This window comes from Crassostrea angulata, chromosome 8 (genome assembly GCF_025612915.1).
Source record: "Crassostrea angulata isolate pt1a10 chromosome 8, ASM2561291v2, whole genome shotgun sequence".
Taxonomy (NCBI): domain Eukaryota; kingdom Metazoa; phylum Mollusca; class Bivalvia; order Ostreida; family Ostreidae; genus Magallana; species Magallana angulata.
This window is the reverse complement of record NC_069118.1, coordinates 18001866-18063040: the sequence shown is the minus strand read 5'-3', so window position 1 is coordinate 18063040 and position 61175 is coordinate 18001866. Positions and strand designations below refer to the sequence as shown.

At 33.3% G+C, this 61175-nt stretch overlaps 7 protein-coding genes across 7 annotated transcripts in view; 2 read left to right on the top strand and 5 right to left on the bottom strand.

The window, feature by feature from the left end:
* Positions 1-6555: 6555 nt before the first annotated feature.
* Positions 6556-13693, bottom strand: LOC128159376 (elastase-1-like). The gene is made up of 8 exons (XM_052822436.1): positions 13235-13693; positions 9692-9835; positions 9265-9405; positions 8841-9021; positions 8604-8706; positions 8174-8471; positions 7488-7621; positions 6556-7215 (listed from the first exon to the last, which is right to left on the bottom strand). Exons 1-8 carry the CDS (start codon positions 13278-13280, stop codon positions 7051-7053), a joined length of 1212 nt encoding a protein of 403 aa, XP_052678396.1. The 5' UTR covers positions 13281-13693; the 3' UTR covers positions 6556-7050.
* Positions 13694-24003: 10310 nt separating this feature from the next.
* Positions 24004-29609, bottom strand: LOC128159654 (ribonuclease P protein subunit p30-like). Its single transcript, XM_052822822.1, has 11 exons — positions 29492-29609; positions 29228-29319; positions 28654-28719; positions 28354-28428; positions 28008-28073; positions 27703-27789; positions 26544-26660; positions 25247-25276; positions 25010-25047; positions 24471-24550; positions 24004-24233 (listed from the first exon to the last, which is right to left on the bottom strand). The coding sequence occupies exons 1-11, from the start codon at positions 29565-29567 to the stop codon at positions 24088-24090; spliced, it is 873 nt and encodes a 290-aa protein (XP_052678782.1). The 5' UTR covers positions 29568-29609; the 3' UTR covers positions 24004-24087.
* A 27-nt stretch (positions 29610-29636) lies between these two features.
* LOC128159652 (cilia- and flagella-associated protein 100-like) lies at positions 29637-42236 on the top strand. The gene is made up of 16 exons (XM_052822820.1): positions 29637-29695; positions 29885-29975; positions 30294-30368; positions 30527-30618; positions 30817-30997; positions 31153-31220; positions 32676-32839; positions 33362-33518; positions 33675-33865; positions 34232-34280; positions 34620-34771; positions 35097-35195; positions 36464-36580; positions 37733-37829; positions 38450-38569; positions 41920-42236. Exons 2-16 carry the CDS (start codon positions 29909-29911, stop codon positions 42034-42036), a joined length of 1746 nt encoding a protein of 581 aa, XP_052678780.1. The 5' UTR covers positions 29637-29695; positions 29885-29908; the 3' UTR covers positions 42037-42236.
* Positions 42237-42340: 104 nt separating this feature from the next.
* On the bottom strand, positions 42341-46154 carry LOC128159653 (probable imidazolonepropionase). Its single transcript, XM_052822821.1, has 7 exons — positions 45991-46154; positions 44982-45159; positions 44511-44788; positions 43984-44209; positions 43269-43487; positions 42790-42950; positions 42341-42597 (listed from the first exon to the last, which is right to left on the bottom strand). The coding sequence occupies exons 1-7, from the start codon at positions 46140-46142 to the stop codon at positions 42495-42497; spliced, it is 1317 nt and encodes a 438-aa protein (XP_052678781.1). The 5' UTR covers positions 46143-46154; the 3' UTR covers positions 42341-42494.
* Positions 46155-47043: 889 nt separating this feature from the next.
* On the top strand, positions 47044-54894 carry LOC128157723 (neurogenic locus notch homolog protein 2-like). The gene is made up of 10 exons (XM_052820327.1): positions 47044-47171; positions 48049-48218; positions 48570-48708; positions 48843-48976; positions 49856-50160; positions 50361-52148; positions 52570-52720; positions 53067-53229; positions 53904-53995; positions 54199-54894. The coding sequence occupies exons 1-10, from the start codon at positions 47109-47111 to the stop codon at positions 54344-54346; spliced, it is 3153 nt and encodes a 1050-aa protein (XP_052676287.1). The 5' UTR covers positions 47044-47108; the 3' UTR covers positions 54347-54894.
* A 1721-nt stretch (positions 54895-56615) lies between these two features.
* On the bottom strand, positions 56616-57384 carry LOC128160131 (uncharacterized). The gene has a single exon (XM_052823401.1). It carries the CDS (start codon positions 57287-57289, stop codon positions 56642-56644), a length of 648 nt encoding a protein of 215 aa, XP_052679361.1. The 5' UTR covers positions 57290-57384; the 3' UTR covers positions 56616-56641.
* Positions 57385-59459: 2075 nt separating this feature from the next.
* The window catches only part of LOC128161762 (NADH dehydrogenase [ubiquinone] 1 beta subcomplex subunit 11, mitochondrial-like), a 4632-nt gene continuing 2916 nt past the window's right edge, over positions 59460-61175 (bottom strand). Inside the window, exon 3 of the mRNA XM_052825154.1 lies at positions 59460-59758. Coding sequence (XP_052681114.1) covers positions 59602-59758 — 157 coding nt within the window. The 3' untranslated portion in view covers positions 59460-59601. The remainder of the gene's footprint in view (positions 59759-61175) is intronic.

Here is a 61175-nt window from a genome sequence, read left to right as displayed (position 1 = left end):
AAAAGACTGGATATGCGAATAGTGATACGAGGCATTTTTTGCTTCGATGGATAGAAATCACTAGAAAATGTACTGGAATTGACATATCAATCTAAAATCGAGAGGGAGTGAACGGGTACCCTTAACGTGGTTCCAATGTCTAATAAAAGTATATGTCATGTTAATAAAAAAAAAATCAAATAGACAGAACAGAAGATATTCGCTCTGAAGAAACGTTAAAACTAGACACTTACGTCATGAGCTATATCAAAAAGCTACGTTCATGACTTTTTGAAGCTAAGAGACCTCGACAAACTGATCGCACATTAAATAATCTCCAACATACTACCCTATCGATTACAAAAAGAGTAAACAGTTACTTTATGGGGAAAAAAATGTAAAATAGAGCATCGTGGCCAATTTTTATAGAGTACTAGCTAGATTACGAAATTCTACCAGAACGCCAAAGATCTAGAAATGACGTCGCTAGCGTGCGGCGACTATCCTTGCTTCTGCTTCACGCTCTTCAAAATAAATTTTTTTGAGAAATATTTATCATAATGCATTAAATTTTTCAGATCTGAACTGAAATAGGTACATGTAAATATCTCAAAGCACAAATTTTTGTCGCTTTACGCAGATTTTTCACGATGTTATCGCATCTGTGACATTACTTTTTGATCAATCCTAGAAAAATATTAAATTATGAAATTCCAGTTAATGAACATATATTTTGTCTCTTACGTATTTAATTTGCTAATATGTATGGGATTTGTATTATAATGTTTAAAAATACCGATGGTCTGTAGAGCCTGAAGAATATTATAATAAAGTTTATTATACACATTTACGTACTTACGTATGTACTATTATATAATAACATGCAACACGTACATATTACATAGAGCTATTTCTATGTGAGAAACGGGAGGTAAATCCAAAGAATTTCATGAGCAGCTTGAATTACTGCTCTTTTGCAGTCGTTACTTAACCCTTTTCCTCTTTGTTTCACCAGGGACGTCTTTAAACGTTCCTGGTTTCGATCGTATTATATGATTCTTCATATGCATAGCATGATGAATGCAGTATGTACATCTCTGAAAAGTTAACCATCCCTGCCATCTAAACAATAAGATCAAATGCCCAGACTAGGTAGTTAACAAATAAACCATCAGATTTACCTTAAATTCTTAAAAAACGATTCGTTTTTCTATATACTGTTATTTAGAGGAGAAAAAATATTTGTTTCGAAAATTTTTATATATTTTAACCTTATAATTCATTTTGGGTTTTTTTCATTTTTCTTAATACAGAGCTCTGCGTCTTTCTTAAGGTTATTTGTATAGTCTAAAATTGGCCACGGCCATCCCGCCCTCCTTTAGATGGCCGCATTGAAATTATGAAACCCAACCATTTTCTGTCATGTTAAAATTAAAATGTTTATTTTGAATTCGTTGGTTTTTCATTTGCTAATCACTGTACGCTTTTTCGATATCTGAGGTTGTGTTGAATTCAATTCTAGCAAGTCTATATGTTTTTTTGTTTTTTTTTTTAAAGCAACTGCTGCTCTAGACATGTGATTTATTTATATACTGGAAAACTATCGACACGGTGTATTTAAAGTGATCAAGTACTAATATAGGTATTTTGTTTGATAGATAAATATAAATGTCAAATGTTCTTCAACTTTAAGATAGACTGTCGTTTATAATTACAATATATTATTCCATCGTATCAAGGTTGTAATAAAATGCATGTATAATTCAGGACATTTCTCTTTTTGGCTCATTTTAATTTAAATTAGAAATAAAGATCAGTGAAAATGATCGACAGTATGTCTTTGATTTCATATCGTTTGTATATACATATACTATACGTATTTTTACTTTATTAACTCTATAGTTACACAGGTCAGGGACTACTAGGTATTGCTAGACTCATTAATACGATAGATATCATGCAAAAAGTCTGATTCCCAAAATAGTAAATTCTTCCTATTCCTGTGTGAACAACTTTGACTGGATGTAAAAAAAAAAGTCCGTTTCCAAAAACAGTAATTACAGAAACTTACCATTTCTATGTAAACAACTTATAATAGTATGCAAAAACCCCGATTCCCAAACTAACCTTTCCTGTGTAAACAATTTCAGATGACTCCAAAAATAGCCCCCCCCCTTCCAAAAATAAAAATAAAAATAAAACTCCGAAAAGCAACACAAAACACCCCCCCCCCAACCGCCACCACCAAAAAAAAAAAACCCAAACAAACTTCTTGTGTGAACAATTAACAAAAGAAAGTATATTTAAACAGAATGATTCCCAAAGTAGCTTTATTTTCAAAAAATAATGAACAGAAACCGTAAACAACAAAATATGACATGCAAATACCATGCAAAAATTCTGATATCCACCTTATTTAAAAAGCAAAATCTTGCCCTGCCTGTGTTAACTACTAAGATTGCATGCGATAGTCAGATTGGTAATATAGTATAAGAGAACAGAAACAAACCTTTCTATGGGCGTGAACGTCATAACGCAACATGCAAAAAGTCTGTCCTAAAAATCTTACCATTTCTTTGTGAACAACATAGGATAGCATAAATAAGTCTAATTCATAAATTAGTAAAGAATAGAAACTAACCTTTCTATGTAAGCATCAAAATACAGCATACAAAAATATGTTATTTAAAAAGTAAAGTACAGAAACTTATATACTCTCTTGTGTGGACAACATAGGGGTGTACCAAGACCGGAAATACTAAGGAAAGTACTTATTATTATTTGTATAGAACTTTTGAAGAATAGCCTTATTATTTACGTTGCAGTTTGGTGCAGTTTATTTTGACACCACGTCGGATGTGAAATAATATATGCAGTATATCTTGCTGAATTTTATTTATGTTATATGACCCTCCTCTAATTTTGGGTTGTTATAATAATAATAATCTTTTTGTGTCGCGAGCTGCTTTGTGTCACATTTTTTGCAAAATACGCATTATCTTTAGTGGAACCCATTTAGTTTTATTTGAACATATTTTTAATACAATGGGTTTGGGTATAATTGAGGTCTAAAAATTAACTTGGCCTCTCCTTGCATATACCGTAAATAAATTAATTCAAATTGAACTGCGTTAACTTACACAGTTTCTAGTGAGAGAAATATAACCTTTACATCATGGGTTATGTAAATTCTGCACAGGTATTTTAATGTGTAAAAGTTTTAATATTACATTAAATCAATGAATTAAGCAATTAAAAATTCAATTGCAAAACTATAGTAAAGGTAATTAATCAAACTTAATCCTACTTAACTTGAATCAGTAGCTAGAAAATTTAACTCTCTACTGAATCATACTGCAGTCGCGGTCGGCTAAATGAGACATACATGAGTGAATGAGATCAACGATAAATTATTTAAAATTTCAGTTGTTTTTTTTTTAGTTAAACAAATTTTGTTGCATGGTTTACATAAGCATACATTTGTATTTTAGTGTGAGATGACCATCTTGAATTAAATGAAAACGTAACTCTTCAATGCTTGTGAGTTTGAATCTTAGAAAAATGTTAAGAAGACCTAAGTTTTTTCTTCTGTTTAAAAAACAACTTTAGTCATTGAGGAATCCAATATCAGTAAACTTTTTTGTACACCACTGATCTAAGATTTTAAGATCATTTATTTCAATAATTTTTATTTTTTTACATTATCCATTATTTTTTCAAAATGAATATTTAAAACAGATTTCATATATAGCTACATCTTGAATAAAGTACGATTATTTGGTAGCAATTTTTGAAATTATTCATCTGCAGCTCTTTAGTTTTTGTACAGACATTTACACCTTTATGTATCACTGAGCACCAAATCCTAGGATGAAATGTCTTACGAATTCTATTTAAATATTTGCTGTAAAAGGAAAAAAAAAACCAATACATTTCGAGAGCTTGAATGTATTTTTGTATCTGACTAATTTGCCTATTATTTTTAAGTTTCTTGGTTGAGTTTAACCAATTTCAGAAAAGTGTCAACGAACTTTTGAAGAAATCTCCGTAATTAACTAGACATTAATTATTTCATACAATTGAATGCGTTTAATAACAAGAAAATCAATCGATGTCTTACAAGGCCGGGACCGATCCATCATAAAACTGTGGTTTTGTTGGATTTGAGGTTTTCATCTTCAGATCGAGTTTCCACGTGTTTACAGAAGTAAGATTAATTTCTACATGTAATCATAGTTGAAAAAAATGTCAGTTTGTCAATTAAAATAAACATTTCACAGGTAAAAACTTCTGTAACTATATTACTATATCTAATCCTTCAATTAGAATCTATATCGCAAACCAACGGTAAATAGGGGTTAAATGTGTATGTATATATATTATATATATTGTATCTAGAGCTGGTCGTTTCCCCCAAAATTTGAGTGCTATTTTATTGATACATTGAGAATCCCCAGTATGTTTTTTTTTCATGAAAATGAAGAAGACAGAATCATTTTTGAAATATATTTTTGAGGCACGAAAACTTTATTTCAGATTTCTACAATATATGCTGTTTTGCTAAAATCGATGTGCTGGTATAGTATTTACAGAGGGGAACACACGGCTTATCAAGACTTCCACAAACACGGGTATATATTTTAAAAGAGGTATTCATGGGAATTTGTCTCTGGAACAATTTACCTCAAAGTACCAGCGCAAAAATCGTGCCAATTGTCATTGCAGCCTTTTTTGTGTTCAGTGCATGTCTTATTGTAATGTTTATTGTATTATGTTTTCAAATATTTTTTCAACACTGTGACTGCAATCAAGAAATTAAAAAAACGAATTGTTAATTGCCATTAATGATTTGTAAATTTAACGCTGAAGAAAACAATTGTAGAAAACACATATCTCCTGCTTTTCCCCGTAACTGGAAAAATACTGTCATTTTTAGAACAGTCGCACTTTGTGTTATTATTCTGCTATAGACGCAATTCGTTTTTTATAACAGATGTAAGTGATTGAATTTCACACATTATTTTTATGCTGTTAAGCCATATTAGTTATCACACTTCTATACCAGTGTGGCGATTAAGTTAGAGTAAATGACATCTTGTTTTGAGTTAGTACATTTTGCAATTCATCATAAAAGTGTTTGACTAATGAAATCATGTTCGCAAAAAAAATGTAGACAACCAAGAACAAGCTAAAAACGCAAAAACCCTCTCAAAAGAAAAACAAATGCATTGAACTTTGACATGTTGACCTAGATAAAGAATGAATTTGCTTGTTAACGTATAAATCTGTTTAACTTCCATTTCTACATATTAAGTATTTTTAAGAGCACTGGATAGTTGCAATCGTTTTAGGCTTTACATTTGTCATAGACGAAGAGCTCTGTATTAAAATGTTAATATTATAAAGTGTTCTTTAAGGTATCTCACTCCTTACGTTTTGATTTCATTGCACAGATGTTCATTATGCTTTAAATAAATATGATTTTATTAATTAAATCCTCACAGAAAGACCATCATTTCATAATTACACAACATTCATAAAGAAAATCCATTTGAATTCAAGAAACAAACAAGTTTTGGGGGAAACTATTTTCTCCTGCGGAAGGTTTTTTAGACGAAAATCATAGAAACAAGCAAAATATACTTTTTTTTATTATACTTTATTCGTTATTCACTTTTTTACATTTGATAAGTTTGTGACATGTTCTATAGGCCCTGTATGACTTGTACAAAACTAAATTTTGAGAGAATGATAGACGTTAAGCATAAAATCATGCAAATATAAAATGTCTGAATTTTTTAAAGCCAAATTTTGCGAGAATTTTACTTTTGAACCCATGTATCTAAAATTTGACATCACTGACCCCCATGTTTTATTGTGTCAAAATGATACTGAATACATATCTAGGTAAACTGGATTAATCTTATAAAATTCTTGATATTCAAAATGTTTTTATTTCAAATCAAATTGTAACTATAATAGACATTGTCCTTTTTAAGTGGAAAATGGTCACAAAAAAATTATGCAGTTTCGAACAAATTTTTTTCGTAATCCCTCTATTCAGTGTGACCATTATGCATAATTAAAAACGATATTTTAAGAAGTTTGCTTAAACAAAAATACTGACAACAAATCCTAACCAGGCTGAATCGCATTTTAGGTGCAAAAAGGTCATATTAAATTGGCCATAACTCAGAAGAATGAACACTGACCCCCAATTATCTTTGTATTTTTCAAGTTTGTTTTGTGTACAGATTTCAATGATATACTTCTCAAGAAATTCTTGATACAAGAACATTGAGGAGTGGGATTCCTTTAACAACATGATAGTTTGGGTATGGCCAAAATATTGTGTTTAAAAGTTTAAGACAGAGCTGATGGTCAATTTGTTGACCATCTAGCGTCCACGTGTTCAAGGAATCTTTTGGAGCCAAACCGCTATCCCATGTAAAGGATTTGAAAAATTGGACTAGAATAAATTTTGAGTTCCATGTAACCATCTTTTTTTTAACCAAACACCTGGCCTATGTAAAAGATTTGAAAATTGAGCAAGAATAGATAAATAAAACAACTCAGTTTTACCCTCACCGACATAGGTTTATTTGTAAACAACACTTCTAACCATCACATTCTGTCAGTATATATAGAATCAAGAGTGGAATTTTAAGTTAATTTCAACACAGGTAACATATATATACAAAAATATAATATAAACCTTAAACATGCTTAAAGAGAGCTACTTCATCTTTTTGATATAATTCGAGAAGTTTTGTCAAAGAAAGACACACAAACAGGAAAAAAAAACATAACAAGACTCAGATAGAGCATACAGTGACATTCGAAAACACGCCATTTGCAATTTGAAATTGTTACTATTTTTAGTAACAATGTCTTGGATTTCTGTTCAAAACATTGACGCTAAGAGAATCAACGACTAGGAGTATCACAGTTCTTTTTTAACAATAAATAGATTGGGTTTGTTTGGTTGGACAAAAAATACAATGTTCCCTGAGTCGTCCTGGAATTCTTCAAACTTGGGTTCAATTTTGTTTACGTCAGCAAGTTGTAGCGTTAACCACGCGAGACGTGCTTGTTGATCCAATTGAGGTATGACGTCACACGAGTGAATACACTCGGGTATCCCTTCTGTTTGCAGTCTTCCGATCCCCATGAAACGACACCTGTGATGTAATATTTGCCGTCATAACTGCAAGACATGGGCCCACCTGAATCGCCCTGTAACAAAATAAGTTTTCTGTTATCATGACAATAATTAAGAAGTTAATTCAACTTCATCAAATTGCAGCATCAACCACTTAACAGTCTGCTTTATTATAATATAACACTCCGCCAATCACCTTCTTAAAATATTTTTTACACAATGTTACAGTTTGTTGTACATTTATGGGACAAACTTATTTTTTGTCCTAAGAGTTGGCTTTCTTTTAAACCTAGACAAGTTGTTAAAGGGATACAGAAATATGACAAAATATTTTTCTCAAGTTTACCTTGCAAGGGCCATGAGTTCCATCCCCAAAGCACAACGTGTCCTCTTCCAGCTCAGACTGCCAGAACTCTTTGCACTGGGTGCTACTGATGACGTCACCGCGAACTTGGCGCAAGCGTGAGCGATCAGTTTCCTCTGCAATAAAGATTAGAGTTGTTATTTTTCAGATAAGGTGTTAAATTGAGCACGAAATTCTTGCTTTGAATACACAATCTGGATGTTGCAAAAAGTGTATTGAACAGATAATGGTTTAAAATTAGAATCAGCTATCGGCTTTTATCTCTTTTCTCAGTTTCTGACATTTCCTGATAAATATCATAAGAAAAAATACAATGTATCTGTAAATAAAGATTCCCCAAACTATTTTTGAAAAGATAACGGAAAGGTAAGAGTACACATATTTTAAGGGTGAAAATATTTATCAAGAACTCTTCGGTTATTGAATTCACACTTGAAGAACCTTTCAAAATATTTTTCTAGATAAGTATCAATGAATATAAAATTATTTTAAACTTTGATTATCGATTCAAATCATTGACACATTGACATGTTATTTTCGAGAAATATTCAAATCTAGCAACAAGTTAAAAGAAGCATCCAAAGAACGTTAAATAAGGTATTTTCAAACAAATCCCCCAAATGTGGCACCAGCATCTCAAAAAACCATAAACCAACAAAGATGGATACCTTGATCTGCAGTGTAGCCCCATCCGGTCACCCAGCACTGCCCCTTTCTCTCCACGTCAAACAGATCCACGGTGTTGTCATGCATGAGTGGAGATCCTGGCTCTCTCTTGTCGAAGTCGTTTCCAAAGATGGCGTCGCCCACTGGTGGCAGACATATTGCGCGTGTGTACGGGGACTGGATGTCCACGCTCCTGTCTAGCTCCACCAGGGCGATATCGTGGGCGTAGCGTTTGTGGAGGGGTGTGCTCTGGTTGCTCCTCTGTTCTTCCTCCTCGTTATAAGCTATGTATAGGGGATGCTGGGAAAAATTAAGATTACCAATTATAACAATACGAAAACTGTGACAAGAGTTACATGTAAATAAAGTATATCATTTCTTTTCTATAACACCTTCTGTTACATTTTGTTAAATGGTCAAATCGATTCTTACTTTGATTATGGCTCTGATAGGGATGTCCAGTTTGGAAGGTTCATTTGCTTTGGTGTCGTGCATTCCAACAGTCACGCGCCATTTATGGATACTGTTGTATTCTCTATAAAAACAACAAAAAAATCATTAGAAATTTTATGTTCGACTTAGCAATGCAATTTATCATGGTAATGACACTAATTTCAGTTTTCTTTGTATAATACTGCAGAGAATCATATTGCCAGATTGTCAACTGACCCTTTGAAGCAATGGGCAGCGGTTAGAACCCAGCGGTCACTGATGAGCGCGCCTCCACAACCATAGAGCCCACTCATATAGCGGAAGGACACTTGCCAGGGCCATGCCCCCCTGGGAGCCGTTGTCCCTCCCACAATTCTCTTGGCTCGATGGGAGAAGTAAGGTTTGCCGCAATCATTTCCTGGAAAAATTGAAATTTTGTTTAGAATGGAAAGTACATTGAATCATGGAGAGTAAGTTTCTGCTAAATTTGGGTCTTGGTAAGAATTTGATCAATTATCTTTAAGGATTAAACAATGGTTTAGTAAACGAAATATCTAATAATTTTTTTGTTTTTTTTAAAAAGAGTTTTCAAGAAAAAGTATGCTCAGTAATCGTTATGGATAGTGAAAATGATAAAACAAGAAAACAATGGAACCCTTACTGCTGGGTATCTTGTTGGACATGTACTGGGGCTGGTCCAGCACCAGCACGTCATACATTGGTGGTGCCGGTGCGGGGGTGGTGGTGGTGGTGGTAGTTGTGGTGGTTGTAGTGGTGGTTTTGCGGTTCTTCATCATTTGCACTGAAAGAAGACCATACAAGACTGTATATCATGGTACAATGTTTGCCTATACCGTGACAGTTGTCAGTGTATAAGTACTTTTCAATTTGCTAGAACAATTGCATTCTTTGGGTTGCTGTCACGAAAAAACATGTTTTTTTTTACTTTCAAATTAGTTTCAAAAAAGGGTTTAAAAATAGAGGCTTCAGAAAACAAATACTGATCATTATTGCAAATTATAAGTTCATCAAAATGAAATCTTTAAAGAAATGACATGGTCCCAGATATCAATTAACCCTATACTTACCAACATCATCCGGTGCGCAGCATTTCATTCCTACCCCGGAACATAGTGGTATGCCCCATTTGTGTATGTATTCAAACTCGCACGTTGTGTCGCACGATCCTCGTAAATAGTGACATATCTCTGTCCTTATTGTCGCAGAAAGCACTGAAAGTGAAAATAACAATTATTTCAACTTTTTGTATTTTGTTAAATATGACTTCTTATGGGATTTTCTGCAACACACATTTTTTTATTATGAAAGCCATCGTTATTCGGCTTCAGTCTACTGTGTAAAAATTAATTCTTAACATGAAATTTTAAAGTTACCAAAGTTAATTTGAAAGGCAATGCGAACTTAGATTGGTATGAAATTCTTGGAATAAGTGATTGCTATTTAGCCGTCGTATCATTTCGCGCTTAATAAACACTAGACGGTTTGTTTGAAGAAAAAAAAGACTCCTTGGCGTTATCTTATCATATCGATGAAAATTTGAGCCACAAATGTTGTGTTTTACGAGGGAATCAATTTGCTCTTCATTTGCTCGAGTTTCATTCTCTCCCAGGCCTCCTACACCCCGCGCTATCATGAGAACCAATCTTCTCTGGAATTTCATTCAGAAAATGTTCCAGAAACAGACAGTGCCCAAAATAACTTTTCTTGTAGTGAATTGGCTAATTGGTAAAGAGAATCCCGTGCTTCGATACGCTATTCAGGTGTGTTTTCGATTATTCTATTTAGAAAGGCCAAGGGATGTTGTAAGATACCCTAGCTTTGTCAGTTTGCAATTGGTTAATTTTAAACAATATACAGTGGCAATGTCTTTTAAATATTTTAGCAATGAAATTAATTGTTTAAATTTGTATTTTTTTAATTCAAATTCTGGTTAATTACAGATATCATTAGAGTGCATGTTTATAATATATATTTTTTAATCATTGCAGTATTTTTGTTTTAAGTAAATTTCCTTATTCTGAGCATGATATGATAAATAAAAGACGCGGTCACCCGTGGTACCCGACGATGTATTCCGAGATATATATTGGGTTTTTTTTTTCATTTGGTTTTTTAAATATTGCTTTTAGCAGCCTCTTGATTTAGTTGTTATATATTTATTAGTAAGTCCATGTAGAAGATGTTTAAACCCTATACTAGCATCTGTACGTTAGTACATGTACAGTAAGATTTCAATATGATGAGACACCTCACTCAAGAATCCCAATTATTCGCTATATGCACAACTCTTCCTCGGAATGCAACAAAAATAGCCTATCTATCGTTCTTAATCAGATAGAGTGATAAGACCTCCAAAATATCCGCCATAGGAGCCCACAGATGTGGACTGACCTTGGGATTTCCCGATAAAATCGAAGCTATATCGAAGCACACGTTTTTTGACACGTAAATTGCCGAAGCCTCTTCCTTTTTTTTTTATTTGGTAATTATTATGACATCGCGAGAATGCGCAGTATGTTTGACTGATAAGCGACGTCACTATTTATGTAATAAGTCGAGCCGTAAAATTATTTTACGATATAATTGTACTTTTCACGAATGATGGTATTTCCCCTAAAATTTATATTATTCACGATGAGCGTGAAAAATTTGTATTTCAATTACATTTTAAGATTGGTAATTAAATAAATATAGGGAAAATTACCATGTTTTGTCGTGAGGTTTGAAAGTATTATGACTAACGCTTCGCTTAATTTTTTTTTCGAATTGCATTAAAGATAATTATACTGGTCACAATCCGTAATGGTTTATTTATAAAAATGAAAACTGCGGTTTGCAAAAACAAGATTCGTAGATGAATTTGAAATTCATTATTGTATCTAATCCTAAGTCGCCTCGAATGTCTATTTATGTATTGGCCCATTGTCATTTCCCCTTGCATCGAAATCTTTAGATCGTATAATTATTCAAGCAATATTAAAAGGTTCTAAAAGTTCTTAAGATAATTATTATTAATGCTAATCTAACGTTGTTTTATTCGTTTTGCCGATTTCCCGAATTAGAAGTATTTTGACCAAATATACAACTATAAAAAGGATTTAATACAGTGATTATTTTTGGTTTGATAAAATTATGATTTTCTTACATATTTGCATAAAAAATTCATTGCATGTCACAATTCCAGTGTAATGTTATGAATCACGAATTATAGATATCATTTAATTATTGTACGACTCTTATTCTAAATGGCAGAATCAACTTGCGACGAAATTAATTAATTACAAGTATACTTTTTTCAACATTATATGACGCTATGTTCAAATGTTACTTTCATTAATTAGCAAAGTTTTAACAATAAATTTGTTAAATGAAAGTTTTAAAATTCAAAATTTGATGCAATATATTTTCAAATTGAAATTGACAAAATTTGTGTTTGACAAAATTTTACAAATACTAATATGCTGTTTACTAACTAAAGCAAGAAGACACTTCTATAGGAATAAACTACACAATGACGTCATTTCCTCCCACGGTTACTGGCTTATATATTCATTGATTTTACGAACTTGACAATCCAAGCTTACGTTGCATTGTTTCAAGGTAAACTTCGGTAATCAGAGACCGCTAGCTTAGCGGTGATAATGAAATACAAATGATACAAATTAAAAAAACATGTTTCCTCCAACGTGATGTCGAACATGTTGTTTTACATCTCCCAGGTGACAACTTTTATCAAATTTGATAAACCACTTTTAATTTTTTCTCTTCAAAGAATTAATTTCTTACAATCATGGTATTAGAAAAATAATGCCGTGCTTCAAAAAGGATAATATTTAGATTAATAAAAACGTCAAGATAAATGAAAGTTGTAAATCTAGTCTTTTTGAAAATAAAAATTTTCAAAAATAAATCAACTCGATGCAGCTTAAAAATTCACGTTGCTGATGTTACTGATATAGTAAAAATCAGACAACAGTTCTCTTGAGCATTCTAAAAAGTCTCAAGTTGGCCCCTAGGCTTCAACAAAATTGCTTTGACGAGAAAATAAAAGTCTGACAAGCGTTGTAGACCAAGAATTTTTTTTTTTTTAGCAGGATGCGATATTTAGGACATCAACAAGGTTTTTGCAAAAGGTCAACAATTGTTTGTAAGTTGACTGACATTGTTAACAAGGTAATATATATTGAGCAAATGGCTTTGTTTTATAAGGAAATGAGGGGGTCAACGAAAATAATAGCATTAACATTGGTTTTCCTTTGTTTGCACCTTTTGGCTTTTCGAGTGATTTTCTTTCTGTATAATAGCATTAATAATTGTTTATAATGGGAAACAAAACTCTGAAACAGTTGATATGAAAGTAGAATCTATTCATTTATCAACTTTAAATCTGTAATTTAAAAGTAACTCCCTCATCTACTATAAGAGCCCGTCTTTTTATCTTTTTTTTTTTAAAACAGAAATATCCGTAAGAATATTTTGAAATAAAATCCCAATAAAAAAAGTTTTAGAATCTAGCGAAAATGATTTGCTCCAAATAAAGCAAAATAATATCCATGCAAAAAGTTTATCACGAAAGGAAATAATTGCTTATGTAAATAATTTTTACTTACCAGAGGTGATTAAAGTGAAGAAAACGGTAACATCAGTCTGAATCATGTTTGCAGCAAAGAAATAAATGGTAAAAATTTTCAAGTCAATAAACTGCTTCTTCCTTCTTCTTCAAACAAATAAACACAGACTTAATTACAATTAAAACCCAATTTTTATACACGTTTGAAGAATTCCTGCAATGTTAAAAACGGTTCGTCACTCCTCTTCATCAATGAAACAGCGAGGCCACACCTCCAGCTCTTAATATGGCTCTGCAGATTTATAAAACATACGGCGGTTTTACAAATTTACAATTCATTCAAAAAATTTACATACATCCTTCAAGTTAAATATCTGCGCGAGTATTACTCTCTCTTTCTCTCGTGGTTTATGAAATAAGTCTGTGATAAATAAGAAACAAATCGCTGCCTTCCCCTCTGGGCTTGCTTGACCATCCAGAGATGAAACAGAAATGATTTCCCAAGTATCACGGGGAACGCCAATATATTGATATCGACACCGTCTAATATACCGGTAGTTTATTACTCCCAGCGCCCAGCAAGTCAAATATTTCCTTGAATTCCAATTAATTTCACACTTAATTGTATCATTGTAATCAGCTTTTAGTATTGTGCATGCATTGTTCTCAATACCTTGTCAGTATTATATTCCAAGCTTTGTCCATCTGACAATAAATAATCAAGGAAATGTATATTTTTATCTAAGTTTGCTCTGCAAATATATAATGGATTTTTTTCCCCATATCTATTAGAAATTTCTTGTTTTCCGCAATTGTCTTTGCATGTTACCAGCATGTTACAAATCAATAAATGTGTTCTTTCTTTATACTTTTTTGTTTACTCCATTATATATGGAACCTGAATGTTTCGTTTGACGAAATTGTAGTTCAGATTGTAACATGTTTCTATTACAGTTGTCATAAAGCTATAAAAAAATATCAAAGCTCTATAAATTTAGGTGAACGACCCCTAACATGACCCCTGACAGTTCAATTCATGTCGATGTCAGCAATAACATAGGACCCTTTGTCAGTTTTTTGTGTCGTTGTGACAGCCTTGGTTTCACTTGTAACCGACTCTAATTAATTAATATCAATGTTTTATTACCTATTGATATTAATTCTCTATTCGTTAAATTATTGCTAACTTTGGAGTTGTTTTACATTGACGGTCAAAAACTACTTCATCGAGTAACCAATATTTTCAACAGTATAATTTTCTCTCCAATAATTTCTCATGGAAACCTGGAAGTTTCCACACTCATCTATAGATCTATATATGTTTCGTTGAAGATTAAAAGTGCACTGGTGATACGAAAAATGAAAACTATTTCCAAAAATCGATAGCTGATCTGAGTTATAGTTTAATTATTTGAAGTATTTAGTAATGATTAAGTCTCAAGGCTGGTTAACCATCGCATCCAAATGCGTTATCTTGGACTTTTTTAAGCAGCTTCAGATTGTAATACTGTCTATTTCTTCCCCTGTTTCATTGACTAACCCAATACGGGTTTCCCGTATGTTCTTTTTAAAATCCCACCAGAGTATCGCTTAAAACAAGTGGCGAGTTTTCTGATCATAAATACTAGGTTTCAAAAGATACAATTTTTTTTTTACCGGTACATAAAGCATTCCGAAATTTTTTGAATTGAATACCAGCATATCACTCTGTCAAAGATATTTGTAGCATTGATATCATATTTTTTCTACATCGGGTTGCAAAACTTATGCGTTCATTTATTTTTCTAAATTCTACAAAGTTTTAAAGAATTTGAAATTGTAAAACATTACATTAACAATTTTAATACGTTTATACACATTCCTATTTTATTCTGATTAATTCTATTGCCGCGTTTCTGTTGATTTAAAAATATCTTTAATAGAAGAATTTGAACTTAAAATTATTGATGAAAAAATATATATCTTGATTAACGCTGGAAATGAACTAGAGGTGCACCTAGTTTTTGTTAATCTATGAAACTTTCTTTAATCATTTTCTTTACTTGAATCACATTCATATTTTGTTATTTAAAATTTAGCTGGATGTATAAACTGTTTAAAAGGTAAACTATTCTATTTAATGTGTAATTGGGGGAAATATCTGAATAAAACTAATCTCTGTAGCTAAAAAACCTGACTATTTTCTGCATCATTATCTTCCTCCTATTGCATAACTTAAGGGTCAAGACCTCGTGAAGAATTTACAAGATATAAAGCTTGTTTCTAATTAAACAACGAAAGAAACCGAAGTTCAGAATCTGTTGTATATTGGAGGCAGCGTGAGGAACAGAAATAGCCGCTATCAGGAGGAGGTCCTCTGGCAAGCTTAGGCATTTTTTGATAGGTCAGTTACGCATCAATTTTATTCACGGATTTTTATTTGATCCAACACTACTTACATTTTCCAGCGTCTTAGTCTGTGAAAACACTATAAATCGATTTTGTAATGTATAATCCAAATAATTTCATCAATGGTTATTGTAATATTTAATCGTAAATTTTCTGAAAATTATATAAATAAAGTAAAAAGGAATCGTACTTTGAAGATCATGAGGTGGTCAAATACAGTCGGGAGTAATCAAAACTATTATAAAGCCCATCGGGCTTCATTGGATTTATTCACCCCCGATCTTATATAATCACATCATGATACTAAAAAGGATTCCTTATTTCTCAAATAAATATATTCCATTGACTACAAGGAAATATGCTCAGAAAAGAAAGAATTTAAGACTATAAATAGATAACAATAAATAGATAACAATAACATATTTGTTTTATGTATATGAATATACTGAGTACATGTTAGTGTCGATTCTATCTTATTGTTTTTTTCCCCATATGTACCAGTTGAATCCATCGAAGGAAATCTTAAACAGGGTCGTTTGCAAAATTGCCCCTTTAAAAATGCATTGGTAGAATTCCTTCTGACGAACAGTTTCTGTTCATTTGTGTTTATTAGTATTCAAGGACGTCACATCCAGCAATTCCCTCCATCTTAATTGAAATATCAATAAGGGCATTTGAAATTATCTGTACACTTACCACATACTTACAGTGTAATTGATTGCATATATTTCCTTCTAAAGTGGGATGGAGAAGTATTGGGGTGTGTGTAAAAGCTCTCTGGGAATTTGTTTACTAAATGACAGTCGTAAATAATCTATTTCCCTTCCATGTAACTCCCGCCATGCTAGTTGTTCTATTGATCACGTGGTGATGCAATATTACGGCGAGTTCGATGACATTTCTTTATCTTGTAAATCACCCATTATCGCCTCTACCCGCATATCCATATACTACATGTAATCATTCATTATTTACGTTATACACAGATTCGCGATTTTAGAGATTTATTTTGAAAATGGAGAATTGGAACAAATGCAGAAAGGAATTAATTGGGAAACAACGTTCATCAAGTAATGTGCATGGAGTGGTGTTTGCGTCGTTATTCCGAATAATACCGAAACGTCTCTCCTACTCAATATATAATACAACGCTAATACACTTATATATCAAGTACCTCATTTATAATTTTTCAATACGGTGAAAAACATGGCATTGTCTATGAATTCGAATGCAAGTGTATAAAAAAATGTAATGCATAGTCAAAAAGATGTAAAAAAAAAAAAACAACAAAAAAACGACCAGGAAGTCAAATATTCCAGGTCACAAACTTTTCAGATGTAGTATTATAAGAACTTTTGTATGTTGTCACTGCATTGTATTTAGATGCTTTAGATTACTAGAAATGATATATACTGTCATTTTAAAATAGTAGTGTTTGTGGTATTATTAGATCTCCTATGTTGTCATTGTAGATATATAAGAAGCATTGATGACTCAAACTAAATGCTAAAATAGAAATTATTCTATTTTAAAAAGGCCATATCATAACGACGTCTAAACATAAGAATTATTAATGAATCTCCGCAGCACTCAATGTTCACGCAAGAAACTGCTAGTGTAGATTTTCTTTTTTCCCCTATATTTTATAAATAACGCTGCTTCCCGAGACATTTATTTGCTTCTGACATAAGCTAAGAAAGAATGCCAGGAATATTTCCACTGTACATTTATCTTTATGCATATTTGATACGGTGATAATGAGAAGGTTAACATTGCGTATTTAGTTCGCACCAGATGATAATGTGCACCATCATTCAACGTTCGTATACACTGAGTTATAAAAACGTATATATTTTAAGTTTTGAAATTGTTGAAATTTCTCTTCAGAAATGCCAGGTAGCTTCGCAGATTGTGACACTAGAAACAGGTAATAATATTCATCATTACGTCGCCTGACGTCACTTATTTATTACCACGATGATGATGATGATGATTAAAATGACGATGATTATGATTAACTACATTCTTTTTTCAGCAATAGAAAACTTTAAATGGGCATGGTCTAGAACTTGGTCAAATTCTATTGTTATTCTTTTATTATTTACAATGCTTTAGAAAAGCATTTCTAATGATCAAATAAAATTTGAGAGTCATTCGTATAGTTATAAGCAAGATACAGGGCTCACAATTCTTTGTCATGTAAACAAGGCTCATGCCCTGTTTTTGTTTACATAGGTTCAATATGCCTGTAAAAATCTTTTTCCAGCTTATTTGTCTTAATTATCTTTTTATTTATTATAAGCAAAAATAAACAGTTTCTAACGTTTAAGACATTTGTTTTAGATTTAAAACATAAATTTTTACTTCAACGTTCAAAATGTAAACAAACAGTTTGTCTACATAGCAAAGAATTTCAAGCTCTGCAATTCGCTTATAACTAAAAAAAATGACACTCAGATTTCGGTTGCATATTAAAAATGCCTTTCTGAAGCATTGTAAATAACAAAATCGGAAAAATAATTTTTGACCAAAATCGTGACCATGCCCCTTTAAAATGCACATAACATTAACTTTTAAAAACTATATAGAATGTGCTCAATGCATCACGATTTTTTCAAAGATCTTGTTTATGTGTCAAGCGTGTTTTAATTTAAAGTTCATAAGAGAACGCGAGAAAACAAATTATATTGGTCTATATTTAAAAAAAAGGAAGGAAAGAAAGAAAATGAAGAGTTTATATACACGATAAAATTAATACAGAATTAATCATAGAACGGGTTTTAGCTATTGTCATCACAGGACTCAATTGAATTTGAAACCAATGACGGCCAACATGTGTGAACTTGATGAAAACCAATGCCCTCTCTAAAACGTAGGATATTATTTCGAACACCCGTTATTGCTGAGTTTATATTTCCACTGAGATAAATATATCGTATTTGTCAGCCTACGACATTGTAAATTCATTCCGTGACCTTTAGACAACTGAGATTTACAATCTTTGATTAATTAAACTATTTTTAATTTTTAATTCAATTTAGGGTCTTTGTTTTATATTATGTGATTAATTGTTAAATTTTATTGCATACAATCATGATTGGTCTTTATTAAGTGAAAATGTCAATCTTTGTACCGGTACTCTTGAGTCAATCATATAATTGCCAATTATACATGCTACAATGGAGGAAAATGAACCAATGATTAAAACCCCAAAATAGATATGCCAGTGGTTTATAAAAGATCACAATTTACATTTTGTAATTTTTCATTGATGAGCAGAAGTGAGATTTGAGATCGTCTGAGATAAAAGCTTGGATTTATATTTCATTTAAGCGGGAAGGGGGGGGGGTGCTCATCAACTAAAAAAAGTACCAAATCAATTTCAAGGCGACAAAATCATCCAAAATAATCAGATCCAATGGGAGATAGATTTCTACCATACGGCCTTAAATAAATGGCGAGTATCATAGGTCATGCAAGTAGTAATAATCTCATGTTGTTGTCCAATCTCTAGTGTACAATTAATACCGTTTGACAATTTGTGCAGCAAATAAGAGCACTTTATACATCAAAGGAACTTTTCATTTACAATTAAATTATATCAGTTACTGCCTATTTGTGGGTTCTTCCTCTTTCTATATCAAAGTAATGATTAGGAACATGCATGGTCACGATTTTGGTCAAAATGATTTTTCTGATTTTAATGTTCACAATGCATAAGTACGGCATTTTTAATAGGCAACCAAGATTTGAGTGTCAGTCGCTGAGTTATAAGCGAGTCACAGAGCTTATACTTTTTTGCTATGTAAACAAGGCTTTTGTTTGAATTTTAAATGATGAATTGAAAATTCCAGTTTTTGACGTAAAATGAATGTATTGAACGCTAGGAACTTTTTATTTATGCTTAATTAAAATGAATAAAAAGATAGACAAATCAGCATGACATTTTTTTTTACAGGTATATTGAATCTATGTAAACAACAACGGTACACGAGCCTTGTGAGCCATGCATCTTGTTATAACTCTATGATTTCATTTGATTATCAGAAATGCATTCCTTAAGCATCGTAAATAATAAAAACAGAAAAATAGAATTTGACCAAAATCGTGACCATGCCACTTTAAAAAACTTTGAAATACATCGGCCTTTTGGGTAATACCTGCAGTCATTAGTCTTACTTCGATAAGAATTTTTGCGTTGATATATAACGGCAACGAAATATAAGGCCTTTGTGTTGATGCTTGTAGCTAGTAGACTGTATCTGTGAATTTGATGAAGAAGCTATGCAATAACCGATATGTACATGTATCATTGTGTTAATACTAGACTAGGTGTTTCATTACTTGAAATTGTAATCATATTGCAACTGTTAAAATATTCTAAGCTGTATCATTCCTGTTCAGACTCTTTCACTCGTGTTAATAAGTCTCCAGGCGCCGATTAAGGGATTTATTTACGACACTCAGAGGTATTTTGTGTTACAAGTTCTTCTTTTTTCCCCAGCTTCCACTGTGATATAGGGAAAGTTGATAATATTGTGTAAATGTTTTACGTGAAAACATGCTGAGCTGAAAAGTGCATGCTTAATGGATAAACAACGGTGAAGAGTTTATGTAACAAAGGCATTTATTAATGTGTTGAAAGTAGCATTATATATATAATATTTGTAATGAAATTAATACTCATGAACTTTACTGGTGACCGGGTGGAATAAAACCTTTTGAGGGAAAGGCATATTCGTTTTACCCGAGAACACGTTGTGGTGCAATGTGCTGATACAAATAAATACATAACAATATAAAACTTAGTCGTGTAACATGATACACAAACACTTTTCTATTAAATAATTTGATTTTTGTAACACCTTTAATGGTTAATGCTACATTAAATAAATAGTGTCTGTTTGAGAGGGTAACTGTTGAAATTGACACCCCGAGACAACCATTGTCAACCGACGCGGTTTTCGAGGGGTGTCAATCTCAACAGTTACCCTCCCAAACAGGCACTATTTATTTCATCATACTGAATGTCTTAATTTTAAAGAAAATTTTATTGCTTTTATATAAAAATGAAGTGTATTCTACGGCGAATTTCGTGTTCCACTATTTGTTAAATTAGAATTGAACTTATTATGAACACATTTAAATAGCATATTTTATGAGCATTAAGAAGGAAAGTTGACAATCTGTTGATATTATATATAAAAAAATGGATCACTTATCTAGAGTTTTAATTTCCAGCTCATGCGCGGATCCAGAAAATTTTTCGGGTGGGGGGGGGGGTCCCAAGGTTCTTTGAGTTGGCCAGGGGAAGGTCCGAGGCATATTTTTGGCAATTTTATAATGTAATTTTAAGAAAAATTTAAATTTTGCACACTGACATGAGTAGCAATACAGAAAGGGGGCCTGAGAGAGAGAGAGAGAGAGAGAGAGAGAGAGAGAGAGAGAGAGAGAGAGAGAGAGAGAGAGAGAGAGAGAGAGAGAGAGAGGGGTTATTAGAGCCTAGAATGTAATAGAAAGCTGATGAAGATTATCAATCAGGGCGATGACACGGAGTGGGCCCCTTGTCCAGATAAGCGGGGAACAAATTTCACTTTGTCGTTTATTGCCTTGACCTATAACTGCACGATAAGAAATTGTGCATGTGAAGTTGTTATCAGGATTTTTATTACGACAGAAATTCAAAAAGTCATTTTTCAATGTCAACTGCATGGTATCGCATGGTGCAAATCGTATATAAATATAACTATCGAGAAGTGGTTTATTTACAGTATTGCGAATTCCCCCAAAAATTAATTGTGTTAGTGCGACAAGAGACAAAAATGATAAAACAAAATGTGTCTTTCACAGCTCAAACGACACTTTGTCGTTTGTGTTCCATATTCACATTGTCACAAATGTTCATTATATATAAAAAAAAATTATTTGGAAACGCTGAAAAGTTAACGTCCCCCAACGTACCAGTATACAGCTATATATACACACAGAAGATTTAGCAAAGCGTAGAGCGTTCAATCATTATCATTTTTTCCTCGTACCTTCTAGTGTATTTGGAGGCAAATGTCATTGAGTGGAGAACATATAGTTCCTTTGAGATAAAATATATGAATGCTCTGAGTTAATTCAATATGAAATCATTAGTTGTAGTTTCATGGCTATCATACATGCGCGGTAGACGGAGAGGAGCAGTCTGGACCCCCTCCCCTCTGGAAAATTCAAATTCCTTAAAAGTTACATAGTAAAATTACCGAAAATGGGCCTCCCCCCCCCAGTAAACATAGATATCCCTCGACCCCCCCCCCCCCCCCCGGTGGAAATTTTTATTTAGATCCTCACATATTACACCTTCCTGTTCATACATTGTACGCATTTAAAATTAAGCCTCATGAAATTAGTTAATATCATAATTTCATAGAAAATAATGTAATTGTACGTAATATATGGTACTAATATCTCGCGTGTTAACACGAAATAAGAAATGAATTTCATTTCCAAATAGCCATAGGATTGTACAAGACACAGAAACGTCCGGATTTACTCGATCGGCGTACGTCCTCTGCGCTGGCTACTGTATTGAACAATAATTAGTCGTGATTATCGCTGGGATTCTGACTGAAACAACCGGGGCGAGAAATGGCATGTTATTTCCTGAGCGGGAATCGGGTTCCCTTCTGATTGCCAATAATGGCCTCCTCCCATCCATCACTGGTATTACTTGGAGACTGTGTGCATATGAAACTTCTAGTCGATAACCTCCAAACTGTTATTCAAATTGATATTGGACGCAGTGTTGTTTAGCCATTTCTGAGTAATGGTCATTCACTTTTTCATTTTTTTTTTCCAATTCGAACACTCATATTTAAGACTTGATGTTGATATCATCGAGAAGAAAGCTCTGTATGTAATGACAATGGGGAATATTGAAAAGTTTAAGCTAAAATAAATGGTTTTTTTCGTTACCATTTTATAATTTAAAGCAAAAAAATCATATTTTTTTAAAATTTTAAGGTAGATTTGATAGGTTATTTAGTGGAACACACAACCTCCTTAAAGCTGACTAATAAAATCAGCTCACAAAAGGACTTTGAAATATCTATAGTTTTGCTACATGCTCCTACATTTAATATTGTCAAAATACGTATACATAAGCTGATTTTAATTCACTAGTATCTGTTCACGCATTTGTCCCGCAGCTTATGAAATGGTAAATCAATTTCTTCGCAAAAAGTTTATTTCGCAAGTTGTCGCCGCTGGATTGGTTTAATTTAAGCTCGTTATCCTAATAAATTAAAAAATATATAATGGTGGTTAGCGGCGAAAAAAATTCGCGACCAAAATACAAATGAAGTAAATTGTTCCACCTTTTGTATCGTTGTTAGGAAATCCAAAAGGCATGCATGATAAACATCGAGTGGCGTTGCCGTTGAAGAACCGTAATTTTGAGTGACGAGACGGTCCTTTGGCGAGGTTATTAATTATTCCTTGGACATTATCGTTTTAAAAGGACTTGTGCGTTAATTTATTCCATCAGTCTGCATGTCGCTTGAAAATTCTATAAATTGTATAATTAGTTCATATATCTAGATCCAATATGTATTAAACTATTTCCAAGAAAAACTCCAAAAGTCTTAATGTTAGATAAAAGTAAAACAATCGTTAATTAATATGTATCGATATATTTAAGTTCAAACATATACTTTCTCTAGTTATCTGGATCCGTGTTAATGTATTTTTTTTCCACTTAAAATTAACAACGTTTGTATCTTATGTAACGAATTTCTAAAACTTGAATAAAATAAAATAAATCATTTTAAATGTAATTGTCTCATATTGTGTGTGTGTGTTACAGAATAAAAAGACCTCGAATTTCTAAGAACTCTTAATCCTTAATTCATAGGATATTGGGAAACCATTCTCGATAATACAATGCATTTATTCCTAAATCACCGACATTCAGAATGATAGATGGCGCAGTAATTGACCTTGAGCAGTGAATCGTCCCTTGAGGGGTAAGAACCACGACCTGGAGTTTGGTTGACCTATTGAAATTAGATGATACACGAGAACGTTCCCGGTGGACTTGTGGCGGCGAACACCGCCGGGGTCGTAGTTCATCAGAAAAAAATACGTATCATATCGGTAGCTTTGGTAATTAAAGGGCAAGGAGTTTAGAAATCACTGGTGTAAGATTAAAGCCATGAAGATGCATCATTCCTGGTGTACATATATGATGTCTTGCCCATTTTCATTTCACACTTATATGCATATACAGTGTATGAATTGTTTTAAGTAAAAATTCAGGTTACAACTCATAGTGCAAGGTTATATCTTTCAATATCTTTAGTGCATACAGCTCAATTAATCAACACTTTTCTTTTCAAATTTAAAACAACCAGATGATTAATCTTTTAAAGCACTAAGATGAGTAATCTAACTTTAATGACAAAAAAAATCATGAAATGACACAAGTAACAACTCAACATCTTAAAGTTTCAAATCCGACATTCACTCAAGCTTCCTTTTCTTTGGGGAGGATTCTCCAGTTGTATCCTGGGAGTGGACCTCACTCAGTTTGTCTTTGACCCACTTCTGATCGTCCGGAAGGTCACCTGATGATAGGGCTATTGTAGCTTTCAAGGCTCGTCTTTCTTCTGCATTGAAAATAAATATATTTCAAAATATGATTGTCAAGATAATTATGAATCAGTGATATAAATATATACATGTAACATTATGTCTATATAAGTTCATTCGTTAATATCTAAAGAGGAGACCACATCCATTTTAGACATGAAACTGCGTATTCAAATGTAGATTTACTTCAAACAATTTTACTCACTGACTACATGACTCCCCACAGGTAGTATATTTACATGTGTCTGACTTACCTGCATGTAGTAGCACACTTCTACAGCTCCTGCTGACACAGTTCTTGGCCTGAGCCTCATTCAGTCCAAACAGTAGGCCTCTACACAATGATAAGGGAAACATTCTCAAACTTAAATTCATTTGTTCAAGTTTGGAAGGGAAATTTCTGATCTTGGTTATAGTAACAATACAATTTAGGGAATTTTTTTGGGGTTGCGTAAGTATTTATTATACATCAAAATACATTTCATTACAAAATTATGCATTATGCAAGTAACAAAAAGGGGAATAAATCCCATGGAAAAATATAAATAATTGTTCAAGTTAATCAAAAGCAACAAAGCAGTATTATAGTGTATATCGGTTGAAACTCAACAATCCACCTAATGATCAACACATTCAAAATAAAGTGGAGTAGTAAATCTATTTTTTTTCTAATCAACAATTGGTACAACTTTAATAATGTATACATATCATGTAAATCATAAGAAAAACACTGTACATATGAATGATAGGAATTGTAGCTAGCAGTTATTTCTGTTAAAATTTTGAAGGATACAAATTTGCAACATCATGGGGTCCTCTCAGCTCTATTGCCTGTGAAAATCAAGTATTTAGAGCTTTTATAAAAAGAAATAAAAACAACAATAAATACTGATAACATTTTTTTGGCTCTAGCTTATTCACATCGATAACTACTTTTAAAAAACTTTCAGTTTATACATGAGTCACTTAATAAAATATGGGTTTTGTTTTATGGTACATGTATCTAAATAAATATGAAAGCATGTCTTACTCTCTCAGCTCCACTGGAAATAATGATGTTCTTCAATTAAAAAAGAAAGGGAACTCATTAGTGAATATGCATTTTTCTTTAAGTAAAGTATAGCCCACTACAGAGATAGCCAGGCTAACAAAAGTTGACTTGGATATCAGCTCAATTTTGAGTTTAGAATAAATTGTACACATATCTCAATTTGCATTTGCCATATTTATAAAAAATGGTGACATCTCTCATTAAGGTAGTCCTATACTCGGCACTAAATGGGCTCAAGCTTTAAATGATAAATATACATTCTAGTAATACATATACAAAAGAAAATTTGTATGTTTACATGCTAGTTTGTTTGTTATCACCTCTCAGACGGGTGTACCCCCTTGCGAAAATTATTGACAATTATGAAATTTGCCAGACGTCCGTCTTTCCTAAAAATAATTACCGATGTTGGGAAAATTAGAACTGAACATACAAAATAGAGTATAGATATTTATTTAAGCCATATCTCATCAATAATTTTGCGCAAATTTTTGTAAGTAAGTACGCTTTATAGACCTGATGTATCAAAATAGAATACAAAAAATGCAATGCTTTTATCGCGTTTGGTAATTTTTTTACTATTTTATGGACTCAAACTTAAATTCATGGTGTTTATTTCATAGATTGTCATCTTAGAAAAAAGATTTGGTAAAATAAATTATATGTTGACGGATTACTTTTCACGCTATAAGCTCTAAACCAAGTAGACCCTGACGAAAAAATCCATAAAAAAATCACATTTTGCTAGTTTTCTGCCTAGATCTGTCAACAATGTTAGATATCATATTGTAAACATTAATTAATTGACGACTGATTAAATTCGAAATAGCCTCTGTTTCTAAATTTAAACCGGTTTTAGTAAAAGAAAAAGAAAAATTCGGGGGGGGGGGGGGGGGGAGGTCAAAACAAAGAAGATATAAGCATACCTGATATCCTGGTTAATCAGAAACTTCGTTTTTCATTTTACTTTAACAGAATCGAGTTTCTCAACATTAATCATTTCTATCTCTCATAGAATACATATATCACCGTTCTAATTGCTTATTATTGCCATTGTTTACAACAGCGATGTAGAGCAAAATCAATACCGGGTATCTAAAACGCTTTGTAAAAGTCGAACCAATATTGTAAAATACGTATTATGACGTAGTGCGATTCTTGGACTACTTTAAATGATTTTTTTTACGTTGAAATAGGAAATCTCTAAATTTTTCCATTGTATTTTGAATAAAGACAGAAATTATCACATTATGGAAGGCCATCAAATCTCACCTACCTTTGATTTGCTAAAACTGGCAAGCAGCTGTGAGTTAGAAATGAGATATTTCTTGACAGAGCTGTCCCGGAGAGCGGGGCCATACTGAATCTCAAAATGAATCCCCTTTTGTATTCCCTAGTACAAAAAAAAAATGAAAATAAAAAATACCTACAACATTTTTTCACAAAGTGAACCCCAATCTCTCAGTGGGTAAATTCTAATTGGGATTGTTGAAAAAAGAAGTTTATTCATATATGAAAAGTAAATCTAATGTGACCCTCTAAAGCTAAACAGGTGCTTTGAAATATTCCCTTCATAACAACAAATAAGAAATGTTCCTTGTTGCCAGCTCTGCTGAATAGATAGGATAATTTCATGATGTTTTAAAAAAGAAATAGTAAAGAATTAATTTAGTCATTGCAATAACATTATATAAATAGGGTCTGATTGGATGATTAACAGTTGAAATTGACACCCCGAGGAAACCATTGTCAACCGTTGCGAAGCGGAGGTTGAAAATGGTTTTCAAGGGGTGCCAATTTCAACTGTTATCCTCCCAAACAGGCACTATTTATTTTATTATTCTGAATGTCTTAATTTTAGAGATTTTTCTACTGCTTTTATATAGAAATGATGTGAATTCCACGGCGAATCGTACGCCCATAATTAACGCGCGGCGCATGTATCAATTCATTTTATTATACTTTCATGTTAAATACTGAAATCTGATTGGTTTCGATGCAATTCATAATCCATTCTATTACCCTCAGCATTAGCAACACACTTAGCAATGGGTAACACTACAATTGTTACATGCGCGTTAATTATGCGTGTACGGTTCGCCTTGGAATTCACATCATTTCTATATAAAAGCAGTAAAAAAATCTCTAAAATTAAGACATTCAGTATAATAAAATAAATAAAGCCTGTTTGGGAGGATAACAGTTGAAATTGACACCCCTCGAAAACCATTTTCAACCTCCGCTTCGTGCCCGTTGACAATGGTTTCCTCGGGGTGTCAATTTCAACTGTTACCCTCCCAAACAGGCACTATTTATATAGTGTTACCCGTTGCTAAGTGTGTTGCTAACGCTGAGGGTAAAGGAAGGGATTATCAACTGCGTCTAAACCAATCAGATTTCAGTATTTAACATGAAAGTATAATGAAAATTCTTACTTCACTCAGGCCTCCAGGTGTGATGATTTTAACATTTTTATCCATTTCCAGTTGAATGATGTCTAAGTTGATGTATTTTGTAACTTTCTGGTGGGAAAAAAAAATTAAAACTAATTTCATAATTATTTTATTTTATATATTCAGTTCAATATGAAGATCAAAACTGCAAAAAATATATTTACAAAATTAACTTCTTTAATTTCTTTTCTTTTGAAAAATTTATTTTAAAAAATGAATATAATTGGTGCCATATGAATCATTGAAACAAGTTACTGGTAAATGAAGATATTGGGAAACTGACTTACAGTGAAAATATCGGATGATGTGGGTCGAACAGCTACAATGTCATACTCCTGTACCTCGGGTGACATCTACAAAACAGCGACATCATAATCAGTGTCTGTAATATCAACAGCACACAAAGAGTACCCTCACTTAGAAGAGCTTTATAATTTATATCATTCAGTTTTGCAAAGTGTTAAAATACTCATTTAATAATTATATGGTTTTAACTGCAGTATTGGAGCAATTTTCAGCAAGGAAATTGTCATAAAAAAAGAGTTAGCTATGCCCAGATTTTTTGGTATAAAATATAACATTCACTCCTTGATGGAGGAATACATGATTGACAAGACTACAACCCTCTCTCACCAGATACTGCAGCTGTTCACTATCTGTGACATTCAACGTCACCCGGCTCAGAATCTTTACTCGTTTGCTGTCAATCTGAACAAAGAGAAAGGACAACCCTAAATGTATTGATAATTTATCTGTATCTGAATGTTTCACTTTACAGAAAACAAATATAAACATATGGGTTCAATGTATTGCTAAATAAAATTCAATTAATAAGGTTTTGTGTATGGCTTAAACGTTAAAAATGGTTAGTTGATAATTTAAAAACATTTTAAGTAAAAAAGGATATGATAAGGTTGTTTTCGATCACTTTACTTGGAGATCTTTTAATTCATCCTCTGTCAGTTTCAATGTGCTTGCTTTTATCACTCCCTCGCTAGCCTGTCATAGAGAGACAAATGCTGGTCATGTACAATTAATAATTTCATCTATACATATATACCACTTTTTCAACATCTTTTTAAATAGCATACAAGTATTAGCTGCTAGCAGATATATACATGTAAGAGAACAAGGTTATGAATTCATATTATAGCTTGCTATTTAATTTCTTCAATCAAATTAAAATTAGATGTTAGATCCGCTCGCTTACTCGCTACAAAAACTTTATGTAGTGAGTAAGCGAGCGGATCTAACTTAAATGAGATTGTAATTTCTTGAAATACATGTATTTCTTCTTTCAATAATAGAAACAAGAAGTTAAGAAATTAGCTAGATTACACACTTTAAAAAAAAATCATTTGGCTATTCTTTTTAACACATTCCAAATTAAATTTTTCAAATATTGATAAAAATTCAGTAATCAGTTGTCCTTACTTAAATAAAAAGTATTACTATTAAGTTTGTCAATGTATTGAATTTTGATGAAAAGAAAAAAAAGGCTCTGAACCTGTGGATTGGAATCTTTTTGCTTTTTCTTCTTTTTTGTAGCATTCTTTGACGGTGTATGGACGATGTCTAACGCAATAACTTCATATCCAACTGAAAAAAAGTTATTACAAAAACATTAAGATCGGGATCGATAAACCATTGCAACCAAACCCCCACAGAGAAAACGTGGGAATATTTCGGAAGATGTGTTTTTATAATTATTGTTCAGTAGAACTCAAATATTTTCAACGTTTGAAGTACTATATACACTTAATATACGTACGTTTTACTGCCACGCCAACTTTTTCCAGTAATGTTTTCCTGTCGCAATTTAACACACTCAGATCGGCGTACGACATTTTCACAACGGGTTTGGGATGTAAACAACCGAGTTATTATCCTTAGCGGAAATAGGTGGCGTTAGCTGTGTTACCACGGAAATTGTAAACAGTGAGGCTACGAGGAGGGATACTTGTGGAGATTGTCGGCAAGTTTAAATGCGATAAATTATGTCTTGTTGTTTTTAAATTTATAAGATTGAAATTGCATATATATTTTTTGAGGAAGACGTGTTTGGAAATGTCATGACAATTAATTCATGGTGTAGACAACATTGTTAATTCGACTATCTGTTTACATTTCGAATTTCCTCTAAAAAGCTAATATTTCATTATAGGTGGTGCATACATTACAATCAGTCATGGCAGATTCACCAAATAGGTCTAACGTGGTTTCACCAAATTCAGAGGGTTCTGGAAAGAAATCTAGTGAGTTGGTTATGAATAAACATTTTGAATGCTGTCTATAAAAATGTCAGATGCCCTAATTGCTGCAAATTAACAAAGGGGCTGTATTCTTATTTGCATCATTATATGAAACAGCGCAACACTGATCTGCTATGAAGACAGTATAATTTTTCGTTGACTTTCAAATTTTGCACTTACATGATAAAGACAGTAGAGTTTTACTAAATATCATTTTGCTATTCAAATGTACAATATATACACATACACTATTATTGATTTAACAAGTCCTAAAAGAATCTTTCAGTATAAATTCATGTCAATTGTATTTTTCAATTAAAGGACAAGATGGATCAAGACAGTCAGGGAGAGTCACTTTTCCCAACTCAGCTAAATCAGTATCAACAGTTCTGTCAGGTACATATAAGCCTATATTTCATTTATTTTATTAGTTTTCTATTCTTTGTTCATCTTTCATGCACATTTCCCAAAACCAAATTAGTTGATAAATGAGAAAAGAAAAAAAACAAAAAGCTTGTATTCCCTCTAGATTTAAAACAAATTTTCTGTTGTAGATGAACTTGTTTCTCAGGGCAACCCTTTCAAAATGCCAGCAGATAGTGATATTTTTGTTTTACGAGACAAAGAGAGGCAACGCAAAAAGCTGGTAAGATTTTTTTTAAAACTTTCAATATTGAAATAATGAAGTAATTAGTAAAAACACATTTGCTTTTTCCTATATTTGCAATCAATTTATTGTTAACTTTTTTTATCAAAATCCAATGAGATAAACTTGTCCCATGATTAGTAAAGAAGGGGAAATTCCATAAACCACCCACAATGCTATTTCAATATATTTTGAAAGGAACGAGAAAAACAGAGAAAACTAAGAGTCCATGAGAAGACCACATACGCATCCAAAGTTAACTTTCGCACAGCCTCAATGATAAAACCAGCTGATTCAGATGAAGAAAAGGAGATGGAGGACTCAGACAAAGCTATTGCTGTCAAAGATGACCCAGAACACACAATTGCAGTCACCAGAGGTTAGAAATAATTGATATCATATAACTCCATATACATCTTTTTTTGTTTATTCATATGAGTCTGTTAGTTATATAAGGGATCTGATGTTGTGGACTTTTGATTTATGCCATTTAATAATTCATTACAAAAATTTGCCTTACTTTTTTTTCAACAGATCGGCATGTGGAAAAAGAATCTTTAGCAGAATACATTGCCAAGAAGAGAGAGATGTTCTTAGTTCAAGTATGTGATGTATTCCCCTTCTCGTTTCCAACTATGTTGGAAATAAAAACTAAGGAAATTTGAATTAGTTATAGTTAAACATGAACAATAATTGAATAAAATGTAATTGACTCAAAATACTTCCTATTTCAATTTAATATATCAGTAGTAATTATTTTGTTTTAAAAGGATTTGAATAGAAATAACAGAAAATATGTTTTACATACCTGTTAACCTTTCAAAGCTGCTATGTGGGAGAATCTCCCCCTTACCAACTTGGCTAAGGGGGAGATTTTGCGTAAACAACGTTTTTTCACGTGAAATGCAAATATATATATTAAAAATACTATTAAATACCTTAGTTTACCATTGTTATTAATGCATTTGCAATCGTTTTAAATTTTATTATTTCTATGACTTCCAGTGTGCAATTACAACTTGTGTTGCTGTACATGTTCAGAAAACTATTATTTTGTTTGCATGGTACAATACAAGAAGTCAATAGTGCAGTGCCACTTTTTATATTAAGTCTTCTTATTGTTCAGTATTGAACCATCACTGCATGCTGACATCTAGGGTAAACACAGAAAATTTATTTTGCGTATTTTGAATTTGCAGTGAAACCCAGTAAATAATAGTCATTAAAAAAATTGTTTTGCCTTATATATAGAATATATTTTTAATTTACAAAACAACATGTATTTCTCCAGTATCTTTAAAAATTATCTCAGAGTCTGTTGTAATGTCTATAGCATCCCTGTCATTCATAGTACCGATACTATAAACTTTAAAAACTCTTGTGAAATGCTTTTAGACTTTTTCTTCGAGCTTCACTTTTATCGGTAGCTTGTATAAACACTCAGTGTTCCAAACTCACTTTGATTTTTACCGACCGTGCTGGCCAGACAGAATTAGTCACGACTCACTGCACGTGGCTTGGGTGCTTTACCTGTGCACCTGTTAAGTGACATCACTGGCTGTGTATTGTTTTCTTTGGTGTTACAGAGTAAAATCAAGATGTTTTAAGCTTTTACTTACTTTTTTATAAGGCCTATGCATAACTAAATACGTAACTGATTTAAGTCAAAACCGGAAGTAATCGTAAAAAGTAAACTGGACTATAACATGTCATACTATGATCACAGTAGACAGTACTTGGATGTATTTTGATATATTCAAGCTACACAGCAGCTTTTTGAGCTTAAAATCAGAGAAAACCCCGCAGTGGTTGTTGAAATTTGCATGTAAAGATTCAGAATTGGGGGGGGGGGGGTTATGGGGGAGACAACGACGATTGCGGGAGAAATTTGTCCCCCGCGCGGGAGATAGGTTGGATGCGGGAGATCTTAGATTTTTAGGCCGTTTTGCGGGAGTCTCCCGCGCAATGCGGGAGGGTTAACAGGTATGTGTTTACAACCTCTATTTTCATCTGCTGTTGTGTGCATACTGATTTTTATGAATTTCTAATGTTATTAGTATTCTCTGGGAGTGAAAAGAAATGAAATGAGTAAGCTGGAGGAGATCTCCCAGGCAGAGGAAAAGAAACTGGACCTTGCAGAACTGTATCTCCAGGAAGATGCAGCCATGTTTGATGAATTCCTCAAAGAAAATGACCACGGCTCAAATGAGGCAGTCCGAGAGTAAGTAGGAGGACAGCTAACTAATAAAGGTCATTTCATTTGTGTGTGTTTACCTATCAAGTGGATAACACCCAACATTCATGTCATTAAAATATGTTAATTGGCATTGCATTGTTTAATACACATGCATTCTTTATATGCCAGAAATGAAATAAGACCATGCAGAAAATAAGGTGATAAAAGAATCTCCAGCATGATTTTTTATTGTATATAATTTTGAATCCAGCCTTTTTAAAATTGCTAAAATTCAGAGACATTAAATGTACCATCACAAATAAAGATTGTGGGGGTAGTGAAATTTGAGAAATCTGATACACAGTTTACATTTACTCCAACAATTATATATGTACGTAGAAATTTGAAGAAATGTCTGTAACTGTCTGGTATAATGTATTTGGTTGAATATTTGAATGCTTCTTATATGCATGGTTTTATGATGAGTTCATGATTACCGGTATATGTTTTTCAAATGTTAATATGACATGAATCGTGCTATTAACATCTCAAATTTTATAATCACAGGGCCGAAAATGAAACAAAAGCAAAATTAGAAAAAGTTGCAGAAATAAAGAAGGTCAATGCAGCAATGATGGCCATCAAATCAGAAATTTCCAAATATGAGGACACATTAAAGGAATACCATATGTACAGGAAATTTCTGGACAATCTTACACCCCAGGTTTTTACATTTTGACATGAAACATTATTATAATCAATAAGTCAAGATGAAAAGTTATTTTGATTTTTTTTCAAAGAAATGCTAACATCAGTTAAAGTATTGTGATGTTTTAGTCTAGATATTTTAATTTAACACATGAGTTAACTCTAATTACAGGATTGGCGAGATAAGAAAGAAAGGCAGAAAAGAAAAAGGAGGGAGGAGAAGAAGAAAGCAAAGGAACAAGAGATGATTGCATACAAGAAAAGTCTACTGGAGGCTGACCCAAAGGACTTCAAAGCCAAGAAGAAGATGGCACCAAAACCTGCCCCTGTCCCTCCCGGCAAAGCAGGTCCCCCCAGTAAAAAGTAAGGAGGGTCATTATATACTAGTAAATCTGTCATGCTTAGTTAATAATGTTATATTTGATACACTTGGTATGTTTAACTTTTAAATTTTAAATAATAAGAATAGAGTTTGCTTTTCAAATAAGATATTAAATTCTTGCTTTTTATATTGGGATGTAGAGAAAAAGAACAAATTATTTATAAGTTAATTGACCAATTAAAATCTCAATTAAATATTTTCAACATTTTCTATCATACAGATTTAAATTCAGTAAAACATGGTAACAGCAAAGTTGTTTGTCCCTGGTGCTCTAATATGCATGTTTTATTGTAATTTATATGCATGTATCAATGAAATTTCACTATTTAACATTTTATTTCTCTTAGGCCAGAAGAAGTGGATCTCGAGGAGGATGAAGATGATGAGAGTGATGAGGTAAAGCAAACAAAGAGCTTATATATATATAGTTTTATACATTCATTAATATTCTTTTGTATTTCATAGTATTCATCTTCAAGGATATATAATAGGCAAGTTTTTTGGCAATGGTACAATAAAAGAAATACCCATGGTAGTCTGTCAAAGGACATTTGATTCTGTGGATGAACTAAAATTAACGAAATCCACAAAAATTGGTGCTCAACAAATATTCCTTGTTCAAAATTCAATATATATTGTCATGTGTAATGTATGAACTTTTTATTAATTTGTGATTTTGCAAACAATTTAGATGAATAAAATTTTTATAATGAGTCAGTGCTTTTCTTCTTATAGGATTTGGAGTTATATTTTTCACATCCTCAAGAATTGTTGGACATTTTTGCCGATTTAGAAGAACAAAACTTATCTCTTATCCAAAACAGTCAAGAAACTGAAGAGGCATTAGAAGAAATGAAGCAAACAATTAAACAAACAAAAGTCAAAATGTAAGGAGGGTAAAGGCTAATCAAAGGATATTAGATATTTTAAGTTATACAATATGCGAGGGTTTAGCAATTGCTTTTATACTTGTCAATAACATAACTTTAAAAGCTTTTTTTGAAGGGAAAGATGGAAAATTAACTTGCATTTTGTCTTAATATACTGTATATGTTCATGAGGAAATTGAAGCATGCATATTATTTGCTTTCAGTCACATGAGCGTTTAATCATTTTATAGAACATGTACATTTTCATGAATTAAAATTCAATAGTAAAGATGAAGAAAAGTATAATGCATAGAAAAACATATGTACTTTAATATATTCTCAGGGAAAAAGAGACTTCAATACTGAAGGAACAAATTGACAAATTAAACTCACAGATTAATAAAGAGGAAACGAAAGCAGCAGAATTAAAAACCAAAGCCAGGTAACCATTTCATGTTGATTTCTGTTTACTCACTTTATTCAATGCACTGAGCAATCAACTTTTCTTTAAATCATCATTATTGTACCCTTTTTGCTAATTCAGTCATTAAAGTATCAATTAACATTCTGTAAACCAACTTTTATTCAACTTACTTTCGCGATCTAGTCGCATATACACATTATTTCACCCATACGACAAGGACCGGCTTATACACAATTAAAAGTTGGTTTACAGCAGTGAGAAAGATAATGTAGAATGTTTGTATGTTTTGTTCCTTTTTAACTACCTGTATTTATTTGATGATTTAATGGTTCTATGGAGTTCATATTGTAGCATGCAGTTTTAAAATCTATAGAAATATTAATTAAGAATTTTAGCTTTCATGCATGGAGTCTATAATTCATAAATTCTGAATATCTACACAACAAATACATAAAGTTTACTTAATTTTAATGTATGAGTTGTGTAATCTAAATTATAACATGAACCTTATAATGTTTGCAACCAAAAAAACCCAAAAAAACTTGCAGTAATATTTTGATGAATAGTTATTCTGCACATTATCATATGATATTATTATTTCATTGAAAATTTAATGTTAAAACAGAAAGTTTTTATTTTGTAGTTTTTATAATCTGTTAATGTCATTATTTTGCTCAGTGAAATGCTTAAAACAATTGAGGATTGGGGGTTTGTACTTCATTGGTGTTGCATGCAGTATAATACAAGTTAATTTAAGGAATTCCCCAACATATTTATAGTATTGCAAACAGCATGATATCTCTGTTATCAATGCCATATTCTCACATGTATTTTTCATGGGATCCAACATATAATATGGTCACCATGTAATTCAAGTATACAATCACATTACCAACCATTGTCACTTATTTCTTTCACTATGCCTCCACATTGCATATAAAATACATGTACTAGTATATAGATATCATTTTAACTATAATACTGAGAAATACCAAAAGATCAAATTTTGATTACCTTATATATAGAATTAAACATATTCATCTCTTGCTATATTCTTTCTTTATATTCTTTTACCCCCAAACTATCTCAGCCTATGGTTTTGTAAGAAATGTAACCAACTCAATTATAAAACATTTTCTTATGATCACAAATATTAAAAGCACAATAGATGTTGACTGTTATAGTTTCTAATAACATTTATAGAGATGTAATTGTAAAAAAAATACATCATCTCTTCTGGATAATATGTTAAAACTTTCTTTAATTTCTAATTTTTTTTTGTTTAGATTATTTTCCTATGGTGAATTCAAGGCAGAAGATCAGCAGAAGATGTTGGACTCACTGAACTCTCGAGTAGAGGAAGTTTATCGATCTTGTATCGGTGACAATGAGGCAAACATTAGGTTAGTGCACTTTCTGTAACCATGGCAACCTTCTGTACAGGTCTCTGTTTGGCGGGAGTATTGGTTGATTAGTCCAGAGTTGTAAAGTACTTGTATGACTAACTTAATAGAATGGCCATTCTATAAAACTTTTTTTTTTTTTTTTTAGAGATTTGTGTGCTTCATTTCTTAATTACTACATATGTTCAAATTCATCTAGTTGATCATAAATATCATTTCTTTACATGCACTCTTATTTTTTAGTAATTATAGTTTTGCACTTTTATCTGAAGATTTTTTTTTTAATTTTGCTATTTTTATATTTAAAAAATTCTATTTTGTAGCGTAAGATTTTAAGAAAAAAATTTAATATATTGTAAAGTACTATTTAATTCATTTCATTTTTTATTTGTCATACATTTACTTCATAATTGTGCCTGCGCTAAAAACCCTAGCTTTTGCTTGATATCGAGTTATCTCCCAACAAAATGAATTACCTACAACTGACAACATCAAAAATGTGTGTTGAAAATATAGATTAGCGTTTTGCGTTCGTAGCATTGATATTGAATTTAATAGAAGTGTGTGCAGTACTAATCAAAAACTAATAGCGCTAGATATGAATTTATTTCTTTGTTTTGAAAACGGGAGATAACTCTTACATATCTGGACGGCTTGCCTCTCTGCTAGGAGGCCTTGGGAAGGTTGCCTATACAGAATGTCAGTATCCTACTGTGTTATGCTTTCTTGACACTACTATACTCTTAACCCGGTGGTAAATGGTCCCTCTAATACAACGAGGTGCAGGTTTGACACAACATAAGTATTTAAGTGTATTATATAACAGGAAGGTGGAAGGGACATGCTGGTGAAGGAAAATGTGCATTTACATGTCAACCAGTTTCTTTTGTCAGAAATTTCAGTACTTTAAAGAATTTCAATACAAGTGTCAGTAATTGTACAAGTGAAAAAATCTGTAGAGAATTACGTGTATTTGTTTTAAGCCTTTACATGGATATGTACCCAAGTTATTTCTACTTTGTAACAAAATGCGATACACAGATTGGCCACAAGATACAAAATGTTTGCTCTTTAAGGGTATATATGATATATTTAATCTAATTTTGTTTTCTTTATTTCAGTAACTGCATATCTCTTTACTGTATATTGTAGCACATTACAGATGTTAACTAATATAGAAAATAGGTTAGAGGAATTATTTGAAATGATAGAAACAATGCCACAAGACAAAGTGGAGGCCGCCGAAAAGGTATGTAGAACCATTTACACAAGAGCTTGGACTATGGGTAGTTGTGTCAAACAGCAATGTGACGTAGGCCTGTCTATTTCATTGCGGGTGTACCAGGGAATACTGTCAGTCATGGCTGTTTGAAATTAACAAGATTTGTCTGGATTTTGAGCTAAGACTACACAATGTGTGCATATTTCACTCTAAACCAGCGTCATTTTTAACTTGTTTTGATGCAAGAAATAGATAGAGTTAAGTTCTCGCAAAAGTCCAAGGTCTTGTTAAAATGGTTCTAAATGTTGATTGCAATCGAAGTGTTTACTTGATGGTGGAATGGGGATGGGAGGATTTATTTCTCAATAATGGTTACAATATACATGCAGTAGGGTTCGTTACATATTTTACCAATTGATGGAAAAGTTTAATTTTGCAGTCAAATTGTTATACTTTACACTGAATGTACGTGCCAGTATTTTTTGTTTTTAATTGGATGCAAAATAAATACAGTCGACTTAATATGGCAATGAAATATCAAATAACAAAGGGGACCATCAACAGAAATTAAACTCATACAGTCCATCAAGAGTTACACAAGTATTGTTAGTGATAATTAATTGTGTACCATCCTATAAACAATGAAGGCCAAGGACAAGGAGAGGCGGTTAAAGCTGAGGGAGGAGAAGATCGAGCAGCAGAGGCTTCACCAGGAGGAGAGGGTGCGGAAGGCCCTAGAGCGAGCCAAGGCCGAGCCAAAGAAACAGGTCTGTATATATACGTATAATTATCATGTTGATCGATATCAAAGTAATGGTATCAGATTGATATCAAAGTAATAAAAACATAACATCAATGTAACAATATCAGATTGATATCAAGGTAATGATATCAGATTGATATCAAAGTAATACTACTGGGTTTATATCAATTTAGTAATGAAATCAGATTTATATCAGAGTAATAATAACAGAACATCAATGTAACAATATCAGGTTGATATCAAAATAGTAATGTTAGATCAGTATGTAAGATCAGATTAATATTATCTAAGCAATTATGCCAAAAATAAGCATATTAAAGTCTTCTTTCCTAAAAATGAGTTTGCTCGCAATAGTGACCTAGATGTATGATCTTCCAAAATGATAAATCTTTCTGAACACGTTAGCTTGTGAATAATTAAGGTCTTCCGTTTTCCAACGGAAGACCTTATTGTTTTCGTTCGGTTTCTTTTTCCCTATTATTATTAGGGTCTTCCGTTTCCAACGGAAGACCCTCTTGTTATTCTATTGTTTCTTTTTATTATTATTATTATTCTTTTTCTTTTCTTCTGACTCCTTTTTTGCTTCATAACTCAAAAAGTTTTTAACCGATTTTGATGAAATTTTCAGAGATGTTTGCAAGTTGGCGTCCCTCAAAAATGTTAAAGTTTTAGAAAGAACGTCACCTCCGTTTTGACGTGACGTCATTTTTAAAAATTTCAAAAAGTCATTTTGTCCCGGACTTTTCTCAAAAACGCTTTAAGAAAGAGGCTTGAAAATTTCAATGGTGATGATTTGGTCGATTTACCTCTGTAATAAGGCTGGAAATGAAAATCTGTCACTTCCGGTCGAAACCGGAAGTGAAACAAATTTTTCGAAAAAATAAATTTTCTGATCAAATGAAAAATGAATATGTGTTTTGTAGAACTTAATTAGCTGAATCAAACACTGAAAGCCGTTTTAAAATCGGACGATGCATTACAGAGATATCGGGGTTTAAAAATTGATTTTTCCGGAAATTTTGATTCCGCGTCCTTGGTTTAAAAAATAGCGTAATGTTCAAAGTAATATTAACTCGTACCAAAAATAATTGTTAAGTCGTACTTGACCAATTCGGATTTTTTTTCTTAAGTTGTTCTTGAAATCGGAAAGGTGTTTGTTAAGTCGTACTTAAAATCATTCGTATTTTGTTAAGTCGTACCAGGAATAATTCGATTTTTTTATCTTTTCATTTTGGTTACTCTTGTTATTGGTTTAAGAGCTCTGCTTCTTACAGGAACTTCCAGCTTTACTTCCGACATTAACGGAAGACCCACTCGTTGCTTTGCAACGAGCTTTGCTCTAGTTATTTTTCTTTTTTTTTCCAACCAATTTTGTGTACGCGATTTCTCGAAAACTACTCCACCGATTTACATGAAACTTTTAGGTCTGATAGATAATGATCTGAACCTTATTGGAAATTTTTTTTAATGATGACGTTACTTCCGGTTTTGAGTTATTTACAATTTAACGATTTTCAGAGGGTCGGCTTGTCCAGGGGTAAACTCCTAAACGATTTAAGATATTGAGTTCAAAATTTCAGGAATTGTAGACAAAAAGTTGTAGATCTGACATGTGGTATATATATTTTCCTGTGACCAAAAGCGCCGAAGCTCGCCCGAGCTCGAAAATTACAGTTAAAAAGGCGTCGTGATTTTTCGTGGTTTTCTTTCAATATCTTTTTCCTTGATTGTATTTTGTTATAACATGTAGAAGAAAAAATCTTTATAAAGTCAAGAGCTTTTATAAGACATCAATAAAAAGGGGCTGGCCCTTCAAATAAGGGGCTGAGGGGGCCCTAAAGTCTTTTAATGATAACTTTTCACTGCGAAATATTTTGTGATAAGTTATAGAAGCAATTATGTTTATTCTAACGTTATCCACCTACACATGGCAATCATTAACTCCTATGTTACGTAATTAGGGGTTTTAAGGGGCCAGAAGTCCAAAAATTTGATGCTCAATATCTCAAAAAGTAGGAAAATTTTGAAAAGCAATATTGAACAAAAGATGCTCAAAATATTAAGCTTAACTATCTGCAACCATAATTTCTTTGTTATGCAGTCCCTAAAAGGAGTTACAGGGTCGGCCCCTAAAACGACCCTCTCAACATATCTCGAGAACGGTACAAAATTTGTAAACACTTGTTGAACAAAATGTGTTTGAATTGATTAGAGCTTTCATTTGAAATCATGAAAAAGGGGCTGGCCCTTCAAATAAGGGGCTGAGGTGGCCCTAAAGTCTTTTAATGATAACATTTTACCGTGAAATATTTTGTGATACGTTTTAGAGGCAATTATGTTCATTCTAAGGTTATTTACATATACATGGCAATCATTTCCTCCTATGTTACGTAATTAGGGATTTTAAGGGGCCATAAGTCGAAAACTTTGATCTTCAATATTTCAAAATAGAGGAACATTTTGAAAAGCAATATTGAACAAAAGATGCTTAAAATATAGAGCAAAACAATCTGCAACCATAATTTCTTTGTTATGCGGTCCCTAAAAGGAGTTACAGGGTCGGCCCCGGAAACGACCCTCTCAAGATATCTCGAGAACGGTACAAAATTTGTAAACACTTGTTGAACAAAATGTGTTTGAATTGACAAGAACGTTCTTATGAAATCAAGAAAAAGGGACTGGCCCTTCAAATAAGGGGCTGAGGGGGGCCTAAAGTCTTTTAATGATAGCTTTTTACTGTGAAATATTTTGTGATACGTTATAGAAGCAATAATGTTCATTCTAAGGTTATTTACCTATACATGGTAATCATTTAGTCCTATGTTATGTAATTAGGGATTTTAAGGGGCCAGAAGTCCAACACTTTGATCTTCAATATCTCGAAATAGAGGAAAATTCTGGAAGGCAGTATTTAACAAAAGATGCTCAAAATAATGTGCTTCACAATGTACAACCATATATTGTTTGTTATCTGGACCCTAAAGGAGTTTTAGGACCGGATACCAAAACGATTTTTCCCAGATATCTCAAAAACGGTAACCAATTTCTAAACATTTATTAGCGTTACACAAAAATATCTTTTAACGAAAATGAATGAAAAGGAGCTGATCCCTTAAATAAGGGACACCAAAGGGATAGATCGTCTTTCACCCATAACACTCATAGATTCCGCCTCCTTTTCCGGATAAGTTTCGTTGACGAAGATCAAGAGTAAGGCCATTCCTTATTCTAAAAATCGGACGGAAGACCTCCTCGTTGCTCGCAACGAGATCGTGTCTAGTTACATGTATAATTGCAAGTAGTGTTTGGAAAGTTAGCAAGTAACCTCAATGCAACGCTCTTTTTGTCTTACAGACGGGTCGAAAACTGGTGTTCCGGTCCGAGCCTCCACGTCACAAGAAGCGGGAGGATGACGGAGCGGATCAAGCGTCTAGAGAGGAGGAAGAGCTGGCTTATTTCTTCCAGTACTGAGCAAAATTATCATGTCGCGATCGTCACTTAGATTCAGTGGGAAATTGGTGTCTTGCCATCAACTTGATGAAAATTTAGCAAATACTTTTTTTGGAGCTACGTGTATAAAGAACGATGAACTGTCAGTTTGTGCTTCTAACGCAATCTAAAGCACTTGTATACATATGTCTGTGATAGCAATAAATAATGAGGTAACAACAGTGCTGTGTTTGATCTGTTAGTTTGTAAAGAGGACGAGACTTTGAACAATTAATACATGTATATAAATAAAACACGAAAACGAAACAAATATAGTCATTGATATATGAATATGTTTTAAAAAAATTTACCAGCTTTATTTTCAAAACACCTGCTTCTTTGAAATTTAACGTTTATTATGATACTTAAATAAAACGTTGATTGAAGTTTCAAATACATGTAAAATAAAAATCATGTATTTCTTTTTCAAGATTTCGTATTTAACCACAACATTCATATTTTGTATGAGCAATGTGACCGTTCTTGATGACGTAATCGATAATTTTGTCATGACATCCAAACTGGTAAATCAGATGTTCCCATCTGCAAAATACAGAAAAATATAGACATAAATTTCTTACTCTCAATAATATTTTACATATTTTAAAAATTGCTAAAGCTATTGATAACATATGCACATATGCAAGCATTTGTCGTTGCAGGTACCGGTACCCTTAATTTTTTTTTTATGACTGGTTCTGTATATTTAAACTTGAAGAAAATAATTTTTCTGACCTTGGAGCATCAATGATAACCAAATCAGCGTATTTTCCACGTGACAAGGATCCATAATCTTTCGATAAGCCGAGGGCGGACGCAGCATTAAGGGTGGCGGCTATCAGCGACTCTGGCATCGTCATCCTCAGCAACACGCACGCTAAATGCATCACCGTGGGCTACAGAGTACAGATATAGTAATAAGCTTATAGAGTTTTCACTAACTATGTTAATCATATTCTATGTAACCATAATTATAGGGGAACTGTCAAATCGCCATTCCAGGACGCATACCACATTTTTTCTCGCAATGGAAAAAAATATATCCAAATCCAATCAATAAGGTACGGGATATCTTTTTTCATTATGAGATAAATATATATAATGTCTGGTGTCTATGGCACATTCATTTACGAATTAAATTGCACATAACATATATTGCATTGTTTTTTCTATAATGAACGCCCCTCCCCGGCACTAACACCGGTATTTCTTACCATTGCCATGCAGTAAGCATTAGGGTTAAAATCTGAGCCCAGCGCGACCGCCACCCCCGCCTCAAGCATCCTCCTGACCGGTGGGGGCCTCAGCCTCAGGATGTAGGCGGTGGTAGGAAGCACCACGCCCACTGACCCGGAACTAGCCATGGCAGCGATACCCTCCTCAGAAATCTCCTCTAGGTGACTAATTGCAAGGGCCCCTAATTCTGCACCCATCTAAAATTTATTAATAATGTCTTTATGGAAAACACCACAACAATAAAATAAGTCTCGTCAAACCCATTCCTGAGGCATTCAAAATCTTAAAGCTCTTTAACCCGCAGTTTCGGCTATTATAATATCAAGTAATATTTAATACAATCAAATTTATCCTAGGAAGTCATGAACTATTACTACATGTATGTCTTCGACATAAATTCGTACCTTTACGATGTACGTATTCATTATAGTAATTAATTATCGCATTACAACCAGATATGAATACGGTAATTAAGAAACAATACATATTAATGCACATTTTCATATGACCGTTTCCTTTGTTTAGCATTTTTCCCTTGCTGCTAAATCAGTATCTATCAAATGCCTCACTGTGGCTACGACACAGTCAATATTTGTCATCGTTTTTAAGAAGAAGATTGTGTCCAAAATTGTCACATATAATCATCTCGACTGATTAACATCTAAAATAACCAGCTTAAAAGAAACAAAGTACCTTTGCGCCATTAAGAGGATGTAATTCATCCCCGTGAAAATTAATTTGTAATCCGGCAGCTTTTCCCGCCTCTAGTATAGCACGGGATTGTTCTAAATCGAACACACCCTTTTCGCAAAAGACGTCAATATTATCGACATGGAGCTGGCCTTCTTTCATAAGACGTTTGATTGCGGGTAGTTGGTTATTTATTACGTCCTCTGTAGCTTTTTCAGCCGTAGATCCCCTAAATGTGATAAAAATTATTTACATATAGTTTACAATTTTTGTTTTTGTTTGTTATTAATACTAGATGTTTTAGAAGATATTTTCTTTATGATCGTCATTTGTTTGTTCAAGTAAGAATCAGTATTAGATTTTGCTCGATACAAAATTTTCCAATATAGTTTAAGACAATGTGGTTTTAAAAATTTCTTGATCATTGGACTGTAATCGCTCTATATTAAATTAATTCCTAAATCGAATGTTTGGACATCTTTAGACAAATTATCTCTCTACTTGGGAGATAAAGAGGCCCCATTTCATACTTCGGAATGGCATGAGCTCCACAGAATGTTGAGGATATCGTCAGTGGGTGCTCTCGTTTTGCTGTTTCAATCACCTTCAGCATCTTTATCTCCGTCTCTGTGTCAAGACCGTATCCACTTTTACACTCCACACAGGTAGTTCCTGCTGACATCATGTCATACAAACGTTTGCTGAAGCTGACGTACAGCTCGTCTTGAGAAGCTTTCCTTGTATGTTCCACTGTAAAATGAATACCCCCTCCTGCTTCATGTACCTCCATATAAGAAGCACCTGCTAACTTTAATTAGAAATGAAATTAATTAATTATACCATAAAACTGTTTGAAAAATAAAAGATATTTACATGTACATGTAATTGTATTGTATTCACCTGGATGAAACTACATGTAGTAAGGTAAGAAAAGTACAGAGTAACTGGAAAATTCGTACTAAATGGTATAAATTAACTTGGTCAAAATGGTAGAACTTAACCTTCATTGCAAATTCATGGACTCGATCCCCGACCCATACTGGATGGGTGTGAGCATCCACTAGACCAGGAACAATGCATTTCCCCTTGGCCTCTATAACTTGCTCCGCCTCGTCCTCACTCCTGGGATACTTAGACACTCGTTCCGAGTCCAGACCGACGAATTCTATCCTACCATTACTGCAAGACAAACCCCCAAAAATATTGATGTCTTATTGGGTTTTGTTTTTTAGAATCATCATCATCCTGTCAAGAACCTATGGCTTCGTAATTGGAGCTCTTCTGTTACATGTATAAACGATATGGAGCGATTTCTCTGCTTGCATAGCCCTTCTACTATACTACATGTACAATTATTTATAGTTTTTCTGCCAGAACAGCACTTGTATAGTTTATTATATTATTTTCATGCAATGGAATACGTGTTTACTTCAGAATTTTCTGTTATTTTAGATGCATTATATTTTTTCTGGTATTTTTATGACATAATTTGATAGGAGAATGGCATTTATTGAATAAATGCAACCGGTGATTTTAAGGTAAATAAGAAAAAGTTGTATAATTATTTGTTTTAAATAAACCCCCAAATTTACATATATTTATTGATATAATAGATAAAACAGAAATCTTTATAGCAACGGTTGATTAAATAAAAAAATCCATAGAAAGAGAAAGGTACATGTATGTTAATGACCAGTGAATTAACATGCGCGGATCCAGAAAATTTTTCCCGGGGGGGGGGGTCCAACGGTATTTTGAGTTCTCCAGGGGAATCTGTCAATTCAAAGAAATTTTAATTTGCCGGGGGGGGGGGGGGGGTGTCCGGACCCCCTGACCTCTTCTCCCCTTCTAGATCCGTGCATGAAATAATACGAACAAGGTGTATAAATCGTGTTATCAAGCTAGCTTGCTCCAAATCTAGGACCACGCGATAAGAGTGTTTATTTATATTACGTGGTGACAACCCAACCAACAACGATTTACCTGTACCAGTTACCTTAGAAATCTCACCTGTCCACGAGGATGCTAACGCCGTCCTCGCCCTTTGCATCGATGATGTCTACATGTTGCATCTCTTTCCCCCGGAGAACCCGTACGTTTTCATCATTGCGTACTGTAACGACTTGCTTTGCGCCTTTCACTAGTAGTTTGTAGGCCCCCATGTTTTGACTGAGTTTTGTTATCCGTTTATATCAATGCTCTATCTGTAGACGCGCGAATTTCAAACCCTCTCTTGGATGGGTCTTTTGCTAGTGCTGACCAGTAAACAAAAACCACAATCCTTCTTTCCAAAAAACAAAATAGTTTTCCAACTCAACTAAAAACTTACATAAACATTAAACTGTACAAAAAGGAGAACAATTATTCTCAAACCAGATTACGATGTATGTAATTTTCCCGCTTAGACCCCCCCCCCTCCCCTCCCCACCCACCCCAACCCCCTTTCTAGTAACATGTGATTATAATAATCATAAATTAATATGAACTGTGTATGCAAATCATAATTATGTATATCATATTCATATCCATTCAAATATGTAAATCATTTGTGGATCATACGTTGCTACAAATATGTAGGGAAACAATCAAATAAATATGTGTCATACAATAAAACAAAGAATGTACCTAACGATTTTTTGCCTCTCATTTTATTTAACAGATGAATTTAATATGCATCCCATTTACTGGACAAAGACTTCATGAAAGCAAGAAAGCACGCGGCGAGTAATGTTTATAAATGCACTACAAAATTAAAGAATATGAAATATAAAACTGCTTTTGCGACTTTTTCCTCATTTTCATCTTTTTCCACTCTGTCGAGCTGCAACGTTTTGAACAAACTTATTTAAGTTTTCTACCAAAATAACCGCGTAAGGATGACATAACATAAATGTATATGTATGTACACAAATATTCTCTCCCTTTTGTTATCAAATGCATTGTTATTAACTGTCAATAGGCCGACCCTGCAACAGATTATTAGACTATAGTTCACCCATTGTTTTGTTATCATGTGAACGCGGATAATAGTTACATCTGGAAAAAGTGAGATCTTTATAAATACTTTACATTTTGAAAAAAAGAGATCTTTATAAAATACTTTATCTAAAACGATCGAGAACTTTGTCATGGCTGTCCTAATAAGAATAACAATTTGTGTTTTGATGCTTTTTGCTGAGGAATTTACGATAGTAAGTACTTTGACCAGGTAACTTACATAATGTTATAGAAGAATTTATTCTAACTGTGCACTTTAATATTTTACGTTATTATTTTGAAAAATCATTGAAGAAAATATTACCAAAAGCATTATCATTTAAAAAAAATTAGTTTAATTCACAGAAGAAATTAAAAGATATATGTATTGTAAATATTTAAAAGTGAATGTGGAATAGATACTTTGTTAATAGATATTTGTTATAGATTAATAGTTTGTTGCATTAAAGGCCTATGCTCGTTTTGTCTGTTGTTGAAAATAAAAAAAAAATAGAAGATAAATTGTTATTGGTAAATTAAAGAAAATAATAATTCAGTCTGATCTCCTCAAATTATAAAACAAAACTACTACAACCCCACCCCAAAGAAAAAATCAAACCAACATATCATAACTTAAACGTTTTAAAATATTTTAGCTTCTTTCACGTACCAGCCTGTACATGATTATAGCAAATTTTCACCAATTCTTAAAAAACCCATAAATTGCTGGGATGCCTTACCTTATGTTATGTTTGTTTTTCATTTAAAATAATGAATAATTCTCACATTTGGTTACAGTATAAAATCTCTCAGATTTTCAAACACAGATTTGGCAACTTCAAGGTTGTAAATTAGGTAAATAGTCACAAATTCGTATGAAAAAGTATGGGTTTATGCATTTGGATGGTTTTTTTTTAAAATTAATAATTAAAAAAAATCTTGAAAAGGATTGAATATTTTGAAAATCACCCCCCCCCCCAAAAAAAAATCTAAAATAAACCCGGGTATGCCATACTATGTTTATTTATTCAAAATAAACTCGAGAATGATGCCATATTGGGCCACCATATAAAACGTCTCTCTCACATTCAGATAGAGGGGAACCATGTGGTGGTAAGCCTGAAACTACTGTCCTACTCCAACAAGCTACACCAGTACCTGGACGGTAACAATAAAACGACCCACTACTGCTGCGGGACAGACACGCGCAGCACCGGAAACTGCTCCATCGTCTGCGACCCGTCCATAGAGGTCAACCTCAGGTCTGTATGAGGTACCTTATGAGCTCGAGGTACCTTAGAATCGCAATAACTACTTGAAAGGGCCAGAGTAGAAAAAGGGGCTATAATTTTTGTGAATTTCTTGGGTATCTTTTGCTCCCCGTTCATATACAATATACGCTCCGAATTCAATGTTTGGTTCATGTTTTACTACAAGTTTTTTTACACATACTGAAAAAATACTGTAGACCGATTCTTTAGGCATATATTTGCATTTACATGCACTAATAACGCGTACATATTTTATAAAGAATAAAACACTATTTTTCAGTGGAAAATACATTCTATAAGCAGTGATGAACAATTTTGATAAGCATATTGAATGTTTAATAGGTTTGGTACAAACCGCCCTATTAAACAACGGTACGAGAGTGGGCCACTTGGGAACCACGAAACGTTCAATTTCCAGAACCTTTCGATGGTTGGCTCCTTACCAAATCCAATACACATAGATATTCCTAACTGGAATGGGGTAAATACACGCGTATAATTTGTTTTTGTGTTGATTGCAGTGCTAAATAGAATGTTTATGTTTTACTAGCATATACACTATTCGATTGTTGTAGAACAAACTGATATATGATTATACTCTACTTAAAATTACAGAGTAACACATTGGTTGAGTTTTTAATATACGATGGTAACCAGAGAAATCGTACGTTAGCGCAAGAACTCTTCAGCATAACCCAAACGACTACTGCAAAGCCATCGTCTACGACGCTCTACAATTATTTGACCAGGTATCCCTCTAGGCTTTTTTTTTTCATGTAAAATAAAAACCCAAATAAATTAAGATTTAAACAGGCAATAAAAGGAACACCGAACTTTGATAATATATACATTGACTACTGAAAATAAAAAATCAAAGTACTGAAAGTACTGAAAAGCGCTAACCTAGCTTGGTTCTAAGAAAATTTACTGTGTGCAAGCATAGGCGTAGGCGGAAATGAGCCTTATTGAAATTTTGGTTTATGTTTAATGAATATCAATTTAAGTATCGAAGGCCAGATTTCTTTAAATATATGTTACTTTCTGAAGATGATGTGAATTAAAGCTGAACACGACTTGTATATGGATACTTGCCTGAAAAAAGATATGTTAAAATCACAAATTATACCTTTTGAACAGTAATTTATCACAGTTTTTGACATTTTCTTGCAAAGAATCGATTTTATTTTTCTATATTTTAGCTTCTGAATACGCACTATACTTTTTCATCACTGCGTAGCATCCCGTGCGATTTACGTAAGCCCCGCAAACCAATCGTATCTACTCGGCCATTTTCGTCACCCAGATAACTGGTTCCCTATACCTCTTACCAGTTTAAATGATTATATTTCTGCTCATAGAGGGCAGTTATTCCTTGCACCGGAAATAGAAGTCTAACGACAATAAAGCGCTGAGCTATGCTTAGCGCTTTAAAAACGGCGCCAAATGGTTGAGGTTCTCATATTTAACAAAGTTAAAAGAAATTGGAATTCAAAACAATTGAAACTTAACTCATCGATTTTGAGAATTATACATAGATTTCTTTACATGTTTAATAAAATGAGTAAATCCAGAAAATCATAAAATCATTTTGCATGAATCAAACTCTTCTTTTCATTATTTCCCATTAGAGCTACAATAATAGCAACAGTTCTGTGTGATCCTCATTTCTTTGGAGACGACTGTTCAAAGAACTGCTTAAGATACGCCAATGGCAGCCATGGGAGGTGTAATGCCACGGGACAGCTGCAATGTGACCAACACTATTTTGGACCTAAATGCACCATATTTTGCGTTGATAAAAACAACGGATCATGCAATGATTATGGAAACCTAATCTGTGACGATCATTTCTATGGAGACGAGTGCTCTAGATATTGTGTCGATACTACACATGGGAATTGTTCAGGGGCTGGATATTTATATTGTCAAGACGGTTAGTGGGTTGGTAGTTTTGAATGCCGACTAATTAATCAACCATTTCTATTGCGAACATCTTTCTTCTACAGTTTGTATATATACTTATCATATGAAGGACGCATGAAATAAAATATATTTCGTATGAAAAAATTTCTTTTGTTTGATAAATGCCGTACTTACCTTCATCTTACCTCTAAAATTTAATACATTTCACAGGCTATACCGGGAATCAATGTGAAAGCAAGATTCGAGAATGCACAAAAACACCCTGTAAGAATGGAGGGACGTGTTTTGACCTGGCAGACGGAAACTTTACCTGTTCGTGTAGGACCGGATGGTCTGGAACAAACTGTGAGCAGGACATTGATGAATGTCTTTCGAACGTTTGTCAAAACAATGGCACGTGTAGTAACCTGAATGGAACCTACCAATGCACGTGTCCGGTTGGATTGTTCGGTAGAAACTGTGAAAGCGACGTCAACGAGTGTTCGATATACATGCCTTGTAAACATGGAGCGGCTTGTATCGATGTGATTGGTGGCTATGTATGTGTGTGTCCGTCAAACTGGTCAGGGAAAAATTGCACTGAAGACATTGATGAATGCCTCAATGATCCATGCAACGGTCATGGAAATTGTTCAAACACACCTGGTTTTTACACCTGCTCCTGTGACGTAGGCTGGAATGGAACTCATTGTAATAGAGATATAGATGAATGTGTATTGTACAGTCCATGTCAAAATGGAGGTTCCTGTCAGAATAGAGATGGATCTTATAGGTGTTCTTGTTTTTCCAACTGGACAGGTGATAACTGCCAAATGGATTTCAATGAATGCTCAAATCCCGGTTTTTGTTCTGGACATGGTAACTGCACTAACTTATTTGGAAGTTTTCATTGTGCGTGTAATTCCGGATATGAAGGCGACAAGTGTCAAAACGATATTGATGAATGCAATAGAAAAGATGTCTGTCTTAATGGTGGTACTTGCATAAACAAACTTGGTTCTTATGAATGTTCGTGTCCTCCGAATTATCAAGGACCAGACTGCTCCTCTGATGTTGACGAATGTTTATCAAACAACATATGCAACAGTGGAAACTGTACGAACACAGATGGTGGGTTTCTATGTAACTGTGACCGCGGATGGTCCGGTGCAACTTGTGACACCAATATAAATGAGTGCTTAAACAACGTTTGTAAAAATGGAGGTACTTGTCGGGATTCTGTTGGAAGTTACGAGTGCCTGTGTCCACCAAATTGGTCCGGACCTTCGTGTGAGGATGATGTAAATGAATGTTCGATAGGAACATGTAGACATGTGACCCTCTGCGAGAATTCTCCTGGATCATATAATTGTCATTGCCAAGAGGGTTGGGTGGGTAAATCTTGTGATCAGGATCTAAACGAGTGTGCTTTTGATAAACTGTGTTCCAAGCAAAACAGTTATAACTGTACGAACACGGACGGAAGTTATTCATGCCATTGCAAACCTGGCTGGAAAAACAAAGCATGCACTGATGATATAGACGAATGTCAAAACAACATCCTGTCGTGTGAAAATGGCGGGAGCTGTAGAAACAGCCTTGGTAGTGCCCACTGCGACTGTCCCCCAGAGTGGACAGGCAAACGATGCGAGCAGGATGTCAATGAGTGTTACAGTGAGGTCTGCCTTCATGGGTCAACATGTAACAACTTTGCAGGTGGGTACAACTGTTCCTGTTTGCAGGGTTGGAGAGGGCGACGTTGCGACAAAGACATCAACGAATGCCAAGCTAACACGTGCGTGCACGCTAAATCCTGCTCCAATTTAGAGGGATCGTTCCACTGCGAGTGTTTGGATGGATGGAGGGGTTTGAAGTGTGACCAAGATATAAATGAGTGTGCGCGTGAGAAATGTTCAGGTTTTGGGGGGTGTTATAATACCCCGGGATCGTACACTTGCAAATGCCAAGATGGACACCAGGGCACTTCCTGTGAGATAATGCAAGGAAAAACATCAACAGGTATGTTTTTTACCTTGTCTTTTTCAAAGAACCTTCGGTATTGGAGCCATTTTAACAAAACTGCGGGCTTTAATTTCCGTTTGATAAAAGTATCTACCTCTTGGAACAAAACAAGTTGAGAATGACGCTAGTCTCAAGGTAAATTTTCACATACATGTTTAACAAAGACACGGCTTTAATGCACGACAAATTTTGTTGCTTTTTGATTTCAAAAAGCCATGACTGCATAGCAGCAAGGGTTACCCACGAAAGTCGCGAACATTGGTCCCCAACGAACAATGATGATTCCACAAATCTTACATCTTAAAGATTTTTTAAAATTTTCATTACAACCAAATTCTTGTTCTGAATTATATGAAACCAAGTTTGACTGGTTGTGGTATAACTATAAAGATAAACAAATCAGTTCATTATTATTCAGCTGTCGTCATTAGAGAGAAGGTTCTTCTGGAGTTCAATGGACACGTGACAGAAACAGACGTCAGCAAAATAAAAGATGCTCTACAACAGATATGCTCCACGATTTGCCATGACATTACCGTTTTACTTAATGACCATGTTTTGTCGTATAGGTAATGTATATTTAATTTCCAGATAAAAATGTAAACATTTTTATATGTAAATCCCTCACAACAACAGCCATGAATCGAAATGTTTCAATTAATGAATTGTTGGTGAAATGTGACACAGGCATTTTATTTTTCAGTATATAAAAGCAAGAAACAAGATACCTTTACCAAAAAAACTATCAAAAGTGAAGTGAATAAAATATTAATTTCATATTTTTTCATTCTGACCTGTCTTGTAAAAATATTTATTTCATAATTTTCATAATAAGTCTTGTCTTGTAAAATTACCAAATTAACGTCATCTTGATTGTTTTAAGTGAAATGAAATAATTTTGTACATTCCTGACAGCAATGGAAGAACGGATTTCGAAGTTCCGGTAGTTTGTGATGGCAAGATGCTAAAGAATGGAGACCTGAAGACAAGATTAAACAAGATGTCAGCAAAGGAAGTGGGCGCAATTTTTCCATTTGAGCTTGTAGGGAAAGAGTTAAAGAAATCTGGTGAAAACGAGGTTTGTGTAATATAATTTCTGATGGAGGACATAAACAATGCCCGAAAGTAACTATAGGGTCTATGATTTTGTCCTAGACCAATTAGAGTTGTTTTGTAGTAAACTCGGAATCAAGAAAATGTGCCGATAGCTGGGGAAACTATTATTAAGGGAGAAATAGCAAGAATATTCAACAAAAGTATAATAAATATTGAAAACTAATATATACTAGCAGCGACTTCATGTTGCGATTGACATGTGATAAACATGATAACGATTCGATACACTTATGTTCGCAACAAAACCTTCCAAATAAAGGACTTTTTTGTGACTATAATATTTTCACGATACCCGTGAAGCGAAATTTTATTGCACGCGAATAGAAGTTTATTGACAGTTGTAGAAAATACAGGCTTGTAATATATGTGCAAGTTTAAAAAAATCCAAATTGATTTATTTTCTGTTAACATAAAATCTAACTTGCAAATAAGATTCATTTTGTGATACAAACACTGTATATATAATTTATTTTGTATTTTGAAAAGAAAAAAGTTCACCACCTGTAACACAGAAATTATATTTACTGCGAATATTATACCACATGTGTAATATAATGTAATATGTATTGTAATTTGTGGGTTTTTTTCTTTTGTTTTTATTAAAAATAGGTACATTTGATCCTTGTTTAATTTCAGGACTGGGTGACTAATAACATTCCTCTTCTAGCAGGTGCAGGCGGGGGTGTCATTTTGGTAGTCATCGTCATTATTGTATTCCTTAAATTAAAGTAAGGACTAGTATATATACATGTCTGCTTTCGTGAAGTTTCAAAATTATAAAAATTGCATGTCCCTGTTTGTCATATATATTATTGATAATCATTTGATCTAAATCTAACATCTAAATGGATCGTTGATCATGTTGATCGTTGGGGATTTCCGACAAGCCACGAAGTTGAAATCTATATATATATTTTACATGCAATTACAGAAAAAGGAACGGTCGCCACAACAAAAAATCCAATATGGCCGACGATCCGTACCTAGACTGCACAGTTGGACAAGATTCAGCGGTCATGAATGAAAATCCTTTGTACTTCATCACAAATATAGAGGAAGACGACGATACGCATGTGTGAACAGACAGGAAACTTGTTATCAACGGAAAAGTGATCTTGATAGCATTGCGCTAGCTGGTCCCGGTTTATTTGTATTTTACATGTATGTTGTGTTTCTATGTAGAGTCGAAGGTGGTCATTGACATTATTTCGATGATTTTGATAACGAAAGAGAATCCGATCAGTGACCTCGTAGATTATATGGATTACAGAAGGTTTGACAGTTAATACCACCGTTCCTGCATTACTTGCTGTGTTCTCTCATATGATTTCTCATCTTGTACCCAAAACGATCGACGTTGAATTGAAAACGTGAAATATTTTTAAGAACTTGTATATGTCTTCGTATTGTCATGTATATACACATGTTCTAGTATTTACTAGTATTTAACTCATTACGTTGAGACCATTATCGTAGATACAATTGGTATGCATAAAAAGCCTTAGGCGAATACCCTTACGATACATGTAATTGGGCAATGGAATGTAACGAAAAATTCAATAATAAAATTTATACAAGTATTTGTTTTAAAGTTAAAATTTATTAACTTTTGTATTAGAAGAAAATGGGAAAAATAATGAATAAAATATTTAAAATATAAGGTACAGTTTCAGTCATATTTTGTCCTGTTTTAGAGTGATTTTTAAAAATGTCATCAAAAATGGAAATGAAACGTTTATTTACACAAAAATACCCATAAACAAAGACTCTATAGTTAGTTATCTGCTTAGACTTTCACAAGGGTAATTGTGACGTCACAAACAGTGCATTTCCCCTTAATTTTCATAAAACTCGGCAGAAGACACCGATTCCTCGGTGGTTTTCTGCATAGAAAACTATGTTCGCAGCCATCGCCCACAATGAAACTTGCATCATAACTTTATCATGTTATATTACATGAAATATATTAATTTTGTTGTGGGCGACGGCTGCGGACACATTTTCCTCTTCAAAAATCTATGCGAAAATGTGCAATTTTTCACCATTTTTGACTAAATCTTAGAAATATGCCAAAATGTTGAAGTCGTTATTATTTTTTGAAACTTGGCATTTCATATACACACAATCATGTTCAAGATAGTATGTGTGTATTTTCATGAGATTTAAACAACTTTTGAATTTTAAGGCAAATATTAAAAGAAACTGTACCTCCTTCTTTAACGACGAGGCGGATACTTTTGACAGAGACTACATATTTAATAGATAACCAATGTTTTGTTAAAAGAGCTGAATGGTTGTATCCATTTTTAAACAATACAAATTTCCATAAGAAGATGGAGTTCTGTATAGAGATAAAGGAAATTTATCTGTGGGTCTGTAGCTCCCGGTCTGGAATAAACCCCCACATGAATGACTTGGGAGCTACAGTTTCATATGTGATAAAAAGGTGCAATTTCCGGCGCACAAAAAATGCGCAAGTTTTGTAGCGATTAATTTTACTTCCGAACACATTCTGTGCAAATATTTGAATCCCCAAAAAAAAAAATCCTCGTTAACACCATTACCAGCCCCATAAAGTGAAGTGATGCAGTTTGTTTACATGTTAAAATAGCGACTCGATCTCGATCTGCAAATGGGTTTATTTCATTTTCCGAGGTCGGTTAGCATGTTTTAATAAATTATAGAAAGTTCGAGGTAAGTAAAGAGGCGATATCAGTAGTAGATAGCAAGAATGATTTAATGGAACTAATATTTTCCTCAGCATTTGTGAGGAATTAAGGTTTATAAGTCCAAAACTAGCGCAATTTTTGCAACTTTTAAACACGTACGGAAAAGGAATCATTCTTTGAATATGATGAGGTGATCAAATACGGTCGGGGGTGATCAAATCAAATAAAGTCCGGATGATAGATTGGATCACGCCGGACCGTATTTGATCATCAAAGTATTGTTCCTTATTACTTATATTCAGTATTTATACTTGTATAATTTTCAGCAATTGTACGATTAAGTATTTAAATAGTGATGAAATGTATTGGACGTTACAAAACCGATTCGTAGTGTTATCACAGACAAAGACTCTGTAAAATGTAGATAATCTATATACCGGTATTCATCTACAGAAAATGTAAGACCAAGTCCTGTGTAAAAGAAGAAAAATAAAAAACTACATGGAAAATTGTTAGAAACTTTTATTCCTAAAGAATAAATTTAATCTAAAATCACATTCAATCGTTGACTGCGGTCATTCATTGATATAAAAAAAACTTGTCAAGATACGGTGCAGTGCATTTCCTCTTTGCAATCATTTATGGGGAAATGGTCGTTCGCGTCATTCCTTAATACTAGTATCATCTGTGCAAACGACAATAATTTTACATCCTACATAGAAACTGGGCTATCACCCCATCCTTGTTGTCCCCAGTCATAAACTCCACCCAGTGGCTAATGTACCTTTCCTTGTCAATCTTGCCCTCTTTCTTTGTGTCCATGGCTTGAAACATCATTTCCAGAGCCTCAGTGTGCGTCATTCCAAAACACTTCATCCCTCGCTGGAAATTTTCAGTTGTAAGATAACCCGAGTCGTTCACATCGAACGCGTCAAAGAAACTGCCGACCATCGCTTCAAAGGTCTGGACAAACAGATTCTTGTTGACACCTACGAGTTCCTTGAAAGCAGTGACGTATTCCTGTTCTGTCATACTTCCGTTCTCGCGCATCTTCCGTCCTACTTCTAGCAGTGTCGGCGTCGTTTCCTGCGATATTCCACCGACACCGCCACTCGCTGCAATTTCTTCCCCTTTCTTAATCAAAATTTCCCATCCATTTTCCATCCACATTCGAATCGCATTAGCCTTTTTTTCGGGTAGGGTGAACTCTTTGACGAAAGAATCACTCATTTCTGTGAAGTCTTGTTTGCTGATGCTGCCATTTCTCTTCAGGTTGTTGAGTTGAAACCATTTGCGGACTTTGCTTTCAATGAGTTGTGTCATCACCAGTGTTTCCACTTGATCAGTCGACATGGTTCTTTGTCGTCTGCGAATTCAGTATCTGACGAAATGTGAACGTTGAACTTGTCTCCGAATCTAAAAGGTGGCTGAATCAAGACTTCATGTCCTCCATTAAATACTTCTTTCCTAAAGCTGATTAGGGATTGGGCACGCCTCATTATAGCATAGAGAGCGAGGCAACAAAAGCAGGGATTTTTGTAACTAATAATATTGATTGCGCTAATGATATTGATGACATACGTCATATTTTCCGAACTAAATCAGCGTAGGAAAAGTCGCTTAGCAGTTTCAGTTGATCAAAATGACTTAATCGTAATCTAGTTCACCGTCTATGGAAAAACATCGCTTCTAATTACATTAACATGAAGCTGACAAATAACATCACATGCCAATTATTCCTTCGAATACTTGCTTATTGGATTTCACCATTTTATACATACATATCACAGAAAAGTGAGCAAGCTCGCATACCCCACGCTTCTCCATTACTTGACAGTACACATAATAAACGGCAGTGAACGCATTAAATGCACAAAATATATGTATTTGAATTAAGGTGGATAACTCCTTATTAATCATCATATCAACACTTCCAGCAAACAAGCACATCTAACAACAAAATTCTACATTCAAAAAAGCCAAACTTATCGGAAAAATAATGGAACCGGAATTTCCTGGTAATGTGCCGTCGACGCATTGTGTCCTAATTCACAACAAAGTTTCTGGAAATTCTGCACTGTGGCGGTTTAAGAGAAGTTGCGCTTACATTCTGTTCATTACAACAAAAGTCTGAGTGCAAAAGAGCCAAAATTCCCGGCAAAAAAATGAAACCGGAATGTCCGGGTAATACATGCACATCTGCACGTTGTGTCCTAATTCCCTGAGTTCAAAGTGTCTGAAAAAATTTGTGAAGCAGTTACGCTTACGAACTGTTCATTACAATATTCAATAAATGGCCAATATCCAAGTGCAAACGAGCCAAAAATTTCATGCTACATGTAATAAAGTAAATCTCTACCATGCGGTTTTTTATGGGTGTACATGTAGCGGTTTTAAAGAAATTGTGCTTAAAAATTGTTCATTATTACATTTATTTAAATAAAATGGCCAAAAGTCTAACTAGAAAAGAAAAACTAGATATGTTAGTCATTATTATTCAAAGAATGTCTGATTAATGAATTTACATGTACATAATTTCTATCTTGTTTGGACATACTTGGTCGCAATAATGGTATTCTTTGATCCATCCAAGTACTCTCTCCTGTATTTATAAATATTTTTCAAGTAAATGTACATATTATAGTAAAACTACATGCAGATCTCAAATGTGCAGCACAAAATACGTTAGTTTTATTTTGAGGAAAACCAGTAACTTGTATAATTTCCAAGTTCCCTCCTCTTGCAAGCATTGAGTCACCTATTAAATTTTTAGTACATGTAATAAATTATGGCAGGTGGGGTTCACGGAAACTTTTGAAGGGAAAGCCCGGATGAACTTGTCATCTTACTTCCTACTATTTCTCTCCATTATTTCCTTACAACATTTCATTGAAATTGAATACCATTTATCCAATGATATTTGCTCATTTGTTCTGGAGAAGATGAATATGTGAAAATAACCCCAACCTCCACAAAAGCAGTTCACTTGATCCCTGAGATCAGGCTCAATCCTGAACTGAGAATAGAGTGAAAACTTTTAAACAATTTTGAGAATTAAAAAAAAAAACCCTGTTCACGCACGTTTATAAGCCTAGAAGATTCCTTTCTCACGGTAATATGATCTGCAATTTTCATGCCGGAGAATTTAATTATGACATTTCTACATAAATAGCAAAATGATCATGTTTTACAAACTTCTGTTAGCAATATTTGGTTGGCAAAAAATATTTATAGGTCTTGGTTGAAGCAATATTGCCCTCTTGTTGTCCTGTACAAAAATTGTTTGCTTAATAATATTCCTTTTGTGGAATAATAATTTATTTTCATCACATTATACATCAAGGTTTCAGTTACTTTCACAATTATCATAACAGTAAGTTTTTTTGCAGCAAAATAAAACTATTGCTTCAAGTAAATCAAAATATTAAAAATAATTTCTTTAATCTATTATCAGTTCTTGATGGTCTTCAAGTCAGATAAGCTGAAGGGTTATGGTTTCATTATAGAATAAAAAGCAATCAAATAAAATTTTAATTACTTTTATTTTTCCAACAAATAAATGTTTTCCATTCAAACACTTGAATGCAATGTCCTTACAGTTTTGTATCATTAAATATACACATTCACTTTTGAAACAAGCTGTACATGAGTAGTATCTGGTCTCTTTAGATTTTAATCTTCACATCCCAAGCCTCAATGTCCTCCTCGGAGGGCAACTCAATCTTACTGGGGTCAATATAATTCTTTTCAACATATGGCAGGCCCTTCTTTTCTCTTTCTTCCATGACTAACCTTGCTTCTCTTTCAGACCAGCTTCTTAAACTAAAAGTACAAATTAAAATGCAATAAATGATGTGCACATACTTAATTTTACCTATCAGTTACTGGACATTTGAATACTTTAATGGTTTAAATCTGGCCGTAATGTGTTATTGTCTAAACAAATACATCTTTATTGTATAACATAACTTGCCTACAACTAACCTGCTTGAACTTAAATTAAAAACTTCATTTTTTAGCATAATACAATTAAAATATCAGTGAAAGGAATCAATTTCTATCCATTTCATACTCTGGAAAGTTAACACTTTTTCATAAACAGTGAAACAGTTCATAAAGCATAAACTGCCAGAAGTGATGTTAAAAGGTACTAATGTTTCATCAATCCAATTTTCGAGGATTTTGTTGCTTAGTTGATTTATGAAATTTAATATTTATTGACAGGCAATTTCTAACAACATATTGCATTGATATGATCATAGGCAAAAAAATTATGTAACGGTACCCTCAAAATGTGATTATAAATAAATTCACAAAAACTGATTCTAACAGATATGCATGAAACAACACTACAACATAGAAAGAAAGAAATTAATTCCTTAAATAATAGAGTAAACATGTTTAACAAAACCCCCTGCCTGACTTATAGATCATTCTTCATACGCGAGTTTTGTTTATTCTCTCAAATGAAACAGATCTGAATAGCATGTATTAATTATACTGTAATGCACTGGTACATATGCACATATAACATATTGACTAGAGCTGAAACCAATGTTCGACTGCAGGAATGTATAATTTTTGAATAGATATTTAGTAAAATATGAATATTCGGTCACAAGTTTAATACCTGTATGCAATGCTGTAAAATATACAGCATCCTCGTGGCGATGGAAAATTGAAATTGAGCATGTGAGCTTTTGTTTCTTATGATTATATTAAAAACAAAACCATTGTATATATATAAGTACACTTGTTTTATAGATAAAGGCACCACAATCAACTAAAAGGCAAATACCCATCAGCCTCGTAATTTGTAAATTTCCTCATTCTTTGATGTTTTGGTCTCTGACATTTTTGGGAGTTGATTTTAATCAACTTTCCTATGCAGTTACTCTATAAAAACGGAAGTGTTTGGACCTAAGTACAAATCATCACTGCTGACAAGACTTAGTACTTGAAAATAATTGATAAATTTGATGTAATTAATTCAGAAGCATTGTTTTTCAAAGAAACTCATTAGTAAATACAGGTACCTTGAAAATAGATTTTAAATGGTACGAACCATTTAGATATATTTGAGTAGTATGTATTCCTACGCCAGAGTTCAATTGAGTCTTGTTAAACCAGCCACTCAGCTGTCTCCGTAAATCTCAAACAAGCAGAGAGTTGGAGATTTACGGAGAAGGCCAATCATCTGGTTGAATGTAAATCAAATACGGCTAAGAAACTACTTGCC

Bases quoted from the DNA above. Each gene is read 5' to 3' on its own strand.
- LOC128159376 (XM_052822436.1), bottom strand. From the start codon at position 13,280: ATGATTCAGACTGATGTTACCGTTTTCTTCACTTTAATCACCTCTG. The intron at 9,406-9,691 runs GTAAGTATAGGG...GTCTTCTTTCAG, and splicing joins CTGCGCACCGGATGATGTTG to TGCAAATGATGAAGAACCGC. The intron at 8,707-8,840 runs GTCAGTTGACAA...TTGTTTTTATAG, and splicing joins GCTGCCCATTGCTTCAAAGG to AGAATACAACAGTATCCATA.
- LOC128159654 (XM_052822822.1), bottom strand. From the start codon at position 29,567: ATGTCGTACGCCGATCTGAGTGTGTTAAATTGCGACAGGAAAACATTA. The intron at 28,429-28,653 runs GTAAAGTGATCG...CTCTTTGTTCAG, and splicing joins ATGAATTAAAAGATCTCCAA to ATTGACAGCAAACGAGTAAA. The intron at 24,551-25,009 runs GTATCCTTCAAA...ATCATTGTGTAG, and splicing joins CCCCATGATGTTGCAAATTT to AGGCCTACTGTTTGGACTGA.
- LOC128159652 (XM_052822820.1), top strand. From the start codon at position 29,909: ATGGCAGATTCACCAAATAGGTCTAACGTGGTTTCACCAAATTCAGAG. The intron at 30,369-30,526 runs GTACATATAAGC...TTTCTGTTGTAG, and splicing joins AGTATCAACAGTTCTGTCAG to ATGAACTTGTTTCTCAGGGC. The intron at 30,619-30,816 runs GTAAGATTTTTT...ATATTTTGAAAG, and splicing joins AGAGGCAACGCAAAAAGCTG to GAACGAGAAAAACAGAGAAA.
- LOC128159653 (XM_052822821.1), bottom strand. From the start codon at position 46,142: ATGGGGGCCTACAAACTACTAGTGAAAGGCGCAAAGCAAGTCGTTACA. The intron at 44,789-44,981 runs GTTAAGTTCTAC...TTCTAATTAAAG, and splicing joins TCCATGAATTTGCAATGAAG to TTAGCAGGTGCTTCTTATAT. The intron at 43,488-43,983 runs GTACTTTGTTTC...AATAAATTTTAG, and splicing joins ATCCTCTTAATGGCGCAAAG to ATGGGTGCAGAATTAGGGGC.
- LOC128157723 (XM_052820327.1), top strand. From the start codon at position 47,109: ATGGCTGTCCTAATAAGAATAACAATTTGTGTTTTGATGCTTTTTGCT. The intron at 48,977-49,855 runs GTATCCCTCTAG...ATTTCCCATTAG, and splicing joins CTCTACAATTATTTGACCAG to AGCTACAATAATAGCAACAG. The intron at 53,230-53,903 runs GTTTGTGTAATA...GTTTAATTTCAG, and splicing joins AGAAATCTGGTGAAAACGAG to GACTGGGTGACTAATAACAT.
- LOC128160131 (XM_052823401.1), bottom strand. From the start codon at position 57,289: ATGTCGACTGATCAAGTGGAAACACTGGTGATGACACAACTCATTGAA.